The sequence below is a fragment of the Staurois parvus genome, unplaced genomic scaffold, assembly GCF_062004578.1.
Source record: "Staurois parvus isolate SC_StPar_1 unplaced genomic scaffold, SC_StPar_1.0 ptg000195l, whole genome shotgun sequence".
Lineage (NCBI taxonomy): Eukaryota > Metazoa > Chordata > Amphibia > Anura > Ranidae > Staurois > Staurois parvus.
The window spans coordinates 4,115,819-4,187,907 of NW_028317991.1; the positions used below are offsets into that span (position 1 = coordinate 4,115,819).

Consider the following 72,089-nt stretch of genomic DNA (forward strand, 5'->3'; position numbering starts at 1 on the left):
GGCCCTCCCTAAGCAGGATATTGTGACAACCCCCTAGGTAAATAAGAAAACGAGAAACTTCACTAAGTGGAACAGTGGGATTGATCATGAAGTTGGCAGGGCCTCCACCCAGGACAGGGTCTCTGTGAACAGCAGGGATTGCCTTCCTAGGAAATGAATCAGTAGTCTAATCAAAGTAATTGAGAACAGAGGAACTACTACAAACAGCATATAACATGAGCCATACGTACAGGGATTGACAAATTTGTTTAAATCTAAGAGCCAGCTAAAAAAGTTAGGAGTCAGGTTTTTTTTAACCACTTGCCCTCCAGAGGATTTCCCCCCCCCCCCCCTTCATGACAAGGCCATTTTTTGCTGCTTAGCTTTGCGATATTTCAACTGGTAATTGTGCAGTCATGCAATGCTGTACCCAAATGAAATTTATGTCCTTTTTTCACATAAATAGAGCTTTATTTGGGTGGTATTTAGTTACCTCTGTATTTTTTACTTTTTTGCAGTATAAACCAAAAAAGACCAAAAATAAAAAAAAAACATTTTTCACTTTTGGTTATAAAAAATATCCAATAAACTCAAAGTTAGTTATAAATTTAGGCCAAAATGTTTTTCTGCTACATGTGTTTGGTAAAAAGAGAAAACTCAATACGTGTATATTAATTGGTTTGTGTAAATGTTCTATGTCTACAAACTATGGTATATACAGTCTATTGGAATTTATGTAGCTTTTACTTTCTGACTGCCTATCACATTTCTTGAGGTGCTAAAATGCCAGGGCAGTACAACCCCCCCCCCCCCCACAAATGACCTCTTTTTGGAAAGTAGACACCCCAAGGATTTTGCACAGAGGCATGTTGAGTCCATGGAATATTTCATTTTTTGCCACATATTTTTTGAATATGACAATTTTTTTTTTTTTTACACAAAGTTGTCACTTTAATGATATGTTGCTCATGCATGCCATGGGTATATGTGGAGTAACACCACAAAACACATTCCCCTACTTTTTCCAAGTATGGGGATACCACATGTGAGAGACTTTTTGACAGCCTAGCCACATACATCTTGAAGACCAAGCCTTTTCTCACTTTTTGCTCGCATGAAAAAACTTTTTTTTGCTAGAAAATTACTTTCAACCTCCAAACATTATATTTTTTTTAAAGCAGAGGCCCTAGAGAATAAAAAAGTGGGTGTTGAAATATTTTATGTCGCACAGTATTTGTGCAGCGAGTTTTCAAACGCAAATCTTTTGGGAAAAATACACTTTTTAGAATTTTAATGCATAAATACACAATATATTGCCCAATTGTTTGCTAAAATATAAAAGATGATGTTATGCGGAGTAAATATATACCAAACATGACATGCTTTAAAATTGCGCATGCCAGTGCAATGGCAACAAAGTACATACATTTTTATTATTGATAGGCGACGCTTTAAAAGCCTTTACAGGTCACCAATTTATATTTACACAGGAGGTGTAGTGCTTACATTACTGCCTTTGATCTGCCGTTCATGGTGATACCTCACATACATGGTGCAATCTCTGTTTACATATTGTCACGGGGTCAACGCTTGAGCGTGTAGGTGCGTGCGCGCAGGAGGGCAAGAGTGCTTTTTTGTTGTTTTTTTTTGTATTTTTATTTTTTTAATTATTTTTACACTGTCCCTTTCTTTTTTTTTTTTAATCACTTTCATTGCTATCACAGGGAATGTAAATGTCCTCTCTGCAATAGGCATTGACAGGTATTCTTTTTTGAGAAATCTGGGGTCTATTAGACTTTAGATATCTCCTCTGCCCTTACATCATCTGATCTCACCAAGATCGGTGTGATCAGATGCTTTCCCAATTTACAAATGGTGCTGTTTATATCCTGCGAAACTGAAGTGATTAAATGCTCGTAGCTTCCGATTTCTTAGACTATAGAGACTATAGAGGGCCCAGGGTCAGTAGGGGGCCCCATGAGATGCCCCTGGTACCTTTTTCATAGGCTTTTTTTAGTTTGGGCAAGGACACAGGGGCCCCATGATCCCCTATTGCCCAGGGGCCCCATGAGTTGTCAGTCCGCCCCTGATTGTAACTGCCCTCATGTTGTAAAACGCTGCGCAAACTGTTGGCACTTTGTAAATCCTGTATTATAATAATAATAATAATCATCATCATTTCAACCTGCATACATGCTGTCACCCCTTACAAAATTAAGGGATATATGGTATATTATCTTGGGAGCAAGCAAAAGAGGGTGGCTACATTCTTACATACAGTGAGACCATGGAGAACAAACGTAGCCACCCTCTAACAGAGAAGCATACCACAACAGAAAAAAAGAGGAATTTGGAGTTTTGGAGGAAGCTGAGAGCAATAGAATGGGCTTTTTAGTGTTAAGAATACATTTTTGAATAGATTTTCTTTTTTCACTGTAACAGTAGGCTTCATTGGAAACACTTGAACTCAATCATTTGAAGGGATGTCCACATTACTTAGTTTTGGTAATATTGTATAGTTGTGATGCCCAAGTGTCTACAGATTGTTGGCCATATATGAGATTTTAGCAATTGGTTTTAGATACATTGTGATTTTTACTTTATATTGTTCAAGCAGTCAATCATAACAGGTTGTCTGAGTCTCTCCATGTGCTGTTCTTCCTCTCCTCCTGAATCATATTGCATAACACACGTCAACGCTGGATGCCAAAATAGCTTGGCACGTCTTATCGGCACAGGACGCAAGCAATACTGAATTGGGAGTGAAGAGTCTATGCGGCAATGATTCCGTCTTCCTCTGTGTACGGGGTCTTGTCATTATAAAAAAGCAGTTAATCTCCAGAGATGTACATTTTATGGTATTATGTGTATTTGTTATAGGAGAGACACACTCTGTACTGCCAGGATCTGGGAGCCTGTAAAAGCCTGCAGCTGTCTCCATACATTCCAGACAATTTTGAGCAAGTAAGAACAGAGCAGGCTGACAATCTCATGTTTTCTGTCTTAGTAAAATCAGCTTGCTTGAGGTGTTATCCCTTTTTTTTTTTATAAACAAGGCAAGTTATGGTTTGCCTTCTCACTGAGCTATGATATTTCTCATCTCAAAAATTGCCATCTTTAATCAGCACTCTTTGATAGAGAACTATCAATACAAAATGTGGTAAGAAGCAAAAAGTAAAATGTTTTAAGACCATTGCGCCCAGAGATTTACCTCCTGCAACACAAACCATAATATATGTAGCTTTACCCCCCCCCCCCCCCTTAGGGGCATGCAGTATTGAAAGTTCCTTAAGTCTTTACCCAGGATTGCCCTGCAGCCAGGCACACAATCACAGTCACTCCTTTGGCTCAATGAACAGTCTAGAGCAGGGGCGGACTGACCATTTGGAAACTCGGGCACTGCCCGAGGGCCCGGGGTCAGTAGGGGGCTCCATGAGATGCCCCTGGTACCTTTTTCATAGGCTTTTTTGAGTTTGGGCAAGGACACAGGGGCCCCATGATCCCCTATTGCCCGGGGGCCCCATGAGTTGTCAGTCCGCCCCTGGTCTAGAGGTATACTTTTCTGATGATTTGATGAAGAACGTGAACTTGGATAGGGGTAGGGTAACTGTTGGATACTCTGGTAACCTTTAGAGTACACTAAACCCTCTTCTTTAGACCTATGAGCCAAGTCCTTGTACATGTAGTTTATGTTTTGAGCTTTGTAGTAGTAACTTGAGGATATTAATCTTCCTCTTAGAGATATGGGCAGAGTCCTTCCACTAAGAATTAAACAGATTGAGCTCTTCAGGACACCAGACACAATGTCCCCTTTAAACACAGCTGACTCTATAGCAGTATTTCTCAACATTTTTTAATTCAAGACACCCTTTAAAACTCTGTACAATCTCAAGGCACCCTTTAAAATGCTGCATAGTCTCAAGGAACCCTTTAAAATTCTGCTCATTCTCAAGGAACTCTTTAAAATTCTGCTCAGTCTCGAGGCACCCTTAAAAATTCTGCACAATCTCGACGCACTCTTTAAAATTCTGCACAATCTCAAGGCACCCTTTAAAATCCTGCACAATATTGAAGAACCCTTTAAAATTCTGCACAATCTTGAGGCGCCCTTTAATATTCTGCTCAATCTCAAGGAACCCTTTAAAAATCTGCACAATCTTGAGGGACCCTTTAAAATTCTGCTCATTCTCAAGGAACCCTTTAAAATTCTGCTCAGTCTCGAGGAACCCTTTAAAATTCTGCACAATCTCAAGGCACCCTTTAAAATTCTGCACAATACTGAAGAACCCTTTAAAATTCTACTCAATCTCGAGGCACCCTTTAAAAATCTGCACAATCTTGAGGGACCCTTTAAAATTCTGCTCATTCTCAAGGAACCCTTTAAAATTCTGTACAATCTCGAGGGACCCTTTAAAATTCTGCTCATTCTCAAGGAACCCTTTAAAATTCTGCTCAGTCTCGAGGAACCCTTTAAAATTCTGCACAATCTCAAGGCACCCTTTAAAATTCTGCACAATATTGAAGAACCCTTTAAAATTCTACTCAATCTCGAGGCACCCTTTAAAAATCTGCACAATCTTGAGGGACCCCTTAAAATTCTGCTCATTCTCAAGGAACCCTTTAAAATTCTGTACAATCTCGAGGCACCCTTTCAAATTCTGCACAATCTTAAGAAACCCTTTCACATTCTGCACAATCCTGAGGCAACCTTTGGTTTTGTGTTACTGAAAGGCATCCTTGAGCCACCTGCTGACTTGAATACAATTTTTGGGCAATTTTTAGGCATTTTGTCAAGACACCTCTAAAAAAACCCTGGTTACAAAAGGCTGCTCTATAGCACCAGAGGGGTGGCAACAGCACAGTCGTTAGGATCTTTCACACCAGTCTTTACTCACTAATGTCCTCAGATAGTTGGTTGCCTCCTTCCAATACCTTCTAGACACTTTCTCCCTGCGATACCAAACTAGATCCTAAGAAAAGCTCCAGCAACTGTCAGCAAAATAGGTCATCCAGCTAGTCCAACTGAAGCTTCGATGAACCACAAGTTAGGGGGAAAGCACCCCTGGGCTGTGACCTCCTCCTCAGGGACAAGACCCTTTTGTTCCAGGTCTCAGAGTATTTATACACACTCCCAGCCACCATCTGGTCTGGTCTCCCCAGGGACTGGCCAGGGCTGCATAAATATTCATCTGCCAATTTGACTTTTCCATCCCACTATCTTCTAGAATATTTCTAATCAGCCAAGTGGAAACAGTCAGCCCTGCAACCAGTGAAACACAGAACAGACGTAACTAATCACATACAGCTATACTGATTACAGTGAGCCAAGAACTACATTTACCTAACCTAGCACCTATCTATGAGGGTGCTACATATATAACATTTTTTCTTTTTTTTTTAAATCTGCGTCAATTCTCACCTAGGCGAGAATGGCATGTCCTGCTCCTGCAGCCTTTTGGTATCCCCATTACATATCTCAAGAGGCTGCAAGGGCACACAGGGCCTGGAGGGCTATGGGCCAACTCCAAAAACCCAGAAGAGATAGATGGCACCAGATGATGTAGGAAAAGAAAGATGGACCTAGCCTGTGACATGCAAGAATTCTGAGGTCAACTTGAAAAAAAATTATATTTTAGATAATAAGTCAAAATTTTAAACAAGGTCTTAGAAACCAGGAAGAAAAATTCTTATGCACATGGACACCTTTCTATATAAGAACACCTAGCAACCTCTAGAAGAACTCTAGGGTTCCATTGAAACCTGGTTGAGCAACGTATTACAGTATGACTTGTGCCCTTGTGTAAAAAGCCAATTTAATCAGTTTGGTGTGGAGAAACTTGAGTGACGTAGACAGAGCCCTGACCTCAGCCCTATTGAGCACCTTTGGGGTGAAGAGGAACACTGATTGCAAAACAGATCTTCTTATCCAACTTCAGTACTTGATCTTTATGTCTGAAAGGACATACATTCCAGAAATAAACTCCAAAATCTTGTAGAAACCCTGCCATGAAAAGTAGAGGCTGTTATAGCCACAATCGAGGAAGGGGGGAAGAGGAAGTCAAGTCCATAATATTAGATCCTAGTTTTGGAATAGAATGTCCAACATCTGTCTAGCTAGCTAGCTACCGATCGCACAAACTTGGATGCCAATATTAACGTAAATCAAAAAATGCTGATTCAGTGCTTCTCCAGATTCAATCATTCTTCATTGCCTCATTGAAAACCTACTTCTCAGAGCAAGGTTATGATTTACATTTCTGCTGACAGTAAATTGGTTGCTTTGTACATTACTTTGTACATTTGCACTTGTTGACGCCTGTAATTGGCCATGATCTATGTATTGTGCCACTTGGATGATGCATTGTTTTGAATCTTGCCATTCATTGGTCACTGTACAGATGACAGTTGTGGTTGAAGCTTGGAGCCAGCTCACATGTCCAATCCACTGTCAACACTGTGATTTCAGTGACATCAACCGGGGTGACTGATGTCCTACTGTGGCAGTTTGGAGATGATTCACTAAAGCCTTGGTTATCAGTTGGAGACACATTTGCATAGCCATTGCCAGACATACATGTCATATTTTACATAGTTAATGGGACATGGGAGTAATCACTTCATATAATAAAAGGTATTAACCACTTGAGCTCCTGGAAGATTTTACCACCTTTATGACCACTTCACTTTAACTGGCAATTGCATGGGCATGCAATGCTGTACTCATTTTATATCATTTTTTCACACTTATAGAGCTTTCTTTTGGTGGTATTTGATAACTGCTGAGTTTTTCATTTTTTTGCGCTAAAAAAGAAAAAAGACCATATATATATATATAGTTGTGTTCAAAATAATAGCAGTCAGACATCACTAACCTGATCAATCACTGTTTTTGGTAGAAATGATATTTCTACATGGCAAATAATTTACTAGCAGGTGTAGTAGAGTAATAGAAATCCAACAGACCCAACAGTCATGACATGCATGCTGCTGATTCTGTGTAATTGAATCACTCATTGAAAAGGGCATGTTCAAAATAATAGCAGTGTGGAGTTCTATTAGTGAGGTCATTCATTCCTTGAAAAACAGGTGGCAATTATTGCCCTTATTTAAGGAAGGAAGGCAGCAAATGTTGTACATGCTGGTTACAGTGCATTTCTCTCTGCAATTCTGAGGAAAATGGGTCATCCAGACAATGTTCAGAAGAACAGCGTACCTTGATTAAAAAGTTGATTGGAGAGGGGAAAACATATAAAGAAGTGCAGAAAATGATAGGCTGCTCAGCTAAAATGATCGCAAATGCTTTAAAATGGCAACCAAAACCTGAAAGACGTGGAAGAAAGCGAAAAACTACCATTCGAATGGATAGAAGAATAGCCAAAATGGCAAGGACTCAGCCAACAATCAGCTCCAGGAAGATGAAAGAAGGTGTAAAGTTACCTGTGAGTACTGTTACAATTAGAAGACGCCTATGTGAAGCCAAGCTATCTGCAAGAAGCCCCCGCAAAGTCCCACTGTTGGAAAAAAGACGTGCTGAAGAGGTTACAATTTGCCAAAGAGCACATTGACTGGCCTAATGAGAAATGGTGCAACATTTTGTGGACTGATGAAAGTAAGATTGTTCTTTTTGGGTCTAGTGGCCGGAGACAGTTTGTCAGACGACCCCCAAACACTGAATTCAAGCCACAGTACAATTCAGTGTTTGGGGGTGTTTGACAAACTGTCTCCGGCCACTAGACCCAAAAAGAACAATCTTACTTTCATCAGTCCACAAAATGTTGCACCATTTCTCATTAGGCCAGTCAATGTGCTCTTTGGCAAATTGTAACCTCTTCAGCACATGTCTTTTTTCCAACAGTGGGACTTTGCGGGGGCTTCTTGCAGATCGCTTGGCTTCACATAGGCGTCTTCTAATTGTAACAGTACTCACAGGGAACTTTACACCTTCTTTCATCTTCCTGGAGCTGATTGTTGGCTGAGTCCTTGGCATTTTGGCTATTCTATCCATTCGAATGGTAGTTTTTCGCTTTCTTCCACGTCTTTCAGGTTTTGGTTGCCATTTTAAAGCATTTGCGATCATTTTAGCTGAGCAGCCTATCATTTTCTGCACTTCTTTATATGTTTTCCCCTCTCCAATCAACTTTTTAATCAAGGTACGCTGTTCTTCTGAACAATGTCTGGAACGACCCATTTTCCTCAGAATTTCAGAGAGAAATGCACTGTAATAGCATATACAACCTTTGCTGCCTTCTTTCCTTAAATAAGGGCAAAAATTGCGACCTGTCTTTCAAAGAATGAATGACCTCACTAATAGAACTCCACACTGCTATTATTTTGAACATGCCCCTTTCAATGAGTGATTCAATTACACAGAATCAGCAGCATGCATGTCATGACTGTTGGGTCTGCTGGATTTCTATTACTCTACTACACCTGCTAGTCAATTATTTGCCATTAGAAATATCATTCCTACCAAAACAGTGATTGATCAGGTTAGTGATGTCTGACTGCTATTATTTTGAACACAACTCTATGTATATATATATATATATATATATTACTATCTGCTATAAAACATATCCAATAAAAAAATTTTAAAAATTAAATCTTTTCATAAATTTAGGCCAAAATCTAATAACTGTATATTAATTGGTTTGCGTGAACGTTATAGCATCAACAAACTATGGTATAGATACTGGAATTTTTATTTTACATTTTTTTCTTATATTACTAATGGCAGCAATCGGCGACATATGACGGGACTGCAATAGTGCGGCGGACAATCTGACACTAACTGACGCTGGGGGAAACTGACTAACTGAGACTGACATCACCAGTGACATTAATACAGTGATCTGAGCTAATATTATACACTGTTGCTGTACTGTACATCTAGGGCAATCAAGGGGTTAAATGTGTGTCTAACTATATGTAATGTGTGTAAAGTGTGCTGCTTTTACTAATAGATCTCTCAGTTTCTCATCCTGCTTTGCAGGGATGAGATACTGACAGATTGCTCCCTTTATCAACACAGTGCTCTGGGCTGTGATTGGACACAGCCAATCAGCAGGTCCTGGCCATGAATCATTGGTTGGGACTTGTTACATAGTTAGTCTGGCTGAAAAAAGACAAAAGTTTATCCAGTTCAACCCTTGAAAAAAAAAAAAAAGTTAATACCCATAGTTTATCCAGAGAAAGGCAAAAAAAACCCCAGCAAAGCATGATCCAATTTGCTCCTGCAGGGAAAAAAATTATTTCCTGATTCCCCGAGAGGCGATCGGATATTCCCTGGATCAACTTGTTGACAGGCTCCCACTGTGTGCAATCACAGCGGGCGCCGGGTAGGGGGCATGCATGCGTGTGCCCTATACCCAGAAGTAGGCGTCGACGTACCAGTACAGAACGGGTGGGCGGGCGGCAAGTGGTTAAGGTTCCTCTGCAGCAAAACTGACACCAAGAGGATCATCTTAAAGGAAAAATCCAGGCTAGTGTATTCATTATTAATTTGCTAATATATATAAATTAAAGCTCAATTCAAGGCAGATAGAAAAGCTTTGTGTTCATCGTTACATGTACAGGGGTTGGACAAAAATAGGGAAACAATATATGATTTGCAGGTGTTAAAGTGACGATATGTTTCACCTTGAAAGCAGAAATGATGTAACACTCTTTTACTTCCACTGTGTGATGAGACACCTAGCTAACAGGTGGGAAGCCTCACTTTCCACATTCACTGTGTGCTCTGCTAGTAAGACAGAGTCATATCAGAGCTTACTGAGCTTCAAAGATGGCAAATTGTTGGTGCCGCTTGGCTGGTGCCTCTGTGACTGAAGTCGTCACTTTATTTGCCGTGTTGTGATGTACAGTATCAGAGGTTATGACGACATATACAGTAGGCAAAACATTGACATAGGCAAAACATTCATGGGCGAGGCGCAATTGCCAAACCTCTAGTGACCAATATTAATGCTCAGAAGAGGGGAGAGTGGTGCAATGCCCATAAATTGTGGACTATGAATCAATGGAAGACTGTAATAAGGTCCGATGAATCGAGCTTCACACTGTTCCCAACCACCGGACATGTTTACGTATGGGAAACAGCGTTCCAAGCTCACAACCAGGACTGTCTAGTACCAACGGTGAAGTATAGTGGCGGCACAGTCATGGTTTGGGCAGCCATAACTTGGTATTCTGTACGTCCCATCATCACCTTGAAAGGTAGAGTCACTGTGTCAGGAATGGATTCACCACTGGTGGTGGGACTCACCTGCCATGTGGGCTGCAGTACCAGGGCTGGCCAGCGGGTGCTTTCATCAGCCAGAAGCTCACTCCTGCAATCAGACCATCACCTGAGGCTGATTGCAGGAGGTGTATTTAAGGAATGGCGAGGCCTGCAGTCAGTGCCTTGGTGTTGTTTCCCATGAGCCCCTGTACCTGGTATCCTGTGTTCCTGTTCCTCTGCCTATCTTCTGTTGCCGACCTCTGCATTGTTGCTGACCGTCTCCTGTTTAACCCCTGGCTTGCCTGACCATCCTTCTGCCTGACCCTCTGTACCGTGCTGCCCGTGAGTTACTGAACCCGGCTTGTGACCCTGACCATTTTCTGCCTGCTCCTTCGGTACCTCGCTGCCTGCACGTTGCTGACCTGGCCTGCCTGACTACGCCTTACACTACCCAGACGATCCATCCATCCATCCTGCATGGATCCAGCCATCTCTGCTCACACCTTCTGCCTCTTCACATCAGTATATACCTCTGATGGATTCCTCTACCACGAGCAGGTGTACTCAGGGGCCGCGACCTGGTTCCTGTCTTCTCCAAGTCCATCCCCACCATCAGGGGCCCTGGTGAATAAGCAGACTGGGACTTAGACTCCGCGCCCTGGGGAATCCTGTCCTGAGGACTGCTAGAGGTACCACCAGACGGTCGTTAACAGAACCATATGGCCGGCCTGACCCTTCCACCTCTCCAGCCCTGACTGCGCCTGTGTTCCTGCACATACTAAGATTAGTGGAAGGTTGGTTTGTTTACTGTGCGTATATTTGGGTGGCTAATAATAAATTGTATTGTTATTATATCATTCCTGAAGCCTGTTACTTCCCTGTGTCAGTCCACACATTTCTAATCATACCCGGATCCCTGACACACTGCCAGCAACTTTGTGCAAATTTTGGCCAACCACGTGCACACCATAGTGCAGACATTGTTTCTCGAAGACAACACCATTTACCAAGACGATAATGCTCTGGTTCACACAGCCGGTGGAGTCACATCGTGGTTTGACGAGCATGCAGACAAAGTCCCCCACCTTCCCTGGGCACTGCAGTCTACGGACCTCAATATCATAGAGCCACTATGGTCAATTTTGGAGAACAAGGTTGAGGCTCGTTTTCCACCTCTGGCATCTGATACGAGAACTGGAACTATTTTTGCATGAAGAATGGTATCAGATTTCATTATCCACCACCCAAGACTTATATTTGTCAATTCCCAGGAGAATTCACGCCATCTTGGATGCCAAAGGCGCTCCAACACCATATTAGGTAACAATTTTGTTCTTTTGCCTGGTGTTTCCATCATTTTGCCCAACCCCTGTATTGTGTAAGTTACATAGTTAAAGTGGAGCTCCACCCAAACATGGGAGCTCCTCCCACCCCCGGCTTCCACATTTGGCACCTTTTGGGTGAAGGGAATGCCTGGTTTTGACAGGTACCTGCTCCCCTTCCCCTCCGCAGCTCTCTAGGACACTTCACAGGTCCCTGAAGACTACGTCCTATTCACAAAGCACAGTGCGCTTCGCGCATGTGCAGTAGGGAGCCGGCTGTGAAGCAGCAATGCTTCACTGCTGGTTTCCCTTAGTCAAGATGGCAGCGCCGGCAATCAATAGCCGATTGAAGAATCACCTGGGGGTGAGGACACTGCTGGATCCCTGGACAGGTAAGTGCCCTAATATCAAAAGTCAGCAGCTACAAATACTGTTATTAGACTTTTATTTTTTTTTTGCGGGGGGGGCAGAATTTAATCTGGTTGAAAAAAGACACAAGTCCATCCAGTTCAACCAACAGAGATCTAACACAGGTGCCACCTGTGCTCCTTGCTCCAGAGGGGATGCACTTTAATACTATTCAGATCACCAGGGGAACAAAAGCCTTAAAAAGAAAACAAATGCAGCCACCACATCTAAGGACTGGTAAGCTGCAATACACCTTTTTGGTTTTGGGTTTAATACGGCTTTTAGAATACATACTTGATTAGAATATTAGTTCATTTTATAGAGGAATCAGTTATCTCCCATCATTTCTATTCACCTATATAAAAAAGTACCATCTATATAGACACATCAGCTTCTGACCTATTATTCATATAACAATCGTCTCCTACTGTTCCTTGAAGCAAAGTACTGCAACACTCATATTTGAGAGCCGATGAACCAAACACAATCTTAGTGAAAGTTTAATAAGTCACAAGATTCATGATCATATGATGAGGGAAAAAAACTTGCTGGCACATAGTCAGTGATAACAATCAGCTACAGGGGCGGACTGACCATTTGGAAACTCGGGCACTGCCCAAGGGCCCGGGGTCAGTAGGGGGCCCCATGAGATGCCCCTGGTACCTTTTTCATAGGCTTTTTTGAGTTTGGGCAAGGACACAGGGGCCCCATGATCCCCTATTGCCCGGGGGCCCCATGAGTTGTCAGTCCGCCCCTGTTCAGCTATCATTTCCATTTCTGCCATTACAGCAAAGCACAAGTTAACATAGACAATTGCAGCTGTCTGTAATTACAGTAGATGAGTAGACACGTCCATCGGATTGCCAGACAGAGAAGCGTGATTGGTCACTCCAGAGAACACGTCTCCATTGCTCTAGAGTCCAGTGGCAACGTCCTTTACACCACTGCATCCGACGCTTTGTTGTTGTGCTAATCTGAAGGACACACGAAGTTTGGAGGTCTTTAGCTATTGACTCTGCAGACAGTTGGCGACTTCTGCGCACTGTGTGCTTCAGCATGCGCTGACCCCGCTCTGTCATGTGACGTGGCCTACCACTTGGTGGCTGAGTTGCTGTTGTTCCCAGTTTCTTCCACTTTGTTATAATACCACTAACAGGTGACCGTGGAATATTTAGTAGCCAGGAAATGTCACGGATGGACTTATTGCACAGGTGGCAACCTATCACGGGACCACGCTTGGAGTCACTGAGCTCCTGAGAGGGACCCATTCTTTCCCCAATGTTTGTAGAAGCAGTCTGCATGCCTAGGGGCTTGGTTTTATACACCTGTGGCCATGGAGGTGATTGGAACACCTAAATCCAATGATTTGGAGGGCTGGCCCAATACTTTTGGCAATATAGTCTATATAAGCCGATATAACGGCAGTGAGCTCCATCCCAGGAATGCTTCTGTATATGAGACCAATTAACTCCAGTGGTTGTACACTAATATCTGTGCGTGATAAGTGAGGTTAAACAGTTTTGGGAGGAAACAGGAATCTTGTGCGTTTCCAGTACCGCATTGCATTTGCATGGCGTCCATGCTATCTGGTGCGGGTGTCAATGTTAAATTAACGACACCCCAAAACAGATTGCAAAATGCACTGTAATTGCCAGAATTCGCATCCCATGGGTATAAACACCCATGCAATATGAATCAGGTGTGGGAAAAAAGGGTCCTAGCCTTTTTGGTGGGGATGCGGCTTGAGCCATACAAAATGTATGGCTCAAATTGCACCGCACAGGCATAGTTAGTCTGGCTGAAAAAAGACAAAAGTCCATCCAGTTCAACCATAGAAAAAAAAATAAAAAAAAGTTATAATCCTAAACCCACAGTTGATCCAGAGGAAGGCAAACAAAGTGCAGTGCAATTCCTGTGTGAATTACATGTGGTGTCCTATATTGCACAAGTGTGAACCTAACTTCAGGCAGATATAAAGGACATACATTAATGCAGCTTAATACATCATTACATAATTTTTTAAAGTACTTGAATTTGGCTAGGTATCAGCCTCTTACAGTCGCAATACAGCAGGGCTGGAGATTTAGAGAAAGAAGCATCCCAAGTAGCCAGTCAGTGCATGTGGTGACAAGAAGTATGCTGATAGGAGGAGAGAGCAAAGTAACAGAAAGATGAGCTCTTCACATGCTGCTTCTTATATCACTGTTCAATCGCAGTCTGGGAGCAGGTCCAGAGTGACCTGGGCTCAAAGGAAGTTGGATAAATGATGCTGGCCATCAGACTGAGGTCATCTAGCAGCAAAAAAAGGTACTGCAAAGGAAATATTTTCATTGAAGGTGAATGTTACATTAAAATCTAGTTTTGTTGTATCTTTTAATGGGCTATATTAATGTTTTTCTTGTTTCCCTTTTTTTTTTACAGGTCTGCTTTAAAGATTTTGTTAGTTGCCTGGACAAGCGGTGAGAAAGGATCAGACATTCTCTTTAACGGAGTAGAAACAAGTGGAATGTGCAGAACATTGAAGAAATGTGTAAATTTTTTGTTTATTAAAATCTTGCAAACAAATAACATACCGTATATACTCGAGTATAAGCCGACCCGAATATAAGCCGAGGTACCTAATTTTACCACAAAAAACTGGGAAAAACTATTGACTCGAGTATAAGCCGATGTTGGGAAATGAGGCACCCCGTTATTGGTGTCAGTGGAATAGTGCCCCATCTTTGCTGTCAGTGGGAGGAATAGTGTCCCAACATTGGTGTCAGTGGGAGGAATAGTATCCCATCATTGGTGTCAGTGGGGGGGAGGAAAAGTGCCCCATCGTTGGTGTCAGTGGGGGGGAGGAATAGTATCCCATGATTGGTGTCAGTGGGGGGTGGAATAGTGCTCCATGATTGGTGTCAGTGGGGGGTGGAATAGTGCCCCATCATTGGTGTCAGTGGGGGGGGGAATAGTGCCCAATCGTTGGTGTCAGTGGGGGGGGAGGAAAAGTGCCCCATCGTTGGTGTCAGTGGGGGGGAGGAATAGTATCCCATGATTGGTGTCAGTGGGGGGTGGAATAGTGCTCTATGATTGGTGTCAGTGGGGGGTGGAATAGTGCCCCATCATTGGTGTCAGTGGGGGGGGGGGAATAGTGCCCAATCGTTGGTGTCAGTGGGGGGGAGGAAAAGTGCCCCATCGTTGGTGTCAGTGGGAGGAATAATGCCCCATCATTGGTATCAGTGACACCAATGATGGGGCACTATTCCTCCCACTGACACTTGCTGACCCCTGTTGCAGTATGGTGCTGCTGCAGCCAGCATATGTGGTTGCAGCAGCACCTAAGCACGGCACACTTACCTCCATCTCCTTCACTCGATTTTCGCGGGGCCGCTCAGCTCCGCCTCCTCGCCGGTGATTGGCCACCTGTGTGCCTTTCCTGAGCTACAGTTCTGGCGGCCAATCACTGGTGAGAAGGCGGAGCCGAGCAGCCGCGCGAACATCCAGTGGACGAACCGAATGAAGGAGCAGCCGCGCTTCCTGGACCGGATCGTCGTGGGACCGGAGCCAGGTAAGAGACAGCAGCTCCCTGCCCACCCCTGTACTTAGTTTCCCTTCTGTTCTGTCCCCCTGCTAGACATCTGCAGACATTGACTCGAGTATAAGCCGAGGGGGCTGTTTTTCAGCACAAAAAATGTGCTGAAAAACTCGGCTTATACTCGAGTATATACGGTAATAAAAATCATATTTACATATATACAGAATAAAATATATATAATTATACAAAACCAGCTTACTTCAGCAAAGTACTGACAAATCCTTTTTTTTTTTTTTACACTGATTGCTTTTACACCCATAAAGGCTGTAACAGAAATAATTTCTCCTTCTCTCTGGCTGCATTCTTGCAGCCATTGAGAAATACCGTGTGAGCTGTGATTGGTCACAGCTTGTGACATGGTACAAGGCTGTTGTGAATAGCCTTGTACCATGTGACCTCTGTGATCATTCACAGATTTCAGACGTAGTAAGCAATGATGTCAGAAGTGACATCTTGCTTACTACTCTGCATGTGATCACTGATTGGCCAATGAGTGATCACATGATCGGAACCTCGCACAGTGGTCCCGTACGGCGATCGGTGTTCCACTGTGTCCGGAGGACACAGCGGGCACCGGATCGCGGTGCTGCGCGCACAAGCAGGGGGGCGGGGAGGCCACTGCACTGCTCACGATTCAACAATAAGAGAGAGACTGGGCAAGAATGGTATCCATGGGAGAGTTCCAAGGCGAAAGCCACTGCTGACCAAAAAGAATGCAAAGGCTCGTCTAACATTGGCCGAAAAACATCTTGATTATCTCCAAGACTTTTGGGCAAATAATCTGTGGACTGATGAGACAAAAGATGAACTGTTTGGAAGGTGTGCACCCCGTTACATCTGGGGTAAAACTAACACAGCATTTCATGAAAAGAACATCATACCAACAGTCAAAAATGGTGGTGGTAGTGTCATGTTCTGGGGTTACTTTGCATCTCCAGGACCTGGACGACTTGCCATAATTGATGTAACCATGAACTCTGCGCTCTACCAGAAAATTCTGAAGGAGAATGTCTGGCCATCAGTTCTTGACCTCAAGTGCAAATGCAGCAGGGGGTTTAGAGGGCAATTACTTTTTCAAATAGGGCCAGGTAGGTTTGGACAGTTTTTTTTCCCTTAGCCATTTCAATACCGGGCAATTTTATACCTTCCTGCCCAGGCCATTTTTGACGTTTCAGCGCTCTCACACTTTGAATGACAATTGCGCGGTCATACAACATTGTACCCAAACTAAAATTTTATCATTTTCTTCACACAACTAGAGCTTTCTTTTGGTGGTATTTAATCACCACTGGGGTTTTTATTTTTTGCTAAATTAACAAAAAAAGACCGAAAATTTTGAAAAAAAACCACGTTTTTCTTTGCTTCTGTTATAAAAGTTTACAAATAAATAATTGTTCTTCATGAATTTAGGCCGAGATGTATTCTGCTACATGTCTTTGGTGAAAATAACCCAAATTAGGATGTATTATTTAGTTTGTAGGAAAGTTATAGAGTTCACAAACTATGGTATAGATCTGAATATTGATCAATCCTGAAGTACTGACAGCCAATCTAATTTCTTGAGGTCCAAGAATGTCAGAACAGTACAGATATCCCCCAAATGACCCCTTTTTGCAGAGTAGACAGTCCGACGTACTTCATAAGAGGAATGGCAAGTTTTTTGAAGTTGTATTTTTTTGTCATAATTTTTCGGAAAATGAAAAAATTAAAAAAATTATTTTCACAATTTTTTTTTTTTACAAACTGTCACCAGTGCAGTACAGCATCATCATATAACTAGCATGGCGATGAACAGGGACACTGACTGGTGACAGTATGAAAAATATATATATATATATATATATATATATTTTTATTTTTTTTAATTTTTTTATTATTTTTAATTTTTTATTACAATTTTTTTATTTTTTAAGATTTTTTTTCATATTTTACTATGACCAAAGTAGTACAATGTTACCATAGTAACATTGTACTACTTTGGGGAAGTGATCAGTATTTTTTTTTTTTTCTTTTTACACAATTTGCTTATAGCAAAGAATTACTTTGCTATAAGCAAGCATTTACCTGAATGAAATCGATTCATTAAGGTTTTTTTTTTTTTTGTGCTTAGCTGTGATTTGGCCACAGCTAATCACATGACATGTGCATGTGATCTGCTGTGACCATTCACAGCTAGGCACTAGTATACAATGGATGGCATGAATGAAGCCATCCATTGTATCCAACTGTCATGTGACCTGCTGTGATTGGTCACAGCAGGTCACATGGTACCGGCAATGGGGGCCGCTACTCAGATCTGTCATCGGCCGTGTCCGAGGTACGCGGCCGGTGACACATCGCGCCGCTGCGCGGCTCTGCAACCGCGCGAACTGCGCATGTGCGGGAGGACACCAAATGGCGTGCACCCGGAAAGCTGGAGCATTTTTGCGGCCGCCAAACGGCTATAGGCCGGGCGGCTAATGGTTAATAAATGAAATCATCATTTAAAAACTGCATTTTGTATTTACTCAGATTATCTTTCTGTAATATGAAAATTAGTTTGATGATCCGAATCATTTAAGTGTGCCAAATATGCAAAAAAGGAAAAAATCAGGAATACTTTTTCACAGCACTGTATATAATTTGTGTTTAAAAAGATAACATAATAAAAAAAAAATACAAAATAAAAAATGAATCATTTTGGAAGGGCAAAAGAACACTTTTTTGTTAAATTATCTTTTCATTGTTTTAAACAATAAGTTACAAGAATAAGTAACAATAGAAAGGAAAATAAAGTATGCAAACATTGATAAAGTTACGCATTTCTTACACTTCGTAGTGGGTCACAGGTCCACTAATTTTGTTGACTTTTTTTTTAGTAAGGGGAAAAAAACATTTCCTATTTTCTAGATTATTTTCATAGTGCACTTCCCCTCTCTGTATACTCGCCCTTTCTTCAAAGCCCTGAAGAGTCAAGTCTGTGCCAAATCACAGGACGGCCTTGTCCCAGTAACTAAATCTGGAAGCATTTGTTTGTCTTCCTGCGTTATCTGACAAGGAATGTTGAATAAATTGTGGAAACTATTCACATGTGTATCTGCTGGAGTTTGGAACATGTGAGCCTTTAATTAAAGGGAGCTTTATCTGGAGCATTTATGAAGATCTACTATGTTAATGGATTCAAATTTGTGTATGAACACATACAGACAGTGGTGAGAACCATTCCTTCCTTCCCACACACATACTGTACTGCAAAGAACCCCATGGGAAGTTGGCTGGACTGGAGCACGGGTTCTGAAAATGTCAAGGGTTGAGGAACACTTCAAGAAGACCACCAATTAGTGGTGCACCAAAATGAAAATTCTGGTGCTGAAAACAAAAATTCAAAATGTACTTTGCCGAAAATCAAAATGCGCAGTTTTTAAAACTGAATAGATATATTTTTTTAAAAATACACTTTGACTAAAAAAAAAAAAAAAAACACAATATATACCCCAATTGTTTTGTAAAATATGAAAGAGGATGTGATGGCGAGTAAATAGATACCCAACATGTCACGTTAAAATTGCACACGTTCGTGGAATGGCATGAAACTGCGGTACTTAAAAATCTCCATGGGTGATGCTTTAGAAATTTCTACAGGTTAGTAGTGTAAAGTTACATAAGTGGTCTAGTGTGAGAATTATTTTTCTTGCTCTGACATTCATGGTGATACCTCACATGTGTGGTTTGAACACTGTTTACATATGTGGGCATGGCCTACGTATGCATTCACCACTACGTGCGAAAATGGGGGCTCTTTAAGCTTTTTTAATTTATTTATTTAATACTTTGTGGGGGGGTTTTTTGCACTGTCCTTTTAAAAAAATTTTAAACACTTGCATGCATGCATTCCTTGTGATAGAAATAAGTAAGTGACAGGTCCTCTTTATGGAGAGATGTGGGGTCAATAAGACTCCTCTGCAATGTAAAGCATTAGATAACAAAAAACATTGATCTAGTTCTTTAAAAAAAAAATAAAAAATGGCCGGAACCAGACGGGACATTGCTCCGGTCCTCCAAGGGCATAGAGATGAGTGGAGGCCATCTTTCCTTCATCTCTATGCCCAGTTCTGGGATCGTTTGATGGTTTCTCAGGTAAGGCTGGCGGCGAGGGGGCAGGGTTTTTTCGGCACCTGGATTGGTGCTTTTTTTAGTTTTGGCCGCTGAAATTTCGGTGCATCCCTACCACCAATGTCCATATCATCCTCAACACCATGACAACTTTACCAGCTACTAATGTACTGCTAAACAAAACTGAAAGGGAATTCTTTTTTTTTTTACTCTTCTAATTTCCTTATTTTCAGTTGTTTAAAGTGATCATAAACCTCATGAAATATACACAAAGCACATCCCTCTATAATGTGTACCTGTCTCCATTAAGAGCACTAAGTTTAATTTCGGTCTGCTGCCTAGTTTCTCTGCTATCGGCATTAATCACTTCTAATAGGTTTTCCTGGCACCAAGAGAAAAATTGTGATGGGGAGGGACCTCCAGCACACAGCCTGTGATTGACAGTCTAGATGAAAGGTCCATCTATTGCTCTGAGTAAGGGAGTTTGACTCCCAAAACGCGTTAGAACCAGGGGCGGACTGACCATTTGGAAACTCGGGCACTGCCCGAGGGCCTGGGGTCAGTAGGGGGCCCCATGAGATGCCCCTGGTACCTTTTTCATAGGCTTTTTTGAGTTTGGGCAAGGACACAGGGGCCCCATGAGTTGTCAGTCCGCCCCTGGTTAGCACTTTACCCAAGGACGCATGCTGTCCACGATTGGCACCTTTGACTTCTTGTCTCTGTTTTTATGACCTTTATGGCTTGTATGTTTTTGCATCTTTTTAATAAATCTATGGTTTTTGCGTTAATGCACGAGGAGAGTGCGCCGTTTTGTTTTTTTATTGCTTCAGCTTGGACCAATGTATGCAAGTATATACGCTCACAGGCCACTTTATTAGGTACACCTCGCTAGTGCCAACAAAATCTCCCCCACACCATTACACCACCACCACAACCAGCCTGAACTGCTGATACAAGGCAGGATGGATCCATGCTTTCAGGTTGCTTACACCAAATTATGACCCTACCATCTGAATGTCGCAGCAACCAGTCTGCCCATTCTCCTCTGACATCAACAAGGCATTTTCCCTCCACACAGCTGCCGCTCACTGGCTATTTTCTCCTTTTCAGACCATTCTCTGTAAATCCTAGAGATGGTTGGGCATGAAACTCCCAGTAAATCAGCAGTTTTTGAAAAACTCAGATGAGCCCATCTGGCACCAACAACCATGTCATGTTCAAAGGCATTTAAATCCCTTTTCTGATGCTCGGTTTAATCTTCAGCAAGTCATCTTCACCACATCTAGATGCCTAAATTCATTGAGTTTCTGCCATGTGATTGGCTAATTAGCAGTTTGTTCCCAAGCAATTGAACAGGTGTACCTAATAAAGTGGCCGGTGAGTGTATGTGCCATACCTGTGAGATGTTTGTGGAAGCTGGAAGTCACTGTAGTAGGTACAGCTATTTCAGTGATCCATGCTAGCTTCCAGGTCTCTTGCCAAGTGGCTGCCCTGCTGCATTGTGAGCACAGGAGGTTGGCCGCTGGGCATGGGGGGCAGCATTCAGAAGACACTTTGGGGGATTTACTAAAACTGGTGCACCTGTGCACAATAGCCAGTCTAGCATCAACATTTTCAATTAAGCTTTGACAATAAAACCTGGAAGCCGATTGGTTACTGTTGAGCGCTGAACCAGATTTTGCACCATGAATTCTTAGTAAATAACACCCTTCGGATTTTCTCAATGAATGCAAAGTGTTCTCAAATAAATAGGACGGCGTGGAGAGGTGAGGCTGAGACGTTACAATCTCTACCTCATCAATTCAGAGAACACTTTCATATCCAGCCTCAACAGAAATCCCACAGGTATGATATATTGTACATATTTCATGGACCAATGTAACCATGAAAAAAAATTGCCAAACCTAAACTTCAGCTTTAAATTGATATCAGTAATTCTTGTAATTTTTAAAAAAAAAAAAATTTCTCCTCTGTTCTTACTCCATTAACTGGACCCTGGCCGACTTAACCTCCCTAGCGGTCTGATTATGTCAATATTTCTGTGCTCAAAGTGGTACTTTTTTTGCATGGCAATATGTAGTTTTTTTTTAGTGTAAGCCTGTAATTTTTAGGAATAACTCACTGAAATCTGTCCAAACAAGAGTCTAGTAAACATTCCGGATATGTTAAAAATTTGAAACCCAAAATCATAAATTATAATTTAATAATCATAAATATAATAAATTTAATTCAATAATATAATCAAACCAAAAACACTGAAATTTGAAATATAGCGCCAAGTTCGCACATCACTGAGCAAAGTCGCAAAATCGTTTTCAGTGTCTGATGAAGAATTTCCCCCACGAATCATTATCACTCAATTCTGCAAGTGGTTCTGATTTACTATCGCTGTTCTCTAGCCGGTCTAAAACCGCTTTTGACCTAAAGGGACGCTTTTTGGACGCTTCTCAGTTTCCAGGCAGAAACAGTAAAAATGCAGGCAGGGCGCAGGACAAAGCACTCGGGACAAAATGTATGTGAAATGGTTTGATACAGGAATGTTATACTATGTAATTTTACTGTATTTTGTGAATGTCACTTTTAGACATTTTTAAATTTCCCGCTGGTTCCGTCCCCCGTACATCCTGACGTCGCAGGGAACGGAACCCAGAATCAGCCGGAGGACATTGCCGGGGACACTGCAGGAGGAATATCGTGGGAGCGCAGGACAAGGTAAATGAAGAAGAGATCCCGGAGCAGTGCTGCAGTGTATTCCAGAGTGTAGCTCGGGGTTACCGCTTGTGGTACTGAAACTTTACCCTGAGCTACACTCGGGAATACCTCCAGGGAGGTTAAGAACCAAAGCAACTGCTCCATAGCAGTGATTGAGAATGGCTTCATAGTCCACGATCTGCATCTTTCGCTCTGCTTTTGTGGGCAGTGTTGGGAGTGGCTGCATGCAAGCTTGTAGCTCTACATGGAGGGGGGGGGGGGGGGAAAAAAAGGGCACAGGGGTGACACCAGGAGTCCATAGGTCCTGGAAGTCACAGGAGTCACCCCCATGCCCGAGTCGGCCAGACCAGCCCACTTGGCAGAGCAAGAACAAATTAAAAAGTATAGCAAGAGCTATTAGCCATAAGTCATTGGCCAGGACCTGCTGACTGGCTTGTGTTATAGTAAACGACAGCACAGAAGGGGCAGCAGGTGCAATGTCACAGTGCTGACCAATCAAAAGCTGACTAGCTCGTCCCGTCATTGCTGCACAGAGGAGAGAAAGCAGCTAGGATTTCCTATCCACAGACATGTGAAGCAGCTTTTCGGTGACAGCATGGGGATCAGGGCAAGGTGGTTTCCCCCACACCACACTTGTGTGAACAACCTGGAATCAACACCGGAGCAGTGGAGAAACTGCATGCTATTCTTTGTGGTGCAATTTGCGTCTGTTCATATAGACGTATAGATTCAAGTTGCACTGCAAAGTCTCGATTTTCACGAGTACTCATGAAAATACTTGTATCGGCACAGATATCTGTGAATCCCTAGGATCTGTCCCTGCAGATAACAAGGAACAGGGTGAGATCATGTGACCAGAGCTGCAGGAATAAAGTGAAACCGTGACATGATGCATATGATTTATGTGAATGAATTATGGCAATTAACACCTCTGTTTAGTATCACTTTTAAGGACTGTAAAGCTGCAATATACAGGTGAAACTCAAAAAATTAGAAAATCGTTCAAAAGTTAATTTATTTCAGTAATACAACTTAAAAGGTGAAGCTAATATATGAGATAGACTCATTACATGCAAAAGCAAGATAGTTCAAGCCGTGATTTGTCATCATTGAGATGATTATGGCTTACAGCTCATGAAAACCCCAAATCCACAATCTCAGAAAATGAGAATATTGTGAAAAGGTGCAATATTCTCGGCTCAAAGTGTCCCACTCTAATCAGCTAATTAAGCCATAACACCTGCAAAGGGTTCCTGAGCCTTTAAATGGTCTCTCAGTCTGGTTCAGTAGGAATTGCAATCTTGGGAAAGACTGCTGACCTGACAGTTGTGTAGGAAGCCATCATTGACACCCTCCATAAGGAGGGAAAGCCTCAAAAGGTAATTGCAAAAGAAGTTGGATGTTCCCAAAGTGCTGTATCAAAGCACATTAATAGAAAGTTGTGTGGAAGAAAAAAGGTGCACAAGCAGCAGGGATGACCGCAGCCTGGAGAGGATTGTCAGGAAAAGGACATTCAAAAGTGTTGGGGACTTTCACAAGGTGTGGACTGAGGCTGGAGTCAGTGCATCAAGAGCCATCACACACAGACAGATCCTGGACATGGGCTTCAAATGTCGTATTCTTATTGTCAAGCGGCTCCTGAACAACAAATGTCAGAAGCGTCTTACCTGGGCTAAAGAAAAACAGACCTGGTCTGTTGCTCAGTGGTCCAAAGTCCTCTTTTCTGATGAAAGCAACTTTTGCATCACATTTGGAAACCAAGGACCCAGAGAATGGAGGAAGAATGGAAGGGCACACACTGCAAGATGCTTGAAGTCCAGTGTGAAGTTTCCAGTCTGTGTTGATCATCTGCTGGTGTTGGTCCACTGTGCTTCATTAAGTCCAGGGTAAACCCAGCCGTCTACCAGGAGATTTTGAAGCACTTCATGCTTCCTTCCACAGACGAGCATTATAGGAAGCGGACTTGATTTTCCAGCAGGACTTGGCACCTGCCCACACTGCCAAAAGCACCAAAACCTGGTTCAATGACCGCGGGATTACTGTGCCTGATTGGCCAGAAAACTCACCTGACCTGAACCCCATAGAGAATCTATGGGGCATTGCCAAGAGAAAGATGAGACTGAACAATGCAGAAGAGCTGAAGGCCGCTATTGAAGCATCCTGGTCTTCCATACACCTCAGCAGTGCCACAGGCTGATAGCTTCCATGCCACGCCGCATTGAGGCTGTAATTTGTGCAAAAGGGGCCCAGACCAAGTACTGAGTACATATGCATGCTTATACTTTCCAGAGGTCCGATATTGTTCTATGTACAATCCTTGTTTTATTGATTGCATGTAATATTCTAAATTTTCTGAGATTGTGGATTTGGGGTTTTCATGAGCTGTAAGCCATAATCATCACAATGACAAATCATGGCTTGAATTATCTTGCTTTGCATGTAATGAGTCTCTCATATATTAGTTTCACCTTTTAAGTTGCATTACTGAAATAAATGAACTTTTGCACAATATTCAAATTTTTGGAGTTTCACCTGTATTATAATTTTCATTTTTGGGTTTACTGTCACTTTAATTCCTCTAGTCAATCTTCAGTGTCCTTCTCAGATAATATTTGGTCTTTAAAGCAGAGCTCCACCCAAAGGGGGGGGGGGGGGGGGGGGGGGGAGTTCCGCTTTAAGGACTCATCCCCCTGCTCAGGACTGCCATCTTTGGCGAGGGAAGGTGTTAGCAGGTACCAGATTTTTACAGGTATCCGCTCCCACCACCTAGGCCAGGCATCTCCAAACTTTCTAAAGGGCCAGTTTACTGTCCCTTAGACTTTAGGCTGGGCCGCCCAGTGGGAGTAAATGCCCGATCTTTGGTATTAGGGGAGAAATGGTGCCCTGTTGGGTGTCCGCAGCAGGAATTATGCCTCAAGGGCCAGATAAAAGCAAGCAAAGGGCCACATCCAGCCCTACTTTGGAGACCACTGACCTAGGCGATCAGAAGTGGAAGTTCTTCTCCTCCCACCAGCAGTCTTCTGGGACATGCAACAGGTTCCAGAAGACTGCGGGACCAAATCACAAAGTGCAGTTAAGATGCCAGAGCCAGTGACAAAAGGATGACCAGTGAACCTGGCTGCGCTGAGCACACAGATCGAGGGACAGGCGAGTGGCTTTTTTTTTTTTTTTTAATTTATTTAAAGTCAGCCTTAATTGGTTTCACCAGAGACTGGAGCTGCGCTTTAAGGGTGACGTCAGGACAGCAACTTTATGCTATGGATCCCAAAGGTTCATCCATATCTAAATTTTTCTTCTATTGAAAAGGAAACTAAAATGTCAACAATGCGAAGAACATAACTTCTACAGAAACAGGATAATTTGGACCAGAAATAGTAACAGGCCGAAAAGAAAAGCACACACGAAATGTTAAACCTCCCAAAAGAGTTTAATTAAAATCAGATCCATGTCCATCTCTAATGGCCCTGTTTTTGTACAGAAATAGACGCTTCAGTTTACAAGGCACTTTTGTTAAAAAATACAACCTTCTGAAAAAAAAAATAAAAACCCAAAAAACACAATATACATACATTTCCAGTATATTAATTTGCAGTAAAAATAGCTGCTACACAAAATCCTCCACAACTATGAAAGGGAGGCAAGGTACACAAAATACAGAATCCAATGACAAAAATCAGATGGCAGGACATTTTTTTACAGAACCATACTTTTTTTTTTTTTTTTTACATTTTGGGCTGTGGCAGTATCGGCACTGAAAGTTACCAATTGCCAACTAGGAGCAGAATTATGGGGAATGGCAATTAGGGGAGTTGTGTATAATGGCTAGTTGGTGCTTGCAACACAAAAGCTGACAGTGCCTTGGAAATGCTTCATTTCCCACCACATGCCCACAAAGACTTAAGTAGTAAACCATTTATTTTATATATTTATTACTTTTGGTGTCACGATTCTTTAAAGCTGAGGACATCGTTCATATTTCCCACAATATACAGTGTATTAGCAGTTTAGCAACATTTTGGATGGGCTGTGGTTTATGTTTGCTAGAACTAATCTTCAATAAAAGTAAAACAGTGAAATAAAAGTCAACCCAGACAACTTTTAATCCCCAGCAGTAGCTCTCAATCACACAATAGGTGAGGACAGCTAAAACTGGTACACTCAAAATCTGGTGCAGTTGTGCATTATAACCAGCTTCTAAACCTTGACCTGTTCAGTTAGGCTTTGGCAGTAAAACCTGGAAGCCAATTGGTTTCTATGCAGAGTTGCACTCTACAGTTTTTGTAAATAACCCCCAACATCTGCCTTAGTGACTACTAGTTCAGGGCTAGATTAGGATTGCCCTGGTGCAAGAAGCAGGACCCTATTTATGCACATGACAAAAACTTTACTATGTTCTGGCACATCTGGACTATTAGGACCTGGCCTGTATTTTACCAGCCTGGCTAGCAAGAATGAGGTTTGTTGCCACCTATCATTAGGAGGTTAAGGATCATATCTGGCTGCAGGCAGGTGACCCAGTGTATAAAAACTTCAGTGAACTTTGCCATTTTGCGCAACCACAGCTGAGTGAGGTCAACCTGCAGGAGTTCATAAGAGCCTCTAAACAAGCACCTCAACTTCCTAACCCCAAAAAGGAACGCTTGAACAGATGTCCAGGTCTTTGGGAAACCCAGCTAAAAACAAATTGAGGTCAGCGGGGAAAAAAAAAAATGCCCTCTATGTTGGTAGCCAGTGAGAAGAACGCCCCATTACTATGGTGGGCCAGAATGCTACCCATACAGACAGATCACAGTGTCTTGCACCAGATCTGCCAAGTGATGCTGGCCCTGAACTATGCAGGCAACATCAAATGGGAGATCAGGTTAGTTCTAGATCAAGAAGCCTAGCAACCTCTGGAGGCACCCTACGGTTCCATAGAAACCTGGTTGAGAATGGCTGTCCTAAACAGATCACTGGTGGCTTGCAGCTGGTTCCACCAAGTGGTGTTTGCTGCAGAACTATGCAGGCACTATGTGGGGAGTCAGTCAAACCTTTAGAGGAAACTTGAGGATCCACAGAAACCTGCTTGAAAATGGCTGCCCTAAACATGTCACTGGCAACATGCAACTGATTCTGCCAAATTGTGTTGGCCGCAGAACTAAGCAGGCACCATCACATGGGAGAGGAGTCAAAGCTCACAGAACCTTCAACCACCTTTGAAGAACTCTAGAATGACTGCTTCAACATTCACTCACTGCCTAGGCCTTCCAAATCCCCATTCTGGGCATGCTATAGCAGTAATTATCCATGTAACCAGGGGAACAGATCACAAAGCAAGTTTCTATCTTCATCACCTGATCATGTGGCCACAAACCTACTTCGCTTCACTGCAAGTGATGCCACCTTCCCGCAACTAAAATGCTACAGTGGCAGCTGCCATCTGGTGCTTCTTGCCAAAGGTTAAATTCCTGTGCAATGGATTAATTTTACTTGACCACAAATTACACTTCTATGTAGCGAACAGATGTACAATAAAAAAAAAAAAAGCAAAAAGCATTTAAAATGCCAATATATTTCTTAAACAAAAAAAAAAATCTTACACAACTGAAATTTAAATATACACATTCCTTTTGGAACAAAAAAATAATTATGTAAATATGAAAAAAAAACTGAATTATTTACAAACAGCTTGAAATGGTTTGAAAATGTTCATGAAACCGCATGGACTCCGCATGAAGGACTCAAACATTAGGTGGTAAAGTGCGCTTTTTTTTCACCCAAGACCACGCATCAGCTGGAATTAAAGCGGTGATTTTTTTAACAGCATTTCCAGCTCAATAATTACATTTGTTTCATCCCCTGTTGATATACTGAATTTCTTTTTACAAAAAGTACATGCTTCCTGTGCAATTTTTATTCAAGTATGGACTGTGTTCCTAAGCACCATTCGTGGGACCTCTGTACATCCAGAGCTTCAAACACTTCTCTGAAATGTCTCAAAGTCCCTTCACATCCCACAAACTACCCCCAAAAATAAGTTCCTTCATCTTGAAACTGTCCAGCCCATCAACTGCGACCAAAAAAAAGTGGTCATCTCCTTTTCACAGTTTCCACAGCCATCGTTCCGCAAGTTTCCGCTCATTCGTCTGTGTCTGGTTGAACGCCCAGCATCGCGTGTAGCTCTTCCGCAGAGTAACCCAGCAGGTTCTGGAGATCGCAGACAAATCTGTAGACGTATCGTTTTCCGGAGGTCTTGTGGATAATGTTTTTATCATAGTAATAACGTAGCCCACGGCTTAGCTTTTCATAATTCATTTTAGGCTTGTTTTTCCTTTTTCCCCATCGCCGTGCCACCTGTGAATGCCAAAGACACACAGATTAAAATGTGTACAGGTACATTAACAAAAGGCTAATCTTATAGAATATGTAAACCCAACATTTCATATTCCTGATATTTGCCTGCTGCAGCATGTACTTGTGTAAAACAGTATCCTGTACTCTTTGCATTGCTTCCCTTACGTCAAATCCCTGGTATTGCTGCCCGTCCCTCAGCTTGCCTATTAAAAACGGACCACAATAGGCAGGAGTATACAGCATAGTCAGTTCTCTAGCTGTGCTGAGAACTCTGCCTGCTCTTCTCCCATAACCAGAGTTTACATCCCCTGCACAGCCATTCACTGGGAAGATCAGTGTGCTGCTGTCTCTCCTCCCTCATCTCTGCAGCTGTATACAGGGTATGTGATCACACACAAATGTTATAATATATATATATATATATATATAAATAAATTTGTATATATATTTAGACTTATATTTACACAAATGTTTTGGCTCTCATTTTATTTTAAAACTAGATTAGAATTTACATTTAAATGTGTGCCATAAACCTGCTTTTATTCTTTAAAGGGTTATTACTGCATCTCACACGTGGTAGATTCAATACCAAGAGCCCTCAATTTCTATACCACATTTGCCCCCTCTAAAATGTCTTCACATGTATTCTAACATACAGAGGAGAGAGATCCTGCAGAGTTTTTTCATGTTATTCAAAAGAAAGCATCCCAGTTATCTCTTTAGGTGTTCATACTCCTTGACAGCCAACCATTAAAAAGTCTATGGAGCAGGCACATCTAAAGGCAGGTCTTCTTTGATATAACTGCATGCAAAGAACATACAACTTATAGGTCAGGAAACATAATAAAATTTGAACTGGCAGAACCATTGATGCTGGCAAAGCTTTCAATAGAACAGAAGGAGAAAGGGAAATGATTTGCAACAACTTGCTTGATTTGACTGGATAGAATGAAGTAAAAGGCATTTAAATGTGCATGAATTGTTTAAAAGTTTATATCTTTCCTTTAGCATTTTTTGGGCTCAGTACAAAAAGCTATATGGATTCTCGCGTTTAAAAAAGTGACAGTGTAGTAAGGTCTCGCTTTCCTGCATTTCATCTGCAACAGCTCTCAATGAAAACCCATTGCTTTTTTGAGCTCTTTATAGAAGACAGGAATTTTAAAAAAGTCGCCAGCTCATTCATCATGCATTCTTCACATTTTGTCTCATTTGGCATCTGATTTTTGTTCAGTCTGTGGATTGAACGAGAGAAATCTAAGATACCTCCATCCGTGATAATCAGCATGAAAGGAGGAATCTCCCCTGCTGCCGTCAGAGTACCCAGTTTGGCACACAATTTTCCAGCTGACTCAACAAATAGAAAAAATTAAACACTTCCGAGCGGAGTGGTGCTAATGGGGACGCCAAAAACTCATATTTTGAAAATCAATGTTCAGCAGGAATGGGTTGAAATTTAAGCTGCGTATGGCAGTTAAGAGGTCTATTGTAAACCAATCCAGTAAACAAAGGTTTTACTCCAAGCATAGTTGTACAGTACATATCCCAATAAGAGCAATCAAGTTAACCAATATGAGGATATGAGGTGTGGTATAAAGCACCTCCAATTCTTTGATATCACATTTCAGAAACATGGTAATATAAATGAAGGATAAGACTCCAGACTCTCTGAACGGATACTGGATATCTTGAAAATAACCCAACTAATCAGCCTGTAGAAAGATAAAAAGGCACAAACCTCGTCTGGGTCAGTGAGTTTGAACTCCCAGCCATCCCCGGTCCAACTGATAAAGGGTTGGCAAGATTTGTCGGTCAACAGTTCTAGCAAGAACTGCCAGAGCTGGATAGGTCCACTCCCTGAAAAAATAAAGTGAAATACACAATCATTACATAGATCATCAACTATTGTGCAGACTATCAAAAGAGAATGGGCAAAGTGCAGGATCACAGCAACCAATCCGGATTCAACAGCCACACAACCAAAGTGAAGATATACTTCTATTGCCATGAATTGGGCTAAAGTGTGAATGGACAGAGCCAACCACAAATGTTCTTTGAGATGTGATTTATATTGAACTTCAAAATAACCAAAAATCTGCAATATTTTAACTCCAAACTCACTTGTTAAATTGTATGTGTGGTCAAAAATGTAAACAATTTTTTTTTTTTTTTTTTTTTTTTTTTTTTTTTTAAGTACTCAGTGGTTGTAATGAAACAATGTGGGAAATGTACATGTTTTTGGAGACCTACTAAAATGGTTTGTTTTTTTGGCCCAGACATATATAGACAATATCCCCTCCTTGAGGTTGCAGTTTTCAAAATATACATAAAAACCCCAAGCAGTGAGAACAATAAAAGCTTTACAAGACAAAGGTATGGATTATGACTCAGGCATTTGTCAGCTTAAGAGGGAGACAAGTGGCTCTTAAAGATATGCTCAATTATCTCACCTGTGAACCCGGCAAGGATGGCTGCTGGGATAACTGGTTTGCCCTGCTCTACTGGGTCATTCCTGTCTTGTATGTAATCTTTGAATGACATGGAAGGCTTGCTCAAGCACAGCGATTGGCTAGGGTCTTCTTCAAAGCTTTCATAGGACGGAACACGTTGCATATCCACCAGTGAAGACTGGCTGGTCCATGACTGTAACAGGGAGTCTGTGCTTTCGAAACTCTCCGTACCACTGTCTACAGAATCCAAATTGACAGATTTACCTGGAAGATGAAGGGAAAAATATTTAGAAAGTTTTCCAACAAACAAAAAACCTATAAAAGCTTATGAGAGTCTAATTGTTCTTGTTTAAAACCAAAAGTGAGAGATTTATCCTCCAATTCTCCAATTGCCCACTGTCACTGGAAGTAAAGGAGAGTCCAAAAACCTTGATCTTCCTTAACTCGTTATGGTATTAAAGTGCAAAGTTTTTAGTAAAAGGTTAGCATGAACTCACTGGCTTACTTCATGGTGTAGTGATGCAAATCAGAGCTGGAAGGTATTAGAAAAATATGGCTGCCCCCCCACATTCACAAATACTGACAAATTACACGATCAAAGGTTTAAGACCTGATCATGCACTGCCAAAATTACTTACATCAAGCTGACCTATTTTACATGTATAGAAAAAAAAAAACCCACACCACCACACTGGGGAGACTACACACTCCTTTTCAAATATCAAGATTACCCCAAATTTGTAGGCCATTCACTCAATGTAGCGAGACAATTGCACATATCTGTTCTCAAAATAGAACATTAATAGAATGGAAATTATTGGGTCAGCAAACAAATGCTCCTGCGCTTGGGGATAGACTCAATGCAGGCTGCAACCACATTAAAGAATGTCCTGGAACATGCACACCTTGCTGCCCTCAACAGACCGGGGGAATCCAAATATACTGAATGAGGAAAGAACAAAGAGGGTGCACAGGCCTAGTGCATTACCATAAAAAATGTTTAATAAGAAATAAAATAGGTGTTGTACTCACAAACGACAATAAAGTCAAGGCACGTCATAAAACAGCTGGGTCAACACCGCGCTTAGTAACAGCCAGTAATGGGGAATGTAGACATCCAATAGGCTGACCCGTTTCGAGGATTTGCCTCTTCCTCAGAGCCGAGGAAGAGGCAAGTCCTCGAAACGTGTCAGCCTATTGGAGGTCTACATTCCCCATTACGGACTGTTACTCAGCGCGGTGTTGACCCAGCTGTTCTTTTATGATGTGCCTTGACTGTCATTTGAGTACAACACCTATTTTATTTCTTATTAAACATTTTTTATGGTAATGGACATCATTGGGTGCCAGCCATAGCAATACCTGAACCTTGGGGTTCATTCATACACTCACCAGAGCTCAGGGAACTCAGCAGGATGTTAAAGTTTCTATTGTAGTCTCTGTTCACAGAGGAGTAATTACTGCTCATGGATTTCATGCACGAGTAACTCTGAAACTCTTGCTTGACCGGAAGGAGGTTTGGCACTTGGGGTACTGGGCATAGGTCACTGTACATTTCAGTTTTAGGGTAGCTGTGTACTTGAGAGCCACAATGCAAGGGGTCCATGCCGAAATCTACAAGAAATTTAGAAATACAGATCAATATAAGGATTTTGGTATATAAAGTGAGGCAAAAAAAAAAAAAAAAAATACAAATTTTAGGTATAGTAGATAAAATCAATTCTGATTGACAGCAATAGAGTTATACCATTACAGCAACATCTACACTGAATTACAAAAAAACATTGTCAACTATACACTTTTTAAAATTATAAAGAAAGCTTACTTAAGGAGTCAGTGTTCACCCACTGGGTTTGATTGGAGCTCTCAATATACTGGTCCTGTACTCGCTCTTGTTCTATAGGAAAGGGGAAAAAGCGCAAGCGTCAGTTTGGAAAATGCATGCAAGACTGACATGTTATATTTACTAAAGGTTAATACTCTAGGGAATTAATTTGACCACCCTTAAGTCAGGAATATTTTTTTCCCCCTCGAGTAGCAATTTTGTCAACAATTGACTGAGGAAGGGAGTTTCTCCTTTCGCTGGACTAAAGCTTCAGGAGATGTGCAAAGTTGAGCTTGGACATTTAGCTAACATTAAAAGCGATGAAAACAGCTATGAAGAAGTGTTTCCTGATCATTTCCATGGTTTGTAAAATCTCTGGATGAATGGCTTTTTAGATGGTCATTTATGCAAATTTTAGGTTAATGGTGCAAGAATGACAGGTGGCTTAGTCCTTCTGCAACAGGTTCTTGAACTTTCTTAATGAAAGCAGTAGACCCCTTTAAAGGTTTTACATATGTTAATTATGGACATACAGTCTCAAGGATCCTTTAAAAAAGGAACTCCAAAGTCAATGGCATTTTCCCTTTAAAGGGAAGAGATCTTATTTGGAAATGACAGTTTATATCGCCTGTGAACATCTAAACAGCATTCCCGGAACTGTTTAAACAACGTTCTGGCAGACTGCTCCTTAATTACCTTTCATCATCTGTTCCAGATGCTCCCAGAGAATGTCACCCACAAAGTCTGGGGCCAGCTCCAGGAAATGTTCTTTTCCTAGACTGCACAACTCCTGACCAGTCATGATGATCTTCTGGAAGTTAACGGTCTCCAAGGAAAACTCATTGGCGGCCCAAATGAGCCACTGGCACACTTGACTCTCATGCCACAGCCATGGATCTACAAAAAGAAGAACACAGTTTCATAAGCTAGCCAACCCCATATATGAAAATATTTAACAGTAAAATAAAAATTTGAGCATATTAAAAAAAAACCCACCAAAATCACATCCCTGTTGGTTCTCTTTGAGAAAAAAATATAAAGAAAATAACATGCATCTGACTAATGTAATTTTACTTTTCCTGTATTATATATATATATTTTTTAAACTCTAGATGCGACAGACGTTAAACCAACCTCTCAACCTTTGTATCAGGGAGACACCCTTGGGGGGGGGGGGGAGAAAAAGAAAAAAAAAAAAAAAAAAAAAGTTCTCAGGGAAGCCCCTCTAAAAAGGACAGACAGCTCAGAGTACATCATTAGGGTGCAAAGAGTTTTAAATAGAAGAAAAGGGTGTACTTAGACCCTCTTCCCTTCCTTTGCTCTGTAAAATAATTCTCTTCAGTGATAATTCGAAAGAGCATGTTCTGTTTTGTTACTGTATTGTCTCATGTACTGTCCCCCACTATAATGTACAGTGCGGAGCAAACCTTTTAGCGCTATATACTGTATAATCATTAAATGAAAACAAATACATTGAACATTGTAGTGCCCCTTTACTTTGGTGGTCAATGTAGGCAAAAGATCAATCTGCCACTGCTCTCACCTCGAGGAACCCCAGGCTTCCACAGAACCTTGGTTATGAAAGTTTAGAGTAAAAATAAATCTGGTTGCCGTTGTAGCAAACATTATCTGCTTTGCACATGTATTTAAAGGGTCAGTCCACCCAAAGCAGATATTCAGGCTTTTAGTACATGCAGGAGAATTGTCCCACCTGACAATTTTGATCTCTCAGACTCAGTTGGTGAGACCTCTGCACCAAGTTCCTGTCTTTGCACACTGTTGTCCTTATGAGGGCTCCCACTCCCTTGCTGGATTTTTTATTATTATTCTAGATTATGTACAATTTAACTGGTGGAGTTGGAACACACAAAGCTGTCAGGAACACCCAAAACTAGGTGGACTGGTCAAGAGTTATGGCAGGAAAATCACACTGTTGGGAGTATCCAAGACAGGGTGTTCCATGAAATACTAGGGTTCCTACAGAGGTTGCTATAGGTTTCTTTAGCAATAAGAGATTTCTGCTTCTCAGTCAGATGAGAAACCACAGACACTAAATATCTTTTTGGCCATCTGTAGGGAAGAATTCTTCCAAATGACCACAATGTAAAAATCCACTGTCCATCACAAAGTTATTTCTAGGATTCCTCCATGTCAAAAAGGTTGAGAAATGCTCATCTAAGACACAAGTCAGGGAATGACCAAACCCACAAGGCTCTACCTCTAAGAATTAGACATCAATTTTGGACAAAGATAAAATTTTCATCTCCATAAGCGGACAAACATTTGCCAAAGGATCTACCAGTTCTATTAATATCAGTGAATGTTTATGCCTCTAGTCTGGGGGAATGACAAACACCAATTTTTCTCTGGAAAAATGTGCACAGGATGACTAAATGGTCATACTGAGAAATCTAGGAACATAGTTTAAATAACTGGAGGTTGCACAATAAGCTGTAGTAGATTTCACGCAGGGAAATTCCTGTGACGTCTGTATTCATTCAGCTTTTCCCCAAACACAGCTAGGCAAGATTAAACCCTGTTTACAACTGCAAAACAAGTTAACTGCAGAGACTGAAGTATTTACAAAGGAAACCTGTATGGAGGAAGAAAAAAAAAAAGGGGCTGTCCTAGCTGACCTCTCCTTCTGAAAATACCAATATCCTGGCTATCATTCCAATTCAGTATCTTTAATACTTTCTACGTGGCATTCACGTGACTGGTTTCACTCCAATTTGCCTCATCTGCATGTTCTATTCCAGATAAGGGTCTCAAAGTAGTAAAGAAAGAGACATTAGTATAGAAGTTCTATCACCAACAGGCCATTTGTCTTACAAAGACATTAAATCGGTTTAATGGAGGCATGGATGGAGATGCAAATGGTAATATAGAGCTATGATGAGGTTTACCATACACAGAAAATTTAAGATTTACTATTCCACTGTCTGGCCATCAATTTTCCCATTAACAATGAAATAAGATGGGTGGGTAGGGTACCAACAGGGCCACCCACAGCTTCAAAATCACTCTGTAGACATCCATCTTTACAGTCTTACTGGGCATTATAAATAAACCGTAAAGATTTTAGGTAAAGATGCCACAGCTTAGGGCTCTTTCCAGTACCAGAATACTAGGCTTTTGGCTATGGGATCCCTTTTGAAATACAGGACCAGAATTTAGAATGGCTGACTTCCTCTCCAGAAAAGATCATGTGACTAAAGACCTAGGCTTTTGAATATATAAGTGGTTCTAGAGGGAGCATTGAGCAGTATTTACTCCAAAGTTTTAAGCCATTTTATACATATTTGATTCCAGCAAGATTGTAAACATAGCTATTAAAATTAAAACATACAGGTCTGCTTTATGATTGACCTTCGGTCACAAATATGATGTTACTCTTCTAAGCCATAGGCTTTAAATAATGCATATTTTGACTGCCTCCCGTCAAAGGATTCCTTAAATTGAATACAAGCTTATCAAAGAAAGTTAAACTACAGCAAATCCCTCATACAAAATGTAAATCCTATGCCATAAAAATGATTGCGATAGGTGCACCTTAATGACAAACAGTAAAAAGGAAGTCAATTACAGCATTTGAACCCTTTCAAGTAGACAAGGACGAGAGAGAAATCTTTCAAGTCAGACCAATTGTCTGAAAAATGTAGGAGGTACACATACCCAATATCGAGACAAGATGGCTTCCCTCATGTCAAGAAGCCAACTAGGCTCAGCAAAGTAAAAAAACAAAAAAACAAAAAAAAAAACCAAAACACTGCACAATGTGCAGTCAAAAATATCTTTAACCGAAATTAGACAAACCAAATCCCATATTCCAGCCGGCACTTTATTAGATGCAAAATGGTTCCAACAATACACAGCCCCATAGATGCGGACAATGAACGAATTGTCTAGATAAGAAAGGAGAATTCAACTCACTGCTGGGGATGCCAAGCCGTCTCTGCTCCTTTGTAAACCCGTTAAAAGTGGCCTTCAGAGCTTGACTCATGACCGCCTTGCTGCAGGGTGTCAGGAGGGGTAATTCACAGCTGCTGGAGTCTGGAGAAAGACATAAAATGTATTTTATATCAGCAGATACCAAAGACTGATCACATATGCTGCGCTCGGAAGCCTTTCACTATAAATAGTTGAGAACTGCTAAAGTATTTTATGGTTGATGCAGCAAGCTGATCCGTAATATAGGATATCGGCTTCCAATTACACCAAGAAGCCGCCATACCATGATAAGGCTCAGTGTATTTCACACCTACTGCAGAAATATATATTCTCCCCCCATTTTGCAATTCTGTCTGGGTCAGCCAGCCACCACTTTACAGTTTATAAACAGGTTAGGGTGAGGTCCTTTGCTGTATCATTGGACAACTGAACCCCCCCCCCACTTCATTCAAGGTAAGCATTTGTGACAGACTGACAGAAGCAAAGGGTGGAGGGGGGCGACGGCCCTAAGGTCAATTTTTAACTTTGAATCCAATTTTTTTTTTTCTACTTTTTTGGTTTCAGTCTTACTGGGAAATACATTTTCCCCCTTCCATCTGCTTCTATTGGCTTACAGATTAATGACCCAACCTGCATTCTTAATACAATAAAATTTACCATGTGGAAGAGAGTCCAGACCGGTGGGTACTGCCTGTTCTTCCTCATAAGCATCATACGCTGAGAACAAACCAGTGTAAATCGATGTTGACAAATTGATATCAAATGCCAGTTGCCGCTGAAAGAAAAGAGAAAAAAAAAAAAAAAAAAAACCATTTCATTTGATAGCCAAAATTTGCAAACAGTAAAAATATTTAGCAAATTAAAAACAAAAAAGCTGTATAATATAGAAGCTCAACGGTTTGCATGCCCACTCCACAGTGGTCATATCTGCAGAGGGAAATGGGCGTGCCACCTCTTCTATTCATTTATCCAAGTGTGTAATGCAAACGTGTTACCAACCTAAAATTTCCTAATCTTGGCTGCATACTTGCTTCTACCTGGCAACAGATTCCTCCATCCACACAAGGTGGATGGAGGAATTCTACCTGCTGGGACATTGTATTCTGCCAACTCTGATCTTGGCTGATCAGCAAATGTTTGCCAACATTCCCATTCTACAGAAGTTGATCTAACAATTGTCTTTTGTTGAACAGGTACAGCTATGTATGGATTCAAAATTCAACTGGTTCAGCAAGGACCCCCCTAGCCTCTCAAACCATCTATGGCCAGCTTGGTTTTCTGTGTATTTCTTCCAGATTGGTGCAATAAATTAAGCAACCTCTACACTTTACTTCTGTGCAGGAGCTTCCTGTAATAAAGACCAGTCACTTCTGTGTTCTCTCCTTGTGAAGGGTGACTGGTCCTGTCTTCACCCCCTCCCGTAGTTTTCTGCAGACAGCCTGTAGTGAGCCTGCTGGGGCCCTTCCCACAGCTCTGCAACAGACTATGCACAGCACAGTAATTATGTCATCACTACTTTTACAAGGCAACATTTGGGTTTGCAAAAGCACCCAGTTCATATAGATGTATAGCTTTTGTGGCCATTGAGGAATAAAATCTAAATGTTGTGTGCCTGGGGTTAAGTTTTAAATATTGAAGTGAAATATACTTTTGTCCTGTATATAGTAATTAAACACGTACACAACTTTTTTACTTTGCCTGGAAGCACCAAAAATTCTTGTGGAATGAGATTCATTAGTGGTAGAAACAGAATAGAACTCCAGTATGTCCCTACCGCACAGCTCTAATGAAATACATCCACTCGGATGAGGCAGAATTCAGCAGTCTAATAAGCAGCACCTTCTATAAATACAACGCGATGAGCTGTCGCCATAATTATACCTGCCTTCTCCCAGAGATTACAGGGGAAGAACACTCCATATCACCTGTGTATACATTCCTTTTCTCTACATCACACCGCACAGCAGAACAAGGCTCTATTCATCCGTGCTGTTTGGGTGCTAAAAATAAAAGCTTTTAATTACGTTGTGTCAGCCATCACTCCTCTCAGAGGGGAAGACACAACACACCTTGATATGTCAGCTAAAGAATCATTAAAAGGGTCACCTGCACTGAATCTTCTATACGGAGATTGTGCGGATAACTCAGGTTCTGCATCTTGAGTGGTGCACACAAATAAACGGTGCGGGGCCACATGCAGCTGGCTGCGGCTCGGAAACGGGAGCGTTACCTTTCGGAACCACTCTGACCTAGTTGGAAGTCGCATCCGTGGCCCATAAACGTACGCGAGACACTGGCTGAACAGCTGGACTTGCGTCGGAGGCTGAACAGGCCTTCTGTTGGACAAAACAAGTTTGATACCTGTGCTAATAACAGTCTTTTGATGCATCTTTGAATGGGCGATCGATGTGTACTTATCTATGGTAGGTCGCTCAATGGGAGCGCGATTTGGGGGCGGTAGTGGATCTGGAGGACTGGAATAAGGCCTGTTCGTTTATAGCCAAATGTTCATTCAACACAAACACGCTGGAGGCGGTATACAAAGTACTGTTCTGTTGGTATTGGGTCCTGGCTCGTATAGCCCAGACGAACTCTACCTATAGTGACCGCTGCTTTCAGGGTTGTGGTCATCGTGAAGATGTGTTACATATGTGGTGGTCATGCCAGAGACTGATTCGGTTTTGTTTTCGTGCATTTGGCCTTCTTTACACCTTGTTCCATCTCTCCATATGCCAGGAAGCCCGGTATGCTTTGCTTCATTACCCCATACTGGGCTTGTTGGCCCACCAGCAGAAGTTAGCTTCCTATTTGTTCTGGTCGGCAACTAGAACAATTGATCAAGCTTGGAAGAGTAAATCTGTCCCTTTTCAGGAGGTGCGGGACTGGATAACCACTCTGATGCTTAATGAATAGATGACAAGTATTGGTACGGACTCCGAACACAAATTTTTGAAAATCTGGGGAACAGTGGTTGATATATGCTTTTCCCACACTAGTCTGGGTTAAGGTTGTTGATTGGTATTGGGAGTTCCCAGATGCCTGCTGTTGATCATAGTCTTTTCTTACTTTTTTTCTCCCCTTTGATTTTTGTGAGGCGGTAGATATCTGCCTTTGCTTTACTGTTTGTGTTCTAAAACTATTTTTGTATTTTTCTGTGCCATTGATGGCCCCGTGTGGGTGTGCCTTTTGCTTTAGTTTTCTGTTGAAAATTACTAAATAACTATTGAAATACAAAAAAGGGTCACCTACAGTTAAGGTCTTAACCGATTTGTGGCCCAAGGCAAAAAAAAAAAATCAGGGCTGTAAACTTCCTAAAAAAGGTGGCCACACATCAATATGATCAATCAATGCAAGAAAATTGGTCAAACAAAATTAAAATCCCTGCGAGCAATCCATTTCATTGATTTAAACAATGTTGATCGCTTGAACAAGTGTTTGTGGCCCAGAGAACTGATATTACAGGTTGATCAAAACATTTTCAAACAATCCTTTAAATTTAGTGGATTGTATTTTCGGTTGACATTTTCAGTTGACTGCAAAGCAAGATGCAATAGTACACCACTCCATATCCATCATTTCAAACCTAGATTGGTCACAAATCGGTATGCCTAAGGCCATATCAACTGACCAACAGAATGGCTACAACAGGGTATGTAGTAGGCATGCAATATGACAAATACCAGATCTAAAAAACAGCCTCTCAACCTGGGTAAAACCCAGGAGGAATCTTTAAAATGGTTTTCAGGTCTCAGGAGCCCCTGCTAAACCAATTCATTGGAGATTCATGGTAAAAATGTCATTGGTGTTTAGTGGGAAGAACACAACCCTTACAACAGGATTTCTCCACCACAATTCTTTGGAACCCTAGGGTTCCTGCAGGAGTTGCTAGGGGTTCCTTGAGCGATTTCTGCCTCTCAGATTAGTAACCACTGACACAAATGATCTTTGTAGCTACTTGTAAGGGAGGAATCTACCCAATGACCACAAAAGTTAACAGCCATCTTCACATCGACCATATGACTGACTAATCTAGTATGAGCTGTAAATATATTAGCAGGGGTTCCCCAAAGCCAAAGTTATTTTAAGGGTTCCTCCATTTTAAAAAGGCTGAGAAAGGCTGTCTTACAATGTTTGTCAGAATGCCACTCTTACAGGTAGATGAAAAAGATCATTGGGGCCATGCTGCTGGCTCTGCCATGAGGTATTAGCCCTAGAAATATGCGGGCACCCTCAAATGGGAGGTCAGCCACATCTGAAGGAACCCCTGGAAACATTTAGAAGAAACCAGTTTGAGAATGACTGGTTTAAGAAAGACCACAGCTACGCGACCTTAAACCAGAAGGAAAGAACAAAATTAGCCAAAGAAATAACAAAAGTAGTGGTTGTTTGGAACAGACTTCTTGCGGAGGCAGTCAAATCAACAGCAAGGCTAGTCATACACAAAAAAAAAAACCCACAATCAATAGATTCCTCCATCCACTAACAGCTTGGATAGGAGAATCTCCCCTGCCAGCTATTGTAGTTCGATACCCGTGACTATCTGAATAGTAACTGGAAGGAGTTACGCTTCAGCCAACAATTTTCCAACCAGCTCCTGGAGTTTTGTCAAGCTAGGTGGTGCAAACAGAGGAAACCGGAGATAGAATTTCAGCTGATCAGAAGAAATTCAAGACGCATATGGCTGGCATAAGTGAATTTAAACATGCTTGGTATAACATAGGTCTATAGACAGATAAAAAGAATGACAAACTTCCAATGGTCTTTTTTTCAGTCACTCATTTAGGGTTCTGTGGAATCCTAGAATTCCTTGAGCTGTGGCTAATTGACCTGATGATGCCTTCATAGTTTCAGGTCCATTGCCACTTGGCAGGGCACCAGCATCATGAGAGTTCATGCTTTCCACTGACCAATGTAAGGGGCATTTTCCCTACGACTTTGGATGGACCAGTCTTAGGAGTGCCTGGAGACTTGTGAATTATTTCAAGAGTTCCTCTAAAAAAAAGTGGAGAAAAGCTGGACTGGAGCATTCCTTACGCTGGCCATGAACTAGGATTTTCAAACGAATATTTGTATGGAAAAAAAAAAAAAATACATTCAATGACTTGACAAATGTCATTCAAAAATAAGTAAAAAATAAACTGTTAACGTTGAACTTTGGAACGAATGGACTTTCCCCAAATTAAAACCAGATTCACTGTCAATTTGGTTCAAGTAAAATTTTCCCTTTTACTCCGTTAAAATCTCGTCATTCCAGTCCACATCAAATGCTGACTTGACCCCACTAAAGATTGCAAAAATTGAACGAACATTCCAAAAACGCTAACATTTTAGCAAAATTCTACAAGTGTATGGCCAACTTTATTAACTGCATGATGAACAAACCCTATCCCCCTTGCGATAATTGGACTTGTGCTCTACAGCCACAGAAAAGGCATTGTCTTCACACAATTTACAAACAAAACAGACAACCCAGGTGCCTGTGTCTACACACTTTAATTAATCATAAACCAGCAGTCTGGACAGGTTGGGACACAATAGCTGTGAGTCAGCCTGTATCTTTATAAAAGCAATGAGTGGGGCGGGGACACCAGGCTATGTGCAAATATTAGGAGGCCTGTTAATGATAAAAGGACAAGGAGCCCTGGAAGAACACAGGAGCCATAAGAAACCCGAAATTCCAACATTTAGCAAATAAAGGCTTCAGACCCACCAGGCCCATTGTTGGCCAAACCAAAACACCTAATCATATGCAAACATAGGTAGAGAAGGACCAATGGCTGCACACCCCGGGCTAATCTGAATACCAATAGCCCAGCTAGTCAATGGGAAATTGTTCTTCAGAGGAAATAAAAGGATCTTCAAGTTTACTCCAAAGGATTTGTTTAAAAAGGTTTGGTGTCTAAAGCTGGCCATACACTTCAATTTTTGTACGAATATTCGAACAGTCTCATTACTTTTGATGACTGTTTGAACACCATGAAAATACTTCAAACATTTTGCTTAACATTTTTTGGAATGAATGAACTTTGTTGCAGGAAAAACCATATTCACTGTTCAAAAGTTTGTTCGAGAAAAAATGTTCTATGTTCCAAATGCTGGATTTGACCCCAACAAGAAGTTTAATGTTGTGAACATTTGCAACAAAATTCTGCTAGTGTATGGCCAACCTCCCAATTGTCATATTTGGATTTGATTTTAGAGTACAAATGATAGTTTCCATGCTAAAAAGATTACACATTTTATTGAACCTACACAATTCAGAAGAATTTGCCAAAAAAAACGTATTTGCTTACCTTCAGTACACCTCTGTGGGTGTTGTACACAGGGGCCACCTGATCCAAGTTTCTGATATCGAAATCAGTCATTGTGCCTGTAGAAGAAAAAAAAAAAGACAGGATTTACTTCATGCATCCAGGTTCCCCCAGGGAGACCAAATTCATAAAGAAGTCCAAAACTTAATGAGTGTCAAAAACAGGCAAGTCACATCAGGGTCACAAGACAAATACAAAACCAAAAATTTATATATTAAATGTCAAAAAAACCAAAACAAAACAAATCTCTCATTACAAAAATATAAAAAAATGCAATACAAAATGGATATCTAGGGAGGTTCTCTGAAGAGCTGCTATCACAGGAACGATTTCTTGGCGCTCCCTGCTATGACTCAGCTTGCTTTGAGAGATGAGCAAGTAACAGGAACAAAAAAGGTTTATTGCCTGCGGGAAGCAATCTTTGATGTCGGGCAATTGAGGAACGTAGGACAGTGCTAAAGTGTAACATCGCACCTCTACTAAACTACACTGAAAACAACTTTTTTCAGTTACAGAAAACAAAAAAAGGGTTTCAGTTAAAACTCCAACCTGTACCAGACATTAGCCGACCTATTGAATACTCTGTATTGTAATACTCATTACCATATAATTACAATATGATACTGTAGATGCATTACATTTGGGCTTAGACAATAGACTGCTATATATGGTCAGTTCACTCAGATATGACCCATCAGGTCAGCACAGTTTACCTGTAATAATTATGTACTGCAAAGGCCTATCTGGTATTCGTCATTCTTAAGACGAAACAATGAACCTCTTAGTTGCTCCTTTCTGGTCTGGTAAATATAACATTGGAAGCGTTGTTATCTCAGTTTAAGTAGTGTCTGTTGATCCTGCCAGAAATACCCAGAGTTCCTAACTTCCTGTTGGCTGCAGTTTTATCAGCCCTATCCAGGGACCCCTGAACTACAAAACACCTTCCCCGTGTTATGAAGGAGAGGGATATACTGGGGTCCTGACAGATCCTCTCCTTGGATGGCAATGCTGCACATCCATAGATACAGTACATTGAGAGCATTGTCACCCTAGAACAGGAAGCGCGTTACTGGGAAGTCAACATTTAAAATTACAAAAAGGAAAACTAATGTCCAGGAGCGGACTAACAACTCATGGGGCCCCCGGGCCCTTGCCCACAATCAAACCACACCCAAAAAAAAGGTACCAGGGGCATCTCATGGGGCCCCCTACTGACCCAGGGCCCTGGGGCAGTGCCCGAGTTCCCAAATGGTCAGTCCGCCCCTGACTATGTCTAAGGGCTTGTAAGCTGCAAAATGACATTTCTGTTCTTGGGTTTTACACTGTAAGATATTTCTATCAGATTCTAAAATATGGTGCATTCCAGAGAGATATATTATATATATATATATTTTTTTTTTTTTTTTTATACATTGCCCCATTTATATTAAATCCTAATACCAAGGCTACTGCAGGCAAACAAAAAAAACAAAACCAAAAAAAAAACCCAACATCATTTCCTTGGTAATCCCCCCACCCCAGGGGACTGTGCAATGTTAACTTTGTAGCAAGTCACAAGGTGAGAAGCTGCAGGGGCCAATCTGTGTCAGACATTTGTGAACAGTCAAGAACTGCACCAGCAGCAAGATTCACAATTGCATCATGTGTGACCCACCACATATATTCAGAAATGCCAAAAACCTTCTGGGGGGGGAAAAAAAAAAAAAAAAAAAAAAAAAAAAACACACCAGATGAAGGCATTGCCAGGGGGGCACTGATCTCAGTGAGGTAATAAACACCTGAAAGTGTTACACTTAGAAAAACACAATAAAATATCAAATTACAAATATTTATCTATACATCTCTAAAGTCATAAATAAGAAAAAAAAAAAAAAGAGAATATATAATATAAAAATATATAATATACATACACTATAAACACAAAAGATGAAAAAAAATCTGAATATAAGATGCACAAAGATGAAATACGAAGATGAAATACGAAAAGGATAAACAAACATTTTATCTATCACAAATCGAAAAAAAAAAAAATACAAAAAAAAAAAATGTATAAAACCTCCACAAGGTTCTTAGTTTCCTAGCATACATGGACTTCTACTATATCTGAAGTCAAGCTTTTTAGGGCTCATTCACTAGCAGCAGGCGTGCACCAAGTTGCGCATGACACATGGGTGTTTTATGTATGTGCTGTAATGCGTTTAAACTTTTTAAAAGCGCAGCAAGCGTAGTAGTGCATCAGAACATGATGGGCAAGTATGAAACAAGTCTTTTCAGAGCACACAACTGTGCAACTGTGCCTGTTGCTTACAGGACATACTAGCGCATTGCCTTGCCTGTGTGTTGGGCAACTCTGTATAATGCGACAGGGCTGGCATGATTGAGCCCCCAAGTTCTGTTTTCTCCAGCTCACCTCATCATATAGAACTAAAGTACTAGTAAAGGGAGAGGAATCCCGAATGACCTTGCAGAGGTTTTACACCGTGGCATGGTCACATTTTGCTAGAATCGCTCAGTGCTGGATGACAATATGTTTTTGCCTCGAAGGACGTGGAGGAAGTCAGTGTTATGGTTTTACAAAGCCGTATCCGGCCTGCAAGCCCCAAGCTGTGGAGAGGCGGAGGACACACACGACACATGCAGGCCTCACGTGCTGGAAATCATGTTTGCGGCCAGATGATACATGGACGGGGGCTGCTTAGCAACAAACCCATTCAGAGTCTAAGCTCGCCGTTAACCCTTCTCTCCTCCCCAGGGCTAGCCCCATTAAATTGCTGGAAAATGGGATCTACGGAGAATTCAATCACTTCCAACAAATCACATGATTGTCTAAAACCAAACGCAACCATCATATCCCAACATTGCCATTTAACTAATAATTGGCTACAGGCCTAGGAAGAGGTCGGTGGAAACGATGGTGATCTTGTATCAGCCACAGGTGTCCTTTAAAAAGTAAGCAAAAAAAAAAAAAAAACACCTGCAATCTTGTTGGCTACCATGTCCAACACCTTTGCTCATTACAGTCAGTTACAAAAACTAATCATTTGTATTGATATTTTCAGTAAAGAGCTTCAAATAAAAAACTATGAGCGTCAACCTTGTAAGAGATCTTGCTACCTGTTGTACCCGTTTTAATGGACTCCCGTACAGAAACGTATGTATAATTGTTGTTACATAGATATTTTTCCATTGGGGACAAAAGAAAGAATGGTCCTAAAAAGTTTCAAGCAACAGACTACTGAAGTGTCGTCATCTAGTGGTCTGAAACAGTGGGTGGGAGATGACATGGAATTGACCAGTCCATGGCCATCAGCTCACTGTTTCAGAAGCTCCTTAAAGGCTTGGTTCACATCTATGCATGTCAGGATCACAAGCAAAATTGCACGCTTTCCCCGCACAGAAACGTGATGCTCTTTAGCAGATGTGCGTGGGCGCCATCCCAACACGCATAGATGTGATCCAAGCCTGTTAATGGCACCTCATGCATCTGCTAAGGCATGTGCCAAACCACGTGCTACACATGGTCAGGGACTTTTTTGCACATTGAAATGGATGGGCTGTCCTACTGGTGATGCACCGGAACGCGAAAAAGCACGTGCGCGCAATTGCACCTGTAGGTGTGAACCTAGCTTCAACTGCCGATCAACTTGCCAAATATATGGTTGGCCAATCGAAACTTCTTACTACAGGAAGATATGCAACTGGTTTCATGTAGCCACACACAGCGATCATTCAATGCAACTAAAATGGTCAAAATTGAAGAATTGTAAACCCTTCATTTAACCAATTCGGTGAGCTCTTGATTCAGGCAAGTTGATTGGTCATGGTGGAATTTTGTTGATCTGTTTTGGCTGAACGAATATATTTTTTTTTGCAAGAACGGTCAAAGATTGATTAAAATGATCATTATAATAGATAGATAGTGTGTTGTATCGTGATATTTTTACATTCTACGATGACTATCGGTGATCACTACATGAATGACCACCTTTACTATACACTTCATCACCTCTGCTCTTCTTGCCACCTTAATGATTGATCCCATTTGTATACACACATTTCAGGATAAACAGTTAACTTCTGACCCCTCACAGACACTCCTGGGCTGAGGAGGTCTTTGTACAGGGATAATCTCCTTGTCAGTTTTGAAGGCATTGCTCAAACACATGGAGGTAACATGAGAAGTAGGAGGGGGGGGGGGGTGAACGGAGCACCGTGAACTCAGCTCATACACACCTGTGCACTCAGGTCAAAATACACAATCATTTCATAACATGTGACAGATGGAACACGCGCCCGGATTATCAGCAGCACCTTCACTATTCATCATCTCCACCTAACAGACTGCAGCCTGGCCAGGGAAGGGATTTGCATCATTGATGTGAGTCTACAGGTCACAAACAATTGTGACTCATTCTGCACATACAGCATACAGGTTACAGCGACCTAGTGGCAAGTGAATTAAAAAAACAAAACAAAAAAAAAAACACACAAGTAACTTTGTTTTACATGTAGCCCTTAACATTTTATTCCTATAGGGTAGTTTTTATTTTCTAAACTGTTGGCATTAGCCACTTTCCAGTTATCCTGCCTCTGTTTTGGAACCTCCTTAATGCGAGTGGTTGCCTCATTGACCAATAGGAAAGTAAGTTCATGGGGCAATAGGTTGGGCCAAGCTTGACTTTTACAAAAGTTGAGATTTGCATTGGCTAAATTAATGCTTTCATTGCCAAGTTGAATGGTATACTACAGTACCTCCGAGGGCCAGAAGTGGCCCTTTGCTTGCCTTTATCCAGCCCTTGGGGCACACTAGTCCTTCCACTGACACCAATGGTGGGGCACTATTGCTTCCACTGACACTAGTGTTGCTCTGTCGTCGGTGAGCGTAAACCAAGCCATTTTCTACTCCCAAAAGTAGACAGTCCACCTCCCTCAAGTCTGAAGGACAGTAAAATGACCCTCAGAAAGTAGAGACCCCTGCTGCATTAGATACTTAAAGGCCTGTCCGAAATATACTATATGCATGATCAACCACCAAACAGGGTTGGCTAGCAGGCACACAACATGGCAGCTTGGGCCAAGGTTGCAGTTGTAGAGAAGGATCAATGGTGTTTTTGCCAGTCAGTCGACTCCAAATATTAAAGCTGCCATCATTAAACTCCATTTGAAATTGTCTGTTGCCTGGCTGTTATTCAGACCCATTGGCACCAGTCACAGAGCTACAACAGGGATACAGATCAGGTCGATTTCTTACTTCAGATGCAAGTAACCTCATCACACCAGCTGTAACAAAACTACAAATCCAATCAAGCCTCAGTCATGCCTGTGGCTGTCAAGAGTCTTTGAATGCATCATGGGATTTGTAGTTCCACAAATCCCCGAGTTAGCCTACCCCACGCTGACTTATTTCCGAGTCAAGACAACCTACTGAAACAAGAATGTCACCATGATAAAGCAATACGTACTTTCAGAACAAAGTCAGTGGCAGCCTCCATTTTATCTCATGATGGGTTTCCTTACAGTAGAAGGAAGATCAATATTATAAACGTATTAATGCGGTCTTCCCAATGCAAATCTCAGGCTAGTTAGTTAGTGGAAGGCTGACAATGCTGAAGATGGCGTCCAAAGCTCTAAAGTTTAAAGCGTTGGCAAAAAAAAAAAAAAAGTACATGCCCACCATCTGCAGAGAAAGGGGGACTAGCTGGAGCTTTATTAGAAAAAGCATGCAGAGAATATAAGTGCAATGAGCAGGCAACATTTAAAAGGTGGGTGATTGTTTGGATTTCCCTTTAAGACCTGCAGGCCTTATGAAAAGACATCACAAAACCACAACAGAGTATCATTAAATATTTCATTCCCCTCCTCTCCACCGCTGCTTTTCAAAACTGAAATTAATTTCTATGGTGATGTACATTTAAAAGCCAGATCTAGTCTTTTTTTAAAGGAATTGGGGGAAGGGAGTCCCACATCAAAGTCTCCCTCCTTGGTGACAAAATTAGATTCTTTTGTCTTTAAAGTACAAAGGCTCCATTATCAAAGTGGATGTAACTTAATGTATACAAAACACAGCAGAGTTCAGAGACATATAATTCAAACAGCCTTGAGCAGACTGTCTTTATAGAATTTGGTTTGTAGTTCTCAGCATCCCCCTACTTCTACATCACCCTACCACTGCCACCACCAGACATTGTGAAAATTGTTCCAAGTGCTGATAACCTTCACAATGAAATTTCACATAGTTACATTATAGCAGCAACAAAGTGCAGTTGAAACTTCAGAGTGGGTCAAAAGTCTAACTCACATCCTAAAAACCAAAAAGGCAGATACTGACAATATACAGGAGGTCTTGTCAACCTTTAACCTAAAGGGACCCTTGAAAATATTCCGGTTCCTATGGAAAAAATGATATCCACAGTTCATGTGACCAATAATTTGTAAAGAATGTGTGACAGAAAGTAATTATCAACACCCCCTTTGATCTAGATGACATTTTCCCAACAAAAGAAATTAAAATGAATCCCCTGAAAATTATGTGTCGCCTTACACTTGCAAGCAGTGGTCCATCAAGTGCCTCCTTGCATTGGTGAACCACTGAAATGCAAGGGGGCACTTTATAGTGGTCCACTAATGCAAAGGGGCACTTTATAGTGGTCCACTATAAAGTTCCCCCTACACTGGTGGGCCATTATAAAGTTCCCCCCTACATTGGTGGGCCATTGAAAAGAGTCCCTTTACAATGTGGGTCCATCAAAAAGTGCTCCCGTATGCCGGTCAAGTGCCCGCTTATGTTTATGGTCCATTACAAAAAGTGCCTCCTTACATTGGTGTTCCATTGAAAAGTGCTCCTTTATGTTTGTAGTCCATTGAAAAGTGCCCCATTGTGTTGGTCCTCAGTGTGCAAGCGACCCTTTAAATTGGATCCTGGATATGCGGTTGGAAGTGCATAGTAAATATAGCTCTCTCACTTGGAGATTTGTTTAAAATATTAATTGAATAAGATCAGATAGAGCCTTTAGTGGTCTGAAGAGCAATTTCTCAATCATGATCAGAGAGGGAGCAGCCCAAGATCTGACCCAGGTCTCCACATACCCAACAGTCCATTTACATTGGATGTCAGTGGAAAAGTACCCCACTGATAGCCCAGATGGGAGATCAGGATCCACCATTTCTCAAACCCCTAGTAACCTCCAGAAGAAGCCTAGTTTAGAAAGGCTGGCATACAGTAAAGTATACAACCATCCACACGTCATAATACAAACATACCAGTTTGTTATACATGTTAAGAATACAACATTAACACAATACCATTGGAGTGAAACATAACAGACTATACATACAGCTGATATGTAACACATCAGACATGATTTTATTCATCAGCACCTAAGTATTTTAGGGCACGTGCCATCTGCTGGAATAAATATCTCACATGTGATAATTGTGCACTCAAGTGTTAGATATTCCATTTCTTAAGGGCCCATTTACACTCTTGCATTTTAACACACATTACAAAGTGCTAAAATGCATATGCCCAAGTTACCTGTCCTAAAAATAGTGCTGCATTTTACATTTTTTGTTCTGTCTTAGTTCATTGGAAGGCCGTTAGAAGTCAATGGCAATGCATCAAAGCGCATTTTGTTCCACTGGCAACAGATAGAATAGATGGAGCCAATAGCCAAGGGCTAAATTCCAACTAAAAAAAAAAACAAAAAAAACACATTGGAAACATGCCAATGCACAATATATAACAACGCACCTGCCTAATGCTGCAAAAAACCCAAACTTCTAAAACCAGAGAGTGCAAAACCTGGTTCAGCTGTGCTTGGTAGTCAGCTTCTAAGTTTGGCTTGCTCAGTTAAGCTTTGACATAAAAAACCTGAAAGTCGACTGGCTACCATGCAGTCGCACCAGACTTTTAGTAAATCAACCCCATAGATCCAAAGGAACCCATGGGGGGGGGGGGGGGGGAAGAGAAATACACCTCTCCCATCAAACCTCAAAATGTAGGAGGAGAAAAAAAAAAAAAAAAAAAAAAAAAAAAAAAAAAGAAGAAGTAGGCTTCTCACTGTCATGGCCCTAGGATGGGCATCTGCATTGATTTCTATGGAAAATGTTTTCTGCACTGGATGTGCAGATGGGAGGACATCTCCAAACTACACTTAGGGCGTGACCAAGACCTGCGCACGTGCGCCATTTGCCACAGCAATGCAGGGATATTAAATGCAGAGATCTGGGCAGGTCACAATATTAAACCTCCCTTATCTGAGGTCTATAGTTGTATCTTACAAACTGATGAGGGCTGGGATTGGTTACATTTGACTATTATAGCATCTCATTACATATGATGGTTACAGAAAACAGTGCAGATTTTTGTAATTTTCCATGACTGTTGCAGAGTAGCCGTGATCAGCGGTGGTTTCTGCACCCTCTGTTTAAATCTATGTAAACTGTAAGAGTCAGCATTTCTGTGTTTGGTCAATGTCATCAATTATTAAAAATGGCCACACCCAGCATAAATCAATCACACTGGACTGTTTATTGGCAGAAATGTATTCCAAAAAGTGTGGAAAAATATATATTACAGTATTTATATAGCACCAATAGTTCACTCAGCGCTGTACATTACAATGGGAGACAATACAAAAACAGTACAATGACAATACAGTGCGATACATGAGGGGATCGAGGGCCCTGCTCCTTGGAGCTTACAATCTGGGAGGGAGGGGATAGTGGTATGGGAGGAGAAGCTGTGGGGGATGGAGTGGTGGGAAGGGGAGGAGATAAGCAGTTACCAGGGGGCGGGGTAGGCTTCCCTGAAGAGGTGGGTTTTCAGGGTGCACCTAAAAGAGAGGAGTGTAGGTGATAGTCTGATGGGTTGGGGTAGGGAGTTCCAGAGGATGAGTGATGCCCTGGAGAAGTCCTGGAGGTGGGCATGGGAGGAGGAGACCAGGGAGCTAGAGAGAAGGAGGTCTTGTGAGGAGCGGAGAGTGCGTTTTGGGTGGTATTTGGATATTAGGTGTAGTTTGGGGCGATATTATGGACAGCTTTGTATGTCAGTGTTAGCATTTTGAATTTAATCTGTTGGGCAATCAGGAGCCATTGGCAGAGGGGGGTGGTGGAAACGGAGCAGTTGGTAAGGTGGATGAATCTGGCTGCCGTATTCAGGATCGACTGAAGCAGGGATAGCTTGCGGTGAGGGAGGCCAGTGAGGAGGGAGTTGCAGTAATAGAGTCGTAATATGATGAGGGAGATTTTATATCTATATCTATATCACACACACATACAATTCATATACATATATACATACACAAACATCCCTATATATATATATCCTAGATTGGAAACTCGAAAGAGTAGGGCCCTCTAACCCCTCGTGTGCTGTTTGTTGTTGCTGTACTGTTTCATGTATTGTCCCCCCCTCTATTGTACAGCGCTGAGCAAACCCTTTGGCGCTATATAAACTCAAAATAAAATAATAATAATAATAATAATAATAATAATTATATACACTTTTTTGTATACCCCAAATTAACAGATTAAGATAAAGGTCATCATGCCAACCCCTAACTCTTCCGGCATGGGTTAAAATTACAAGCAATGGCCTGAGGATTGAACTCTCCAATATGGCAGAATACACTCCTGCACATTGGTGTTCGGTGCCTTTGCACACTCCTCATTCAGGCCCTTCCACTGACACAGCAGCGTTATAAACCACAAGGATACAAAAAAGGAGAATGTGTGACCCCTCCCCTATACCAACATCCCTGCAAACACCCTCTGCCACCCAGCCAGGTAAAAACAGTCTACACACGATCACTCTGCCGCTGTTTACCCAGCGAACACGCAGCAGCCTCTGACTAATGCAGCCAGCCTGAAATAAAAATATTCCTATAATCAACATGTAGGCGGGAGGAATTTTACAGACAGGTAGAACCAGGTCCAAACATCTCTAAGAGCTGACAAGTTCACATTCAGCACAATTATGCTATAAACCTGTCCCTTCTCCAGTCACTTTGAAAAGACGGCTATTAGAGAGGAAAGTACATAAAAGTCTAAGTGACTCGACTCATCAAAGCCAGACGTGACCGGCATCAAAAAATAGACAAGATGCATGCAGCATTCTGGAGGAAGTCAGTCCAGGGCAGTAGCAAAAGTCATGTTAAAAAATATCAGTTCCTCATTGTTTATATTATCGTATTACTACACATTTTAACTAAAATGCATTTTTTTTCTCTATTCCTCTGTTGCATTTTGTTTATTGATGGTGATAACATGTATACGCATTAATTACAAAAAAAAAATCTAACAGTAAAACAAAAAAACAAAAAAAAAAACAATTAAAAACTGGAGACCAGAACACAATTAGCATTACTGACCAACAGGACCACACAGGTTTTCCCTAACATTTTCAGAAAAATTAAGATTTTGAATGGTCCCCAAGGGTAACAGCTACAGTCTGCAGCTCCTCTACTTTTCAGCATCAATCAGCCCCATTGACTACTTATGCATGTTAGAAAATCACGCACAGATTATATTCTAGATGAAAAGAAGTCTGACAGATGGATAGATATTCACAGATAGAAAGAATAGAGATAGACCACTAGTTAGAACAGACAGAAAATCTCAAATATCTAGCTAGACAGATGGAAAAAAAACAGATGGATATATATATTTTGAACTTAGAGATATGAGAAAGTCAGAAACAAATGAATAGAAGAGGGTAGATATTTTGTACACTATAACTCATTTACTATGTAATGTGCTTGCTCATTACATAAGGCCATCATCTTGGTGCAGCTGCGTTGGGGTCTGATAATGTACTTTATGTCATCTATTATAGATGAAAGCGATAGAGAATGGAACAAACTTCACAATCACCATCCATCATCCTCCTGCAGGAGGAATAGCAGACCTGGCACTACACAGAGCAATAGCACCAATCTCCGGCCAAACTCCAAACACAACCAAACCAACATATACTTTGCTCAGTTCTTTACTGGTTTCAGGGCTGTGCAGGACTCCTGGGACTTGTGGCTCCAATCCCAATGTATATAATGTACAGAGACTCCTCCGATCCCAATGTATATAATGTACAGAGTCTCCTCCGATCCCAATGTATATAATGTACAGAGACTCCTCCGATCCCAATGTATATAATGTACAGAGTCTCCTCCGATCCCAATGTATATAATGTACAGAGTCTCCTCCGATCCCAATGTATATAATGTACAGAGTCTCCTCCGATCCCAATGTATATAATGTACAGAGACTCCTCCGATCCCAATGTATATAATGTACAGAGACTCCTCCGATCCCAATGTATATAATGTACAGAGACTCCTCCGATCCCAATGTATATAATGTACAGAGACTCCTCCGATCCCAATGTATATAATGTACAGAGACTCCTCCGATCCCAATGTATATAATGTACAGAGACTCCTCCGATCCCAATGTATATAATGTACAGAGACTCCTCCGATCCCAATGTATATAATGTACAGAGACTCCTCCGATCCCAATGTATATAATGTACAGAGACTCCTCTGATCCCAATGTATATAATGTACAGAGACTCCTCTGATCCCAATGTATATAATGTACAGAGACTCCTCTGATCCCAATGTAAAAGGAGAGCTCTGATCACAATGTATACTATATATATTATTATACAAGATTTATATAGCCCCCAGTTTGCTCAGCGCTTTACAATATAACGGGAGACAATACAGCAACAATACAGTTCAATACAAGAGGGATAGGAGGGCCCTGCTTCTTGGAGCTTACAATCTAGACCTCGCTGGTCACAATGTATACAATATATAGTCATCCCCGGTACAGGGAGATCTCTGGTCACAATGTATACAATATATAGTCATCCCCGGTAAAGGGAGATCTCTGGTCACAATGTATACAATATATAGTCATCCCCGGTAAAGGGAGATCTCTGGTCACAATGTATACAATATATAGTCATCCCCGGTAAAGGGAGATCTCTGGTCACAATGTATACAATATATAGTCATCCCCGGTACAGGGAGATCTCTGGTCACAATGTATACAATGTATAGTCATCCCCGGTACAGGGAGATCTCTGGTCACAATGTATACAATGTATAGTCATCCCCGGTACAGGGAGATCTCTGATCACAATGTATAGTCATCCCCGGTACAGGGAGATCTCTGATCACAATGTATACAATGTATAGTCATCCCCGGTACAGGGAGATCTCTGATCACAATGTATACAATGTATAGTCATCCCCGGTACAGGGAGATCTCTGATCACAATGTATACAATGTATAGTCATCCCCGGTACAGGGAGATCTCTGATCACAATGTATACAATGTATAGTCATCCCCGGTACAGGGAGATCTCTGATCACAATGTATACAATGTATAGTCATCCCCGGTACAGGGAGATCTCTGATCACAATGTATACAATGTATAGTCATCCCCGGTACAGGGAGATCTCTGATCACAATGTATACGATGTATAGTCATCCCCGGTACAGGGAGATCTCTGATCACAATGTATACAATGTATAGTGTATACAATGTATAGTCATCCCCGGTACAGGGAGATCTCTGATCACAATGTATACAATATATAGTCATCCCCGGTACAGGGAGATCTCTGATCACAATGTATACAATATATGGGGGCATCTCTGTAATGTATAGAACTTTCACAATGTATACTAAGTACATCTTTGATCACAATGTATAGGGGGAGTTCTGATCACAATGTATACAATATTTAGGGAAATCTCTAATGTATACAATGTATGGGGGCATATCAACGTATAAAGTTCATATTTGATCCCAATATATAGGAGGAGCTCTGATCACAATGTATAGGGAAAAGACACTCCTCCAGCTCCCTCACATGCTCTATGATCCCCAAGTCACATACACAATGTATAGGGGGGACACGGAGCCCCCAGCCCCAGCAGGTCTTGGACATACGTCTAGGGGGGACACGGAGCCCCCAGCAGGTCTCGGACATGCAACGTACAGGGGGGACACGGCGCCCCCAGAAGGTCTTGGACATACGTCTAGGGGGGACACGGAGCCCCCAGCAGGTCTCGGACACACAACGTACAGGGGACACGGAGCCCCCAGCAGATCTCGGCGCTATCCGGTGGCACACAGTTGGACTCTCACCTGGTTGCTGGTCGGGGTGATCCGGGCCGGCAGTATACAGTCCGCACACACAGCGATGATCCCAGAGGAGAGCGCTCTATTCCCGGGGGCGCCGCACAGGGAGGAGATCCTCCAATCACAGCCGGATTCTCGGAGCTCTGCTCGGGTCTGCTGGAAGTGCTGGGAGCACACACATCACCGCCCAGGCAGCAGGCTAGGGCGGGGTCCACGGCCTGCCTATAGGGAGGAGGAATGTGCGCTTGGCCACGCCCCCAGACTGATTTGTGAATGGGCAGCAGGGATGAGAGAGTCATTCATAAAGTCAGTGGCAGGTGTGAGCTTCCAGCTGAGAGCAGACACCTGGGGGGAGGGGCCAATGTATTGATAAGGGGAGAAGGGGAGGGGGTGTTCTGATCACAGCAGGGCTATCATGAGATCTGATCGCAGGGAGACTTTCATGTCCCCTCTGCAGTTTCTATCAGTGACCATTCTTGGGGAATAAGCAGAGATCTCTGATCTGGGCAGAAAAAGGTTACAGAAAAGAAAAAAGCGCCAGAATCAGCGCGACATTTCATTCTTGTTGCAGCCTTGGTATGTTTGAAGCCCATAGTGAACGCATGCCCTTGTTTAGGTGGGGCGGTAACACCACGATTCAACTGCCTCCTTCTATTGCCCCCCCTGGCCTTCCATGTGAATAAGCCCCTAGAGCCAACGTGTAACAGCCGCAATGTCACATCGATGCTTGTTTTATTTCTCCCAGCTTTTTTTCCTTTATTTTCACTTGGTAATCCTTCCAGTAACACACTTCCTGTTCTCGGGTGACAACGCTAGAGTGATACAGAGCACAACGAGTGAGCGTTGTCACCCTAGGATTGGAAGAGCCGGCATGTGACAGGTGTAGTGTGTGTGTGTAATGGTTTTGTTTTCTTTTTCTTCCAGCTTCTTTTTCTTTATTTTCACCTGGTGATCCTGCCAGTAACACATTTCCTGTTCACGGGTGACAATGGTCACTCAGTGTACTGGACAGGGGAGGACTGACCATTTGGAAACTCAGGCACTGCCCGAGGGCCCGGGGTCAGTAGGGGGCCCCATGAGATGCCCCTGGTACCTTTTTCATAGGCTTTTTTGAGTTTGGGCAAGGACACAGGGGCCCCATGATCCCCTATTGCCCAGGGGCCCCATGAGTTGTCAGTCCGCCCCTGGTACTAGATTATTGTTATTATACAGGATTTATATAGCACCAACAGTTTGTTCAGCGCTTTACAATATAACGGGAGACAATACAGCAACAATACAGTTCAATACAAGAGGGTTAGGAGGGCCCTGATCCTGGGAGCTTACAATCTAAGAGGGAGGGGCTGGTGGTAGAAAAGGTACTAACTGTGGGGGATGGACTGGTAGGAGGAATAGAAGATTTGGTTATTAGCTGAAGAGATAGGTTTTCAGAGATCACCTAAAAGTGGGCAGAGTAGACGATAGTCGAATAGATTGGGGTAAAGAGTTCCAGAAGATGGGGGAGGCTCTGGAGACAAGCTGCTAAATACCTTTTCTCATTAGCAGTATATAGCAGTCTTGTGTGCTCTATCAGTGTCCAGCAGAGCACTGGTTATTCTTGTAGGAGGAGTTTTCATTTTGCTCTAGGAGGATGCAGAAATCCTGACCTCTGTCTGGACAGCGCTGATTGGCCCTGTGCTGATCACATGCACTCTCCCAAGAAAAAAAAAAAAACCCTCTCTAGCAATACACACCAAACTGAGCATGTGCAGAGTGTCTCCACACGATATGTCTTGTCAGGAGATAAGAAGGGGGCACTGGAAGAAGAGGAGGATCAGAGACCTCAGGATCAAACAGCCTTTTTACACAATGCAGAGGATTAACCCCTTAGGTTCCACAATGAGTATAACAAGCATGCTTTACTGCATATACAGACTGATTTTACTGTTGTGGGTTTAGTAACACTTTAACATTTGACCTGGAGAGAACACAACTAAATAACGTTCGATTTGGCTATGTACATGTAAATTCAGGTTTTTTAAAAATAAATACACCTTTTTAGTAGAATGAGCTACTACATTCCTGAGGGCCCTTGGTCTACAAAAATATCGTGTCCCCCCCCCCCCCCCCCGGTTGCATCATGCTTTATATTGTGAAGTGCTGAGCAAACTGTGGCGCTATATAAATCCTGTATAATAATAATGCTTGCACATCCAGCTGGCCTCTCTGACAGTCACTGCAAGAACAAGTGATGGTGTCTCACTCCTCAGCTCTCCATAACGTAGAAACAAAAAAACATCAACATACTCTGCTGTCCACTGACTCTGAGAAAGGCCATGTGGCACGCATGCAGACAAGAAGCGGCTGCAAATAGGCTGCGGGAGATCAGCAAAGGGCGAAAAAATGTGAAAACTGTATTTTATTGGGGGAAAAAAGCGATTGTTCATGATACTCGAACTAATGATCCGCCAGTCAGGGTTTACGTCTAGTTCAGCTGTACATCCTCCCAGGTTTATGGTTTGCATACATTCACTTTTCAGCACCATAACAAGGAAGAGAATGCGGTTTCACTTGTTTAGTGGTGGGCGGCTTCTCAGATTGCCGGTTGAGGTTTCTGTTTGAGTGAGTGGTGGTTTTGTATTGTGAAGGAAAACAATGTAGCGCCTTGTGACAATGATACCTGTATTCATTTCGGTCTTCCCCGCCTCCAGGCATGTAAAGAATGGAGAAGAAGGTGACACAAAACAGGTGGAAAAAGAAAAAAAAGCTGAAAAGCCAGTTCACTATTGTAACAAGAATCCGAAACTTGATTTATCCTTGAAACTTAAAGGAATAGTCCACCTTCTAAAAAAAAAAAAACATTAAATGAACCCATAAAAAAAAATATGCATTTAGGACACATAGAGCCTTCATAATGACAATCCCGGGACCCTTCATAATGACAATCCCGGGACCCTTCATAATGACAATCCCGGGACCCGCTGCTGCCACCTACAGCCTTCCACTGAGATGCAGAAGTGACTGTTCACTGTTGTGAGCCGAGGGTTGCGCACTGATCATATGATGCGAACACAGATAATCTGTGGTCGATGCATGCGTCAGTGCGCATACTTTACACAACCAATGGCTCACAAACGGGCATCCCTAGGGTTGATGTCACCCGGTGCAATAACACTTGGTGACACCCCCTCCAACGATCCCCACAGAATGGATCGGATCTCCGATCCATTATGCTCAATCCGCAGATCCGATCCATCCTGCGGAGATCGTTGGCATGCAACCTATATGGGGTGACACTGGACCCGCTCCACGAAAAGGTAAGTTGTAAAGCAAGCCGACGATCCCTGCAGGATGGATCGGATCTGCAGATTGGGGAGCATAATGGATCGGACTCTGATCCATTATGCTCAATCCTCAGATCCAATCCATTCTGCTGAGATCGTCAGCATGCAACCTATATGGGGTGACACCAGACCCGCTCCACGTTAAAGCTAAGTTGTAAAGCAAGCCAATGATCCCTGCAGGATGGATCGGATCTGCAGATTGGGGAGCATAATGGACCGGATTCCGATCCATTATGCTCAATCCGCAGGTCCTATCCATCCTGCGGGGATCATCGGCATGCAACCTATACGGGGTGACACCGGACCTGCTCCACGAAAAGCTAAGTTGTAAAGCAAGCCGACGATCCCCACAGAATGGATTGGATCTCTGATCCATTATGCTCAATCCGCAGATCCGCAGGTGGAAGAAACTCATTGATGGTTACAGGAAGCGACTTATTACAGTTATTTTTTCCCAAGGGGACTGCTACCAAATATTAAATTGAGGGTGCCAATATTTTTGTCCAGTCCATGTTTGGGGGGGTTTTCGTGTAATGTGTCAGATTTCGCTTTTTGTTTCTCCACTTTTTGTGTCATACCAATGCAAACAAGAAATAAACAAGACAATGCCTAAACCTTGTAACTGTAACAATTTTCTGGGCGAAGTGGTACATTATCCGACAGAAATGGAGGGGTGCCAATATTTTTGGCCATTGCTGTACTTCCATGTCACTTGGTAAAAGGTGCAGATGCTTCTTGGTGTGGTTTTAGCCTCACAGAATTCAATGGGATTGAAAATAAGGTGCGTTAAAATATCTGAAAATGCAGACTCGCAATGTGAAACTAGCCAAGGGCCTCATTCACTCTGAGTGTTTACGGCAGTATGAGCCGTGAGAAGAATGCCCAGAATGTGAACAGTCTCCACTCAGGGGATTTGTCCCTGGGTGCCTGCTACCCCGTTCAGATATCAGGTTGCAGCAACGAGCGTTCCCACTTGCAATTTTAAAAGCACGATTTACATGCGTTTCCACGTGTTGCACATAGGGTAGCCCATTCACTTCAATGGGCTGCCCTATGCATGTGTAACATGATTGTCACTCCCCTGTCCAGCCCATGAAGCCATAAAGTAAGGAGCAGCCTCAGTCTACGTGTCTACGCCAAACCATACCCTCTAATGCATTTTGCCCACCCACTGGGGCTTAGTCATAGTCTCTCTATGATGGGAGACGGAAGGGTGAAACCTGTCGGGGGGGTGGTTTGGTGGAGACAAGTAGGCTGAAGCCACTCCATATTTTTTGGCTTCATAGACTGGGCAGGAGAGCGGCGATAGTGTATACTCTCCAACGCTCCAGGAGTGAAATGCCAAAGGAAGGCCAGAGGAACCAGGACAAAAGGTGGCCTATGGATAGTTTCAGAGATGCAGCCCTCCTCAGATAGGGAAATAAACAACTGGAAAAGAGCAAACAGGTGGAGCAAACACCTAGTGCATTATCCAAGGTTTATTAACCTCCCTAGCAGTCTGATTATGTCAGTATTTCTGTGCTCAAAGCGGTACATTTTTTTCAATGGAAATATGTTGTTTTTTTATTGTAGGCCTGTAATTCTTAGGAATAACTCACTGAAATCTGTCCGAACAAGAGTCTAGTAAACATCCCGGGTATGTTATAGTTTGAAACACGAAATCATAAATTATATTATAATAAATAATAATAAAAAATAATAATAATACATTTTATTCAATAATGTAATCAAACCAAAAACACTGAAATTTTAAATATAGCGCCAAGTTCGCACATTGCTGAGTTCAGTCGCAGAATGGTTTTCAGTGTCTGATGAGGAATTTCCCCCACGAATCATTATCACTCAATTCTGCAAGTGGTTCTGATTTACTATCGCTGTTCTCTAGCCGGTCTAAAACCGCTTTTGACATAAAGGGACGCTTTTTGGACGCCATGGACGTTTCTCAGTTTCCAGGCAGAAAGAACAATAAAAATGCAGGCAGGGTGCAGGACAAAGCACTCGGGACAAAATGTATGTGAAATGGTTTGATACAGTAAAGAAATGCCCGTAGCGAAATAAAGAAGAAATAGCGCAGGGCATACATGACTAGGCCCAGAGTGGGGGAAGGAAGAGCAGAAAGGGTTAAGGTAGCTCCAGGGGGATTTGTTATTGTTAGTGGGGGCTAGCTGATTGGTAGAGGTTGGTGTAGGTGGGGTTTTTCTGCACCTTAGGGTGGGAGGTTCTGTGAGGGGGCGTCAGTTAGCTGGACGGCAAGAGTGTGAGCTTGGTGTCTGTTTAGCACACCTTGCTTCAGGCCACCTTTATCCCTGCCATGGACGGCCTTTTGGCTCAGCTGCGGGAGGCAGCGGAGGACAGGGGGATGGACTGGCTGCAGAGCCGTGTCTCGGATCGCTTGCAGGATCCGGGCTCATCACCTGCAGCAGGGGGGCGGGAGCGCCCACGTGCTCGGAGGTCTAGGCCTCCGGAGCGCTTTAGCCCGGGCTCCCCCCCCTCCCAGAGCTCAGCGCCACCATGGGAGCCCCGCTCGGGCCCCTCCGGCTCCGCTTGCAGGGCACTCCTTTGCCTCTGCTAGCGGGGAAACCGGGAGGAATCCCCGCCATCGGCGGAGCTCGGTGGGCGGGGCCTCGCACGGGGGAAGCCCCTCCCCCCCGCCCGCACGGCATGGAGGCAGAAGAAGAATCTGCGGCTCCTCCACTGACAAGCTGCCGGTCAGGGAGGGAGCCCTGCATGGGAGGCGCACAGCTGCGGCTGCCGGGCTGTCTCCTGCTGCGGCCGGCGGGCCCCCTGAGAAGTCTGGGGCTCCGGCTCCAGTGAGGCAGCAGCATGGGATCGGCACTGGACGGAGTGCAGCAGGGAGTTCTGCGGCTGCTGGGCTGTCTACTGCTGCGGCCGGCGGGCCCCTCGGACGGTCTGGTGCTCTGGCTCCACAGCAGCATCAGCGGAAGACTGGAGCTGGGCGGAGGGCAGCTGGAAGTGCTGCAGGTCGGAGCCCAGGGACGGCGGTGAGCGTGTCTGGTGCCGGGAGGCGGAGTCGTGAGCGGCACAGACCAGCAGGACCCGTGGCTCCTGGGACCGGGAGGCCATCTGAACAGCGTGCGGAGGACGAGAGGTCGGAGGGCGAGCTGTCGGAACCCGATGCGGGGGCGACGGCTGGCCGCTCTACAACGGTGGATCGTGAGCGCGCGGCTGCAGGGGCATCTCCTGGGAAGCCTGGTGAGTTACCTGTTCTGGGGTCTATCTCTTTTTCTTCTGCGTTACGGGACCTGCTGGGGGTGTGGTAGGGCCGCTACGGTGGGCGCGGCCTCTGCGGCGTGCACTGTCGGCGTTCCCCCGTCGGGTATGGGTGGGGGTCTCGGTGATGTGATTTCCGGTTTGCGGGACCTGTTGCGGCGTTTTGAGTGGGGCGGTGGTGGGGCGCCTGGGCCTGCTTCTGCGTGGCTCCCGCCGGATGGTGCGGAAGGTTTCGGGTTCTTGTACAGGACAGCGGGGACGTGCGGCGTCCGGGCGTCTCTTCTCCTCCGGGGTCTGGGCTAGGGGTTGTTCCGGCCACGACAGGTGATCGGGGTTCTGCGGCCCCCTCCGCGGTGTTGGGTGCGGATTCGAGGGTGTCCGGGCCTGTCGGCTTGGCGGACTCGGCCAGGGGCGAAGTGTACGTGTGTTTTGAGGGCCCTTTGGGTGCGCACTTACAGTCGGAGGTACAGGAGAAGATTTGGAGTGGGGAGTACGTTGATATATTCTCACTCTTGCCTTTGGAGCGTTTTCCTTTTGAAGGGTCCCGGGTTGACGAGAGTAGGCGGGTGGAAGCGGAGCAGCGGCGTTTTCGTTTTATCCCGCGTACCTTTGTAAATTGGTTGCAGGCGTTTGCGATCATGGCTAGTGTGAGTGGGGAGTAGGCTCCTGAACATTGCTCGGCACTGTTCTGTTACCTTGATGCCATTGGTGAGGCTCACAGGGTTTATGGGGGTACTGCGTGGCTTCGGTACGATGGCAGTTTAGGCAGCGGAGGGCGGTTCACCAGTCGTTGCGTTGGGGATCATAGGGACATTGGCCTCTGGATGCGACTCATGACACCGGCGAGGGCCCCTGGTTCGTTTTTTCAGAGCGGGGCCAGCGGTTCGTTCTCCCCGGGACAATCGGCCTCCAGGCGTCAGGGGTTCTGCTGGCAATTTGGTGTCGATTTGGTGGGTCTTGCCGTTTTAGGCACGAATGTTCCGGGTGCAGGGGCTCCCATCCCTTGTTGCGCTGTTTCCAGCGGGGTCGAGGCCTTCCCGGAGAGCATGCTGGCAAGAGGGACGACTCCGGTGCGAGTGGAAAGGATGGGGCCTTTCTTAACGAGGTATCCTGATCGGGCAGCTGCAGTGCTGCTCACGGCGGGTTTTTCGGAGGGTTTTTTCGCATTCCGTGTACTTTGACTTTGATTCCTCCCTTAGCTCGGAATTTGCGGTCAGCCTTGCGGCATGAGGAGGGGGTTTCGGCTAAGTTGCGTAAGGAAGTGGGGTTGGGACGCATGGGGGGTCCGTTTGCTTGCGCTCCGTTTTCGGATTTGGTTGTTTCTCCCTTGGGGGTTGTGCCCAAGAAGGAGCCAAATGCGTTTAGGTTAATTCCCCACCTGTCCTTCCCAAAGGGGGGTCGGTGAATGATGCTATTGATTCGGAGTCGTGTTCGGTGTCTTACACGTCTTTTGATGCGGCTGTTTTCTGGGTCCGTCGGTATGGGCGCGGTGCGCTCATGGCGAAATCGGACGTTGAGTCGGCGTTTCGGCTGTTGCCAGTCCATCCGGACAGTTTTCGTTTTTTGGGTTGTCATTGGCAGGGCTATTTTTACGTTGATAAGTGCCTTCCTATGGAGTGTTCTATATCTTGCGCTTTGTTCGAGAAGTTCGGTTCATTCATGGAGTGGGTGGTGCGGGATGTCTCAGGGGTGAATTCGGTCATCCAATATTTGGATGATTTTCTTTGCGTGGGTCCGCCGGATTCCGGAGTATGTGCAGTTTTGCTGGCCACTTTGCAACACGTTGCGGAACGTTTCGGGATTCCTCTGGCGGTGGATAGGACTGTGGGCCCGGCTACGGTGATGACTTTCTTGGGCGTTGTTTTGGATTCCGGCATGATGGAGTGCCGCTTGCCTGAGGTTAAGCTGGTGGCTCTGCAAAGGGAACTCCGTGGGGTGCTGGGGCAAGCGAAAAATTCAGCTGCGGGCCTTACAGTCGTTGTTGGGCAAAACTTAACTTCGCTTGTCGGATTCTGCCCATGGGTCGGGTGTTCTGGTTGGCGGCGGCGACGGCAGGGATTACCTCCCCTTTACATTTTATTCGGTTGGCTCGGAATCATCGGGAGGACTTGCATTTGTGGCACACCTTTTTGGATTAGTTTAATGGGCGGGCTTTCTGGATGTCTGGCCCTGTTAGCACTTTTGACTTGGAATGGTTCACGGACGTGGCGGCGTCGGCGGGCTATGGGGCTTTTTCCAGGGTCGATGGAGTGCGGCCTCGTGGCCTGCTTCCTGGCGGGAGGCGGGTTTTCTTTGCAACTTGGTGTTGTTGGTACTTTTTCCGGTGGTGTTTTGGCGGTTGAGGTTTGGGGAGAGAATTTTCGAAATCTAAACGTGCATTGTCACTGTGACAATTTGGGGGTGGTTCAGGTCATCAATCGGGTCTCAGCTTCTTCACGACCGGTGGTGGCCTTGCTTCGCCATTTAGTGTTGCGTTGTCTGCGTCTGCATGTTTTCTCCATGCGGTGCGTCTCCCTGGGGTTGATAACACCGTGGCTGACGCTTTGTCTCGCTTTCAGTGGGACAAATTCCGAGAGGTGGCGCCGGCGGCGGAGCAGCACGGGGTTCCTTGTCCCGACGGGCTGTGGGAGATTGCCTTGGAGTCCTTGCGGGCTGGATCCGGCGTTCGGTGAGTGAGGCGACTTGGTCTGCATACTCTAGGGTCTGGCGGGAGTGGCTGGATCTGCTACAGCGGGTTGAGATTGATCCCTGGGGGCCGGAGGTGGTTTTGGCGGTATTGTACTTTGTGGCGCGGAATATTGGGCGGGGGGTGTCGGCTGCTGCGGTGGATCGCCGACTGGCGGGTTTGGCATTCTTCTTTAAGTTGCAAGGGTGTCGGGATTTCACTGAAGATTTTTGGGTTCGGCAGGCTCTCCGGGGTTACCGGAGCGCTCATCGCTGTAAGGATTCTCGTCGTCCGGTGTCTTTTGAGTTGTTGGGGTCTTTGTTTGTGCATTTGTGGTCTGTGTGTTTTTCGGACTTTGAGGTGTGCTTATTTCGGGCGGCTTTTGCGGTGGCCTTTTTTGGGGCGTTGCGTATTGGGGAGCTCGTTAGTCCGTCCAAATCGGTTCTTGGGGGGTTATTGGTGGATGAGGTCAGGTGCTCCGGTGAATGGGTGGAGGTGCTGGTACGTCGGTCTAAGATGGACCAATTGGGACGTGGTGGTCGGGTGCGTTTTTTCGTTCTTCCGGCTTCGCTGGTGTGCCCAGTGCGGGCGGTTCAGGAATTTTTGTCCCGTCGTCCAGTGGGGCAGGGGTGTTTTTTCCGGCACGCTGAGCGGGAGCTGGTGCGAGATGTCAAGCTGGATTTTCTTCAGTTGCAGTGGGCTTATCCGGGGATGGTGGTGGTGTGGTCCGACATTGTTGCCCGTACCTCTTGGCGTTGGGCGCGGTCGGTGGAGAGGCTCAACAAGGCTCGGATCAAGGTTAACAGAGAGGTGGGGCGTTTCTTTAGTCACCATGGGGAGTTGGTGGTCCGGCACTTGGAGTTGGAGGTGGATACTTGGCGGTATCTCAGGTGCGATGGGGTGCATTTGAATGCGGTTGGGGCGGATTTATGGTCCCTGGATCTGCAGGATGGCATACAGCGGGCTGTTCGTTTGTGGCGTGGCACGCATGGGTAAGGGCTTACCCAGCGTGCTGTGGCGGTTGTTGGTCTTTGGAGGCGGTTCTTATTTGGAAGGTAAACAACAATGGTGTGGGACCCATCCGTGGTATGGGATGCCCGGGGACATTCCCAGTTAACCAAGGTTTAACTGGAAGGTGGTGGTGCTGCACTGCGGACGGTATGGTTGTCTCCGAGCTGGTTGGTTGCGGCTGGAGGCCTAGTGTATATGGTTGTCCGCAGGTGCATTTCGGATCGTTTTGGGGTGCCTTCGAAGACCAACAACAATTCTTTGGGTTTCTGTAAGGAATGGTTGGTGTATTGTAACTTGAGTTGTTAATAAAAGGCCATGTTGGCCATTTACTCCAAAATTGGTGTTATGTCTTTTGTTAGTATAATTGGTTAAGGGGAAGGGGGTTGGTGCGGAACGGTAATGGTGGTAATGGGGAAGTGGACGAGCCTATCTCTGGTGCAATAGTCAAGAAATGCCCGTAGCGAAATAAAGAAGAAATAGCGCAGGGCATACATGACTAGGCCCAGAGTGGGGGAAGGAAGAGCAGAAAGGGTTAAGGTAGCTCCAGGGGGATTTGTTATTGTTAGTGGGGGGTAGCTGATTGGTAGAGGTTGGTGTAGGTGGGGTTTTGCTGCACCTTAGTGTGGGAGGTTCTGTGAGGGGGCGTCAGTTAGCTGGACGGCAAGAGTGTGAGCTTCCCTCCCGCCCTCCCTGTTTGGGTGAGTTTTGGGTCCCTCCAAGTAGAGGGGGGGAATATGTTGGTTCATGGGCGGTTGTTGGTCTTTGGAGGCGGTTCTTCTTTGGAAGGTAAACAACTATGGTGTGGGACCCATCCGTGGTATGGGATGCCCGGGGACATTCCCAGTTAACCAAGGTTTAACTGGAAGGTGGTGGTGCTGCACTGCGGATGGTATGGTTGTCTCCGAGCTGGTTGGTTGCGGCTGGAGGCCTAGTGTATATGGTTGTCCGCAGGTGCATTTCGGATCGTTTTGGGGTGCCTTCGAAGACCAACAACAATTCTGTGGGTTTCTGTTATAAGGAATGGTTGGTGTATTGTAACTTGAGATGTTAATAAAAGGCCATGTTGGCCATTTACTCCAAAATTGGTGTTATGTCTTTTGTTAGTATAATTGGTTAAGGGGAAGGGGGTTGGTGCGGAACGGTAATGGTGGTAATGGGGAAGTGGACGAGCCTATCTCTGGTGCAATAGTCATGTAATACTATCAGATTTTAGTGCATTATGTGTATGTAAAATTTTGACATTTTTGAATCACCTGCCGGTTCCGTCCCCCGTATGTCCCGATCAGGGGCGGACTGACAACTTATGGGGCCCCCGGGCAATAGGGGATCATGGGACCCCTGTGTCCTTGCCCAAACTCAAAAAAGCCTATGAAAAAGGTACCAGGGGCATCTCATGGGGCCCCCTACTGACCCTGGGCCCTCGGGCAGTGCCCGAGTTTCCAAATGGTCAGTCCGCCCCTGGTCCCGATGCTCACAGGGAACAGAACCTGGAAGACGGATGCCAGCATCGGCTGGAGGACATGGCCTGGGGACACAGCGGGAAGACAGTACGGGACAAGGTAAGTGCTGGAGGGATCCCAGAACAATGCTGCAGTGCAATCCCGAGTGAAGATCAGCGTTACCGATTCTGGTACTGAAACTTAACCCCGAGCTACACTCGGGAATACCGCCAGGGGGGTTAAACAGTAAAAAGGACGAAAACATACTCACAAACATAGGATGTAGTTAAATCTTTGTGAGTCAGTGTGGTCAGTTTTGTTGACGCGTTTCGGGGACGAGTCCCTTTCCTCAGAGCTTATGACCAGCCTGGATGTAAATCATCACCTTACTCTCTGGATTGGTACATGGATATGCCAGCACCCTGCTTTCTTGAGAATCCAGGGAAGAGGTTCCTCTACTGCTTTGAGCAGCGCCATAAGTATTACTAACATGGCTGCCCTATGCATGTGTTTCATCCAAAAGAAGCTCCTGCTCCTTTTTGGGCGACAAGCTTAGCACCATTTTTAAACACGCGGTTTGCCGTGATTGCCGCACAATTCTGTCGACTATCGTGGCAGAATCGCACAGCATTTGGGCTACCATTATGAATAATGGCACCTGACCATGTGTTTTGCATTTTGGTGAGATTTGGAATCCCAGGCAGAATCGCAATTCCAAATCGCTTTATGTGAATGGGGCCTAAATGTTCATACCGCTGGGTGCGCTGTCCAGTTCCATCCAGCTGCAGCTGTCAGCGGGGGCGGACTGACCATATGGAAACTCAGGCACTGCCCAAGGGCCCGGGGTCAGTAGGGGGCCCCATGAGATGCCCCTGGTACCTTTTTCATAGGCTTTTTTGAGTTTTGGCAAGGACACAGGGGCCCCATGATCCCTTATTGCCCGGGGGCCCCATGAGATGTCAGTCTGCCCCTGGCTGTCAGACTCTCACAGGCTTTTATAAGATGCTGGCAGACGTCACCTATGCCTTCTGCCTGCACCAAAATGCAGTAGTCTCATGCATAGAGGCCAATCGCCCACAGGGCCTAAGACTTGCACACCTTTCATTTAATTGCACCCGGAATGTCTGAAAGCTCAGGTGGGCTTCAATTCTGAGCTGCCTTGCAGGAGCCGAAATTTAGTATGCTGGCCCCTCATGTTATCTAATATCACCTACAATGGTGAAGATGACATCTGTTAATTCATTCATGTTGGACGCCATGCAGTGCTCACCAGGATGTCACCTAAAATGACACCAGTGACGTCAATGAATTTTTTCTATACTGCCAAGGCATGATGGGGGAGGGGGGAGCCGCTGCCAGGTGGAGAGGTAGACGGTGACAAGCTTGTCCTAGCTTTCCTGTTATCTCATATCTCATATTATCAAACATTTATCAATACTTGTGCCTGGCTGGTGTGATCCGACCTAAAATAAGTTCTAAAGTGCTTGTTGTCCTGATCACCGTGTGATACAAGTGGCATGCCCCAAGGCTCTGCAGTCAGATCTGAACAAACTCTACTGAGTGACAAAAATATCTCCTTTATTTTCCTATAACCTGACCAAAAACTTTATTTTAAAAAATCATAGCGCTGTTTTTTTTTTTCTCCAAATGTTGGCCTGACAAGTGATGACCCAATCATACGTTTAAAAGATCACTTTGCATTTTAGCTTGGGGTTTTCTATTGAAATCAATGGAAATGCATCTGAGCGCATGCGTTAAGACATGCGTCAGTGCCTCATAATACAGGTAAATGCACCATGATACTAGTTGATGCGCACCATGATGCACTTTGACATCCAATAGAATGCAATGCAACACATGCTGACAAATGTGCCATTGCAAGTGTTAGAAATACATACATACATACAGTCATGGCCGAAATTGTTGGCACCCTTGATATTTTTCCTGAAAATCAAGTATTTCACACAAAAAAGGTATTGCATTAACACATGTTTTGCTATACACATGTTTATTCCCTTTGTATGTATTGGAACAAATATAAAACAGAGGCAGAAAAGCAAATATGACATAATGTCACACAAAACCCCAAAAATGGGCTGGACAAAAGTATTGGCACCCTTAACTTAATATTTGGTTGCACACCCTTTGGAAAACATAACTGAAATCAGTCGCTTCCTATAACCATCAATAAGCTTCTGACACCTCTCACCCGGAATTTTGGACCACTCTTCCTTTGCAAACAGCTCCAGGTCTCTCTTATTGGAAGGACACCTTTTCCCAACAGCAATTTTAAGATCTCTCCACAGGTGTTCAATGGGATTTAGATCTGGGCTCATTGCTGGCCACTTCAGAACTCTCCAGCGCTTCTTTGCCATCCATTTCTGAGTGCTTTTTGACGTATGTTTGGGGTCATTGTCCTGCTGGAAGACCCAGGATCTTGGACGCAAACCCAGCTTTCTGACACTGGGCCCTACAGTGCGACCCAAAATCCTTTGGTAATCCTCAGATTTCATGATGCCTTGCACACAGTCAAGGCACCCAGTGCCAGAGGCAGCAAAACAACCCCAAAACATCATTGAACCTCCACCATATTTTACCGTAGGTACTGTGTTTTGTTCTTTGTAGGCCTCATTCCGTTTTCGGTAAACAGTAGAATGATGTGCTTTACCGAAAAGCTCTATCTTGGTCTCATCTGTCCACAAGACGTTTTCCCAGAAGGCTTTTGGCTTACTCAAGTACATTTTGGCAAACTGTAGTCTTGCTTTTTTATGTCTCTGTGTCAGCAGTGGGGTCCTCCTGGGTCTCCTGCCATAGCGTTTCATTTCATTTAAATGTCGACGGATAGTTCGCGCTGACACTGATGCTCCCTGAGCCTGCAGGACAGCTTGAATGTCTTTGGAACATGTTTGGGGCTGCTTATCCACCATCCGGACTATTCTGCGTTGCAATCTTTCATCAATTTTCCTCATCCGTCCACGACCAGGGAGATTAGCTACAGTGCCATGGGTTGCAAACTTCTTGATAATGTTGCGCACTGTGGACAAAGGCAAATCTAGTTCTCTGGAGATGGACTTGTAACCTTGAGATTGTTGATATTTTGCCACAATTTTGGTTCTCAGGTCCTCAGACAGTTCTCGTCTCCTCTTTCTGTTGTCCATGCTTAGTGTGGCACAGACAGACACACAATGCAAAGGTTAAGTGAACGTCTCTCCTTTTTATCTGCTTTCAGGTGTGATTTCTATATTGCCCACACCTGTTACTTGCCCCAGGTGAGTTTACAGGAGCATCACATGCTTGTAACATTCTTATTTATCCGCAGTTGTGAAAGGGTGCCAATACTTTTGTCCAGCCCATTTTTGGAGGTTTGTGTGACATTATGTCGAATTTGCTTTCTTTCCTCCCTTTTTTTGTTTTGTCCCAATACACACAAAGGGAATAAACATGTGTATAGCAAAACATGTGTTAATGCAATACGTTTCGTGAGAAATACATGATTTCCTGGAGAAATATCAAGGGTGCCAACAATTTCGGCCATGACTGTAAATAAAATATTTTATATATATATATATATATATATGTTTATGTATATATATATATATATATATATATATATATATACATACATACACAGTGCTCAGCATAAATGAGTATACCCCTTTTGAAAAGTAAGACTTTAATCAATATCTTAATGAACACAAGTAAAATTTCCAAAATTTTGACAAAATTGAGCTTTATAGAACATTTGTTTAGCTCATTACATGAAAGTAAGGTTAATAATATAACTTAGATTACAAAATCTTCAGTTTTACTCAAATTAGTTGATGAAAAAATGAATACACCCCACAACAAAAACTACTCCATCTAGTATTTTGTATGACCTCCATGATTTGTAAGGACAGCAACAAGTCTTCTAGGCATGGAATGAACACGTTGGCGACTTATTGCACCATCTATCTTTTTCCATTCTTCAAGAACGACGTCTTTTAGAGCCTGGATGCTGCATGGGGAGTGATGCTCAACTTGTCTCTTCAGAATTCCCCATAGATGTTCGATTGGGTTCAGATCAGGAGACATACTTGGCCACTG

General features: G+C 43.4%; 1 protein-coding gene across 1 annotated transcript; it reads right to left on the minus strand.

The window, feature by feature from the left end:
• Positions 1–25,717: 25,717 nt before the first annotated feature.
• On the minus strand, positions 25,718–56,525 carry ETS2 (ETS proto-oncogene 2, transcription factor). Its single transcript, XM_089677900.1, has 10 exons — positions 56,341–56,525; positions 43,159–43,235; positions 37,523–37,640; positions 36,848–36,967; positions 33,611–33,811; positions 32,915–32,986; positions 32,482–32,703; positions 31,090–31,353; positions 30,378–30,496; positions 25,718–28,642 (listed from the first exon to the last, which is right to left on the minus strand). The coding sequence occupies exons 2-10, from the start codon at positions 43,228–43,230 to the stop codon at positions 28,427–28,429; spliced, it is 1,404 nt and encodes a 467-aa protein (XP_089534026.1). The 5' UTR covers positions 43,231–43,235; positions 56,341–56,525; the 3' UTR covers positions 25,718–28,426.
• Positions 56,526–72,089: the final 15,564 nt, after the last annotated feature.

Excerpts from the sequence above, each read along its gene's own strand:
- ETS2 (XM_089677900.1), bottom strand. The coding sequence starts at position 43,230 with ATGACTGATTTCGATATCAGAAACTTGGATCAGGTGGCCCCTGTGTAC. Across the intron at positions 37,641-43,158 it reads CCCACAGAGGTGTACTGAAG|CGGCAACTGGCATTTGATAT; the intron begins GTAAGCAAATAC and ends CTTTTCTTTCAG. Across the intron at positions 32,704-32,914 it reads GGTGAACACTGACTCCTTAA|ATTTCGGCATGGACCCCTTG; the intron begins GTAAGCTTTCTT and ends AATTTCTTGTAG.